This window comes from Eucalyptus grandis, chromosome 2 (assembly GCF_016545825.1).
Source record: "Eucalyptus grandis isolate ANBG69807.140 chromosome 2, ASM1654582v1, whole genome shotgun sequence".
Classification (NCBI taxonomy): Eukaryota; Viridiplantae; Streptophyta; class Magnoliopsida; order Myrtales; family Myrtaceae; genus Eucalyptus; species Eucalyptus grandis.
This window is the reverse complement of record NC_052613.1, coordinates 1869032-1941120: the sequence shown is the minus strand read 5'-3', so window position 1 is coordinate 1941120 and position 72089 is coordinate 1869032. Positions and strand designations below refer to the sequence as shown.

Genomic DNA, 72089 nt, shown 5'->3' with positions numbered 1-72089 from the left:
GCTTGGCGGCGTCGGTGCTGCTGGGCGGAGGCTGGCAGGCGCGGCAAATGAGCAGCAGACCGCTGGTGAAGGGCAGCTGCGGGTGTCGAGAGCCAGGGGGCAGCGGTGTCGGGCGCTGGGTCGCGGGCTGCTGTAGGCAGCGGTGGAAGCGCTGCAAGCGACGAAAGCAGAGGGGGCCGGTGCGGGTCGCTGGCGTCGAAGGCGGAGATGCTCGGGCGGGCGTCGACGGCAGCAGGCGTCGACGATGTTCGGGCGAAGGTGCCGACGGAGGTGGTGCGGGGTCAATGGCGGAGCTCGGGTGCGAGCGTCGCTGAGGGCAGGCGGACGGAGATGCAGACTCGGTTGAGGAGCGAAGGCGGCGTCAGTGCTGCTGGGTCGTGGGCAGAGCAGAGCGAATGCAACAGTGGTGAGTGTCGGGGTCGTGGCGGAACGGGTGGAACGCAGCGGGCGCAGTCGTCGGGGGTGCGGAGGCGCGGATGTGGTGCGGCGACGGAGGTGCTGCTATGGGTGTCGGGCGCCGGGCGCGGCAGCAACAGCTATCTGACGTCATGGAGGGTTCAGGCGCGGCTGCTGGCGTCGCGGGAGGAAGGCGAGCACGGCGGTCGTCAGTGCTGGGTCGCGGCAAGGGAGATGGAGTGGCGAGGAGCAGCTGCGTGCCTCGACGGCGGGGCCGGATGTCGCGGCGAGACAGGCGGAACCGCGGTGGCGGACGCAAGCGCAACAGTGAGGTGACGAGTCGCGGTGGTGCGACGGTGGTCGGCGCGGCTCGGGCTGGGGCGGCCGGAGGGTCCTCTCGCGAGGAAGATGACGATGAAATCCTTTTCCTCTTTTTTTTTTTTTTCTCACCTGTCTCACGTCACTTACGTTGCTTCCCTCTGCTCACTTTTTGACTTTGACTTCGTACGTACAGGGAGTGGAGGCTTTTTTTTTTCTCTCTCTCTTTTTTACTTTTTTTTTTATTATAAATCGAAACATGATTCCGATCATCTCAATTTTATCTCAATTCCTTCCATTTTATCAAAATTATTGCCCTTTACTCACTTAATTTCCTAATTGCTTATGCATTTATCAAAAGCTGAATATTCATCAGAATTTCAAATTTTCATGCATAATCAATCGGATTGATTTTCCCCATTTTTTCCTTTTATTTGTTTTGATGTAATTTTATTTTATTTTATTTTATTTATTTTTTTATGGGTTAAAATTAATTCCTAATTTTTATGCAATAAATCAATGACTGGGTCGTCAAAATTTAGGTATCAACACGACCAGCACTTATGGCTGCCGGACAGTAGTCTCGAGTAGACCATTTAGCTCCTTCTCTTTGGCCTTCTCTTCCTCCTCCTTCTGTTCACTCTGTTCACGACATGGACTTCTTTGAACAGCCAAAAGAAAAGAAACAGCAGATCTTGCCAATTCTCAACCGTTATTTTCCATTTCATCCGGAACATTTTCTCAACATGAACATCTAAAAAGAGAAAACCCAAGATCTGTCTCATTTGTAATGTCCGCAAAAACAAACAAGACCGATTGCTCTATACCCATTTTGTGTGTTAGCGTTTTTGATATGAGCTGAAGACAGAACAATGACCTTGGTGGAGATTGTCGATTGGTTGGGTTTTTGGCCAGACTGATTAGTGAAGAGATTGGAGGCACTTTTGAGTGTTCTTGCTCTTGTTCTTGTTTCAAATGCATAATCATAGATTTCCTTCAGACAATTTAAGTAACTGGCCACCAAAACCTGAAATTTTACAAAAACGGATGTCTTTTGATTTATTGATTTATCATTATGCTTTCAATGATCTTATGAAGAGATTTTCTGCAAATTCTTGACCACTAGCTTGCGTGATCATCACGAGGAAGATGAAGTCAATGATGGAATAAACCACAAATGGTTGCTCAAATCCGAGAGACTGACTAGTATTTTGAGGGCAAGGATGAGGAAGCCTCCCAAAAGTTCAGATGGGCCCCAATATATTGGAATTATGACTCTGTTGTAGACTCAAAGTCAAGAGATGAACAACTTCGATCAAACCGTGAATTCCACAAAGCCATCATTTTCAGTGGGGTTGAATAATCTTGCTACATTATGTATTCAAGCCGTCTGGTCCTTCACTTCTGGACTTTGCCTATGATCCGTTGCTCAACGTTGCGGTTCTTGTTGTAATACTTGAGATTTTGGACCGGTCAAAAAGAAGTGGTGGGACCCACCAAAGAAAAAAAATGAAGAATAGCTCAAGTGTTGAAAAGTCAAAGAAAAAAAGGAAAAGGAGGGGACGTTCAGCTTTTCTTAAATCGAGAGCTCGGGCAGACAAAAAAGGGAGAGAAAAGAGAAAGAAAAAGAGAGAGAAAAGAAAGAAAGGAAAATAAAGAAAGAAGAAGAAAGAGGAAGGAAAGAAGGGGGATTTTTGTGCACGCACACCACAAGGATCTTGCCAAGCTGAGTCGACTACGTATCACAAAGCCTAGTAAGTACTTGCGCCCTCGTTCATCTAATTGGGGTAGTTTTTGGAAGTAGAGCTTAAATTCGGAATTTTGGGAAATTTGAGGCACGAAGTCTGATTCTTGAGTTGTGGAGCTTTGAGACTTCATGGAAATTAAGGTATATGGTGTTGTGGAGCCGTGAGTTTTGACGCGAGTCATTTTGGCACCCATTTTTGTCGGAGTGAGAATTTTAGGGTTTCCCGCTGAGTGTAAGTTCATGTAATCGCTTTGGATGGGTGATTTGTTAGCATGTTGAAGTCATTTTGTTGGCGTTTACACATAGTTAACTATCTTGTTGTTGAGGTAGAGTTTTATTTGGTTTTAAGGCCGATTCTCATTTAATTGTTAGGATTATGAGATTATTGGCTCATTTAGCAAAGTGTTGTTTGGTTTGGGACATATCTAGGTGAGTTGTGCTATTTCTTCTATGGATTTGTAAACTTATGTCTTGAAAGAAATACAGATTTGAGTATTTTAAGAGTAATTAAAGTATGTTTGTTGCATTAAATTCTAGATCGGGCAATTACTACCTCTTAACATTTGAGAATGGATTTATAAAAGGTACTGTGAAATGACATATATATCGCTTTGCGAACTGGCTTGTGGAATGAGTTCTAAGATAATTTGAGAAGCATTTTATGAAAAACGTTACAAAAGGTTATATATATCAAATTGTGAATTTGGTTTATGAAATGATATGAGAAATGCTTTATAAAAAAGTATTTCTATCGGATGGACAGAGTTATGAAAAGTTATATGATTGATTTATGAAATGCATTGTGGATTATGGTATTGATTATGGATTGAATTTTTGGATGTTGGAGGATGTGAGTTTGGTGCTTAATATTGTTGTGAGCCCATGGGAGGCCGGTGAGTATGCATATTGGGTTTATGATATCTTTTTGGGTCAAGCCACCAACTTTGTAGGTAGAGACCTTTCCAAGGAGGAAATTTTAATCACCTTGTCACAAGATGTTGTGTCGTGACCATGGTTTGATATTGAGCAAAAGATTGATTGATGGATGGACCATTAACGTGCGTTTTGATATGAGATGGATCAATGAATGGACCATTGGTGTAGTTTTTGATAGACAATAGACTTGACCATCAATATATGAATTGTGATAGTAGATTTAAATGTGTATTTCTGACTTGTACAAAACTTTGTTGGAAAGAACCGACTTGTATATGATTTGATATGTATATTAAAGCGTTGGATTATGAGTTCATGGTATTGCTTTATATATTTACATGTAGTGGCTGCTCGATTTGCTTAGAAGAGATATGCCTTACTTACTGTGCTGTAATTGCTCACCCCTCTTTTTCCAATCTTTTTAGGTCCTTTAGTTAGTGGCCGTTAGAGTGAGAGCAATGATGAAGAAGAAGAGCATTGAGAGAAAGTGGGTGGCGATAGCAGTAGTGGCATATCTACTCATCATGGTGGATCAACTGCCTTCACCAACGAGTGCCTCTTTGCTTCCTGCTCAACATGTTCCTAATGCCCCTGGTAATACGTATCACCATCATTCTTCTTTCTTCTTCTTCTTTCTTTATGGTGAACAAGTTCGCCTTAGTTGATAATGAGCGTATGATTATTTCTCCGACTTGATAGACTCACCCTAGGTTTTCTTTAAATTGTGTAACGAAGGTGGACACGAAGAGAGCAAAATGGGATCCACAAGAAAAGCATTAGGTGGTGGGTTCAAACTCAAGGAAGTTATTGGTCTTGATTCCTACATTGATTTCAGGCTGAACAAGAAGAGGAAAGCAGTAGAGTCGCGTAGCCTGAAGGAAAGTCCCAAGATGTCTCCGCCCTCCCCTAAGCCCGATGATCCTATTCACTGCACCACTTAATCTTTCGGCATTTTAAATTACCATCCGAGCCATCTCTGAGTTGACACATAGTAAATATATAATAGTTGGGTCGTAGGTCAATCCTACGCTAAATAATATTGATGTAAGGTTTTGTGAGGACGGTGCCTACTTAATGTCATAATTTTTTTTTATTACTTGAATGTTAAAACATATCGATTACTTTAATCGGCAATTTGTGTGGCCGAAAAATTTGACTTCACAAAATCTAATATAAATCGCCTGACGTGACTTGCCTGCAAAGCTTCTAAATGATGTCGTCTATCACATTCTTTGCCACAAATTAACAAATAGGAGCAAAATTGCTTATGTTCTTAAAAAAAAAAAAAACTATTCCCAATTCCTCCAATTGAGGCAAAATTACAATAAATTTGCAAGAGAGAGTAAGATAAGATAACACAGAGTAGCCAAGAGATAAATTTTTCACAATAAAGCAATTGTTCTGAAGTTTCCCTCATGAAATTTTCACTGTAAAGCTAACAAACTTCCTCTTGTTGGTTAACACCTAATATAAGAGAAAGATGAGCCATGTAGAATGGAGAAATTATTAATATATGACATTGTTGGATTTTCAATGATCCAAATTGAGTTGACACTTAAGCGATCATTTTTTAAAAAGTGTTTACCTACTATTGAAACCTTTGATCACCTACTATTGAAACCTTTTTACAAGTTATTGCTTGAAAGTGATTAGTGATTTGTCAGCCACCATAAGTTTCCAAAATTTTGAATGTGGCTAATGGTACATTGATCTATATGGCACGACACATTGCTCAAAAAGGGTATTTATTGACTTGCAAAAGTCCTAATTGGAGAGTATGTTCACCAATCCTATTTATTGATGGGTTGGAAGTTAAGTATAAATCGCATTGTTGGTGACTTTTGACTTATCAATTACACCCATTTTCCTATGGGTACAGCTGGCTATTGGCCCAAATTGTAATTCTGGTCTGGTTGGAAAAATTCGAGTGCTTCCAAAGGCTTCTCCAGATGGAAGCGGAGGATTTGGTTGATTGTTTAATATACATACTCACCCCTTTAAAAAGGTTGAGTGTGAAGAAGACTTCAGATTGAACAAGCTTTGTCTTTGGATTGTTAATTGGTTTTCTTTGAACACATGTAGAAAGATTGATAATTGACTGCCGTATCGTGTTCAAAAGATGCGAACTTTGAGATCGCGTCTGTGCTCCACCAATTTAAACCTTGCTCTAGATATGTAGATGATGCAATGCACGATTGAAAAATAAGAGAAACAAGTAATTATTACCTCAATCAGCTCTCCATTTTTAATAAATTAGGGACACGGGCAGAAAGGTCCAATCACCCAATTAGCTCTCCTGAGAACATAAGGTGGTTGGATGAATTTTTTTTCTTCTATATGTCTATATGTTCTTTCTTTTGGTGGAAAAGACAATTCTTGATCTTTTCCTAACATAATTTTTATTTCAAATTCATTTTTTTTTTTTTTTTTTTTTTTTTAGTAAGGTAAGAATATATTGACTTTAATCAGAACTATAAAAAAGGGGGTTCCCGGAACCAAAAACTTACACTCATAAGACAACTAGTCCAAACAAGTGGAAGGGTGCCAAGAAAGAAAAGAAATCAAATTCATTTTTTTTAATCTCCAAATTTTTTGAGAACATTAGTGTGACTTGCTAACGGTGTGATGATGATTGCCGAAAAATAATAGAGGTCTTTGTTAATGCATTCGAAATACGAGTTATTTGGGAGAATTATTTTTAGTAATTTCTTATTTGACAATTTTTTTTTGTGTATTCTAATTTAAAAATTGGTTATTTTTAGTATGTTATTTTAGATATTTAAGGAAAAAATTGCTAAAGATTGGATCTCCAATTGGTTAGGGAATGTGTTGGGTTTTTGATAGGTATGAATCCCTAAAACTTTATTACATGAAAATGGGTCAATATAGGTTTAATTTGGCCGGATCATTTTTAATTTTAAAATAGTTTATCTGGATCTAAATGAATAATGTCCGCGAAAATTGCTCTGTCACAGAATTTGTACCAATATTACTGGCCCATGTTTTATACTTGATATCATCCTTGTCCTTTTCCTCGCTGTCCTCGTTTTCCGAATGTTATTCTAAATTTCATTGTTGCGATAGTTTATATTTAAATGTTTTCACTGATGATAAAACTATTTTCTCATTCATTTATTTTTTCTAAGTAATACAAACGATCACTTTTAGAAAAATTATTTTCTCAATGGAGAATTTTCTGGGGAAACAAATGTGCACATACGTAGTATTGGTCTTTGTTAATTAAGAGATTACCAAGCAAAGATCTTCTACTTTGACTCTCTAAGCTCTCGTTAGCTTGGTTGCCTGCCTTCGATTAGGAACAACCAAACAAGAAATGACATAATCCATTACAAAAGAGAGATGTTTGTTTTGGCCAATTTACATATAAATGAATATATTGTAATTAATATGAATTGTAATTACCCTAATACTATATAGTAATCACAAATAGTAATATATGTCTAACATGCTCTTGCCTGCAACAAATGTAAGTCAGTTTTGAGGTCAATAATTACTTATTAGCGACCTTTGGTGGTGTTTTGCCCCACTTTTAAGGTGGTGTGTTGATTCGTTGTGCTTTTTCCTATCACAACCCCAACTCCATCTCCAGGGTCATGAGCGACGGGGGTTATTTTTGCAATGTCCCAGGCACATCGCCATCCCATTATTTTTATCTTTTCATTAAGCACATGCAAAAACGTTACAAACAACACCCAGACAACAATAAGCAACCAGGAAAACAACCATTTAAATACATACAATTACATTAGTTACATTTACAAGCCCCTTTGTCACGGGCTGTTATTGTAATATCCTCGATTCTGACCCCGTAAGGATTGGCCATAAGGTCCTAAAAGGATTGATCATGGGCCATTGGCCATGGATCGATCGGTTTGATCGGCAAAGAATCACAGATTGGTCATGACCAACCATCGACCGAACGATCGACCGGTCACGAATTGGTTAAGGTGTCGGCCGTGAATTTCTACTAACCATACCAAGGGGATAGGATCAGCAGCTCATAAGATGATTTTCAATCACGAGAATTGGTCACGGGATGATTTTGGATCGGTGGATGGTCGCAGGTCGATCCGACCGATCATAGTCTCTAGTTGCGGGTGATTCCGCCTGGTTATTCACTAATACATGGATGATCTGAATTGACCAAATGTGATTTCTTTCTAACCAAAAATGCATCATTCCTTCTTTAATTCTTAGTGATCGGAATGGAATCTGGAATTGGTGATGTCCAATCATAGATTGGCAATGCACCGACCATGAACCCTACCGGTGGATTGGGTGCCAACCGGAATGAGCCCCAGGATAGACCTGGCTATTCCGTCACTTATTCTAAGGTCTATGGATGCCTTGGCCTTGTGCTAGGCCATGGTTAGCCTTATAATAGATCTCAAACCAATTAAAGGACAACCGACCGATCGTCCAAAGGACGGTTTGGGTGAATATGGGATGTAAGGACCGAACCTCGGGTGTACTTGATTTGATTTTTTGAGGTGTACCTAATGATCTCTTCTCTAGCCCTAGAACAAACTAGAATGATATAATTTTCTAGAGGGCCTTCCTAATGGAGAAAATGACAAAATAGGGAAAGTTCTAGAATTCCCTCATTAAATGAAGGGGTGAGTTGTCCCTTTGAAAAGTCAAAAGTCATGATAGCGGCAAAATATCTTTGGATATTCTAGAAAAAAAGTGATGTATATGTGGACCAATTGGAATGTGCTACATGAGCCCTCATTACGGCAGAATATTCTAGAACCCCTGAGTTGTCACTATCATCATTAGGCTTCATTAAATGCCCATTGAATGTGGGGTAGAGGTGGACCAATGAGAGAATGAAAAGTGGGCCATAATCCATGACACCTAGGAGCTTAGATTGCCAAGTAAGGCCTTTAGCTTGGCCAACTCATTTTCTAGGCGTAATCATGAGGCAAAATAGACTTGCCACCCAAGGAAAGTAGGTGGGACACTTGGAGAATTTGGAATGGACCACTTGGCATTGCATCCTCAGTAAGGATGCCACCAAGTAGTATAAATAGGAGGAGCCCTTCCTCATTTTCCTCACCTTGTCATCCATCTCCTCCTCCTCCTTCTCCTTCTCTCTTGGCCTTGCATCCTCAATCCATCAAGCTATATAAGTTGGTCCTCGAGGTTTGCCAAGGTAAGTAAGATCCTTATGTCTCCTCTAGGGCGGTAGTCTCCATTATTGAGTCTAGTTAGGTGCTCACCCATCAAGCCGTGGGTAGGATGTTGGATTTTTTTTTGTATGGTTTTGCTCATGTTTATGCTTGAACATGTGCTTGAGTTGTTCACGCTCGGAATGAGACCAAGGTTTGTTCGGATTGAGTTCATCGCAAGACAAGTCGCCTTAGCCATGAAGCCTTGGTTTCTGCGTAAATAAGATGCCTGGTCCAAGCCTCGCTTAGTACGGGAATCGCCTAAGGCTGCATGGTCCTAAGACACATTGAGGTTTGTCGATCTTATGCCTTGATTGATACAAGGATTGCCCAATTCCACGAGGTTTGGGTAAGGCACCAAGCATGCCGATTTCCATAGTCCAAATGGATGTAGGGACTTTGTGGTTAGTGTTGAATGACACCATGAGCCGAGGGTCATTCTCAATACATGTGTATTCACATCAGGTTGGAGCCGAGGTTCGTCAAACTTGGGATCGTCACTATAGTAAGGTGTACCCAAGCCTTTAGGTCTTGGTTCGGCATTAAGGCATGCCGTTCCGAGCCTTGTCCGGTGCGAAGATCGGTGCCAAGTGATTGATTCAAGTTATGGATCAAAGATCATTCCTGATATATCTATTAGTGAAAACTTTTGACACTAAGGCTTTGTTCGTTTCACGGAAAATAACTCTTAAGAAAATATTTTCCGAATTTTTTTACGTTTGTTTCATGAAAAATGAACTAGTCAAGGAAAACGTTTTTTGCTATTGGAAAAAAATTCAAAAATGTAGAAAATGTTTTCCATTTCTGAAAATGGAAAACATTTTCCATAACTTCTTACTACTCACATTCTTTCACCAAACTGTTGTAAAATATTGTGTTGCGAATATATAATAGAGAAGAGATTGAGAAGAGAAAACAAGTGAATACTAGAGATAGTAGAGAAAGCCAGATATTTCATTGTATTGTGATTGTTGTTCTATTGTACATCAAAACTAAACTCCTATTTATAGGAGAACAAGAATGTACTTATCATTAATATCAATGTATCGAATGATACATGTACTGGATAGGGAAGATGAACGTTCATTGTATAGGGAGATGTACTTAGAATATATGATACAAATGTACCATAATAAGTACGTTAGATAAGATGAATATAATGAATATTCATTCATATATTCTATTCATTCATGTATTTCATAACACTCCCCCCTGAATATTTATTGTATTCATTATGAATGTGCATCGAATGATACTTGCCTCATTAAAACCTTAAGCCGGAAAAACCCAGTGGGATAAAAACCGGACAAAAGGGAAAAAGAGTGCAGAGCACAAAAGTTATGATTTCTCCCTTTTATGGATGCATTAATTGCCTCGTTAAAAACTTTAAGCCGAAAAAACCCTATGGGAAAAAACCGGACATAAAGAAAAAAGAGTGCAATGCATATATAGCCACTCCTGGGACTAATCATTATTGCATCTTGTGAACTAGCCGCATATCAATGCTGCAATGCATAGTTCATAATATCTCCCCCAAAATAGAGCCATATAGCCACTTCTGGGGCTAATCAATCTTACATCTTATGAACTCGCCTCATACCAATGCCATATACTAATTTCTCAAAAGTTGATGTTGGCAATGATTTGATAAAAGGATCTGCAAGATTATTTATGGATCGAATCTGTTTAACATTAATTTGTCGACTTTCTTGGAGTTCATGAGTATGGAAAAATTTCGGCGAGATATGCTTGGTCCTATCACCTTTGATATATCCTCCATTGACTTGTGCAACACAAGCAGCATTATCTTCATAAATTATAGTGGGAGAATTTGTAACCGGTATTAAGCAACAAGAATTATGAATATGTGCTATAACGGATCTTAACCAAACACACTCTCTTCTAGCTTCATATAAAGCAATAATCTCAGAGTGGTTAGAAGATGTAGCTACTAGTGATTGCTTCGTAGAACGCCAAGAAATAGCGGTGCCATTATAACAAAATAAATACCCGGTTTGAGAGCGAGCCTTATGTGGATTGGATCTATATCCAGCATCAGCATATCCAACTAAACTAGAGTTAGTGGAATCCTTTGAATAATATAATCCCAAATCTATGGTTCCTCGGAGATAACGGAAAATATGTTTAACTCCATTCCAATGTCTCCGAGTTAGCTTAGAACTAAAACATGCCAATAAATTTACCGCAAAAGCGATATCTGGTCTCGTACATTGTGCCAAGTACATCAAAGCCCCAATTGCATTGAGATATGGTACTTCAGGACCAAATATCTCTTCATCATATTCTTTAGTACAAAATGGGTCATTTTGGGGATCTAGAGACCTTACAACCATAGGGGTGCTCAATGGGTGAGCTTTGTCCATGTTGAAACGTTTAAGCAATCTTTCAACATATGTTGATTGATGGACGATTATTCCATTTGCTTTATGCTCAAGCTCTAGACCAAGACAAAGTTTGGTTTTACCCAAATCTTTAACTTTAAACCCCCTTTTCAAATATTCAGCAATTTCAGCTAACTCTTCTGGAGTTCCAATTAAATTTATATCGTCGACATAAACTGCTATAATAGCAAATCCGGTTTCTGATTTCTTAATAAACACACATGGACAGATAGGATCATTCTTGTACCTTTCCTTAATTAGGTACTCACTTAGGCATTGATACCACATGCGACCAGATTGCTTTAACCCGTACAAGGATCTTTGCAATTTTATTGAGAATAAATTGCGGGGAGTGCATGCTTCAGGCATTTTGAATCCCTTAGGAATTTTCATATAAATATCAGAGTCTAATGAGCCATATAGATATGCCGTCACAACGTCCATAAGATGCATTTCCAATCTTTCAAAGATTGCTAGGCTAATGAGAAAACGAAATGTAATTATATCCATCACAGGTGAATATGTCTCATTATAATCAATCCCGGTCTCTGGGAGAATCCTTGGGCAATGAGTCGGGCTTTATACCCGATAATCTCGTTTTCTCATTTCGTTTTCGGATAAATACCCATTTATATCCAATAGGCTTTACATTATTGGGGATACGAGTTACAGGTCCAAAAACCTCTCGTTTAGTCAGGGAAGCTAATTCAGCTTTAATTGATTCATCCCACTTAGGCCAATCTTGCCTTTGACGACATTCAATAATAGATTGCGGCTCACAATCATCATCCATAATTTTATGAGCAACTGAGAATGCAAAAGTATCATCAATGATGATTTCATTTCGATCCCAAATTTCATTACAATATGTAATGGAATTCTCAGTATTCCCGGGACTAGTGCTCCTTTCATGGGTTTGTGCCTCTTTAGGGGCAATAAGCTCTTTGGGAGCAAGCACAACGCCATGCTCTTCTGGAGCAGATTCCTGATTCTTTCCCCTTCATTTTCGAGGAGTAGTATCTTTTGATTCTATCGGTCTACCACACTTCAAGTGCAGGGGATTTTGATCCATTTTAGCTTGTCCTTCGGGAACAACTATCCTCGCTGGAGCATTTGCAGCTGGAATATGATAATAGTGCAAATAAACGTGCAAATGTGTCATTGCGCGTAGATAATAGACAAATATAGGACCATCTATAGGATACGTCCACTAATACCATAAAATATCGAAATGGTCCACTTAGTGGTTGTATTGGTCCACAAATATCACCCTGAATTCTTTGCAAGAATAAAGAGGATTCAAGATTAACATTTGTTATAGAAGATTTGATAATGAATTTTCCTTGTGAGCAAGTCTCACAATTATAAACTTTGGATAGCAATACCTTTATATCCTTTAAAGTGTGCCATTTTATATTTTGAATTATCCTACGCATCATTGAAGCACCGGGATGACCAAGGCGATCATGCCACAGTCCAAATTGACCAGGGCTTACCAATATCCAGGATGTGGTGGCGTAGGTTTCAACAGCCTTAATCATGACACAATACAAACACATAGAATAAGCTTCTAGCTTCTCATGGATGGTCTTCAGGCCCATCTTATAAGAGGAAATGCCAATATATTCCTTATCTTGCTCATAAATAGTCTCAATATGGTACCCATCATGGCGTACATCTTTGAAACTGAGCAGATTCCTTTTTGATCAAATACTTAGAAACGCATTCTCAATATGCAAGATTGTGCCATTTGGCAAAATAATTGTAGCATTCCCAAAACCATCGCAAATTGGAACAGACCTGATATTGTATGGATTTGTGCCTTACGCAATGTCATACTCGAGAAAAAGTGTCTACTACAAAATATAGTATGTGTTGTTACACTATCAAGCAAACAAACATCTTCCTTTTTTTCGGTACTTTCCATTTGCATTTATATTGACAACCTCAGGTGTCAAGTATCATAAAAGTTACATATTAGTTATATAGTCGAATAAAATTTCAAAAATAAATATTATATAAGGTTCATAAGCATTTCATAAAGAACAATAAAAAGTAATACATTTAAAGAGAAACAACATAAAATTCAAAGTTCAAATTATCATCTACCAATCAAAGTAATCAGAGGTCCTCAAAGAAATCAGAGACATCCAATGATGCATTTGCTACTTCGGAGCAAGAGGAGTCCCACCAACGGAGATATTGTTGGCATTAATAGTGGTTATGGTAGTATGATTGATTTCAATGGCATGAGATTCACCATGCTTGCCCGTATTCTTTAAAGATGCTTGGTATAGGTCAACAAAATGTTTTGGCGTACGACAGGTACGTGACTAGTGCCTAGTCATGCCACAGCAATGACAAATACTTTCATTAATCACCTTCTTTGGCTTCTTTTCTTTGCCATGATTCAGGCTAAAATTTGATTTCTTAGGGCGGTTAAATTTCTTGTCATCCCTTCTAGGATTATGTTCTTGCCTGCGCTTATAGCCCTTAAAATGGCCAGTATTTTTCTCAAAGTTAGCATGTGCTTCAGGCAATGCTTTTGAGCCAGCAGGTCTAAGATCATGATTTTTAAGCAGTAATTCATTAGTTTGCTCGACAGTAAGAAGCACAGAAATTAATTCAGAGTATGTGGCAACCGCGCTGCCGGTATTGCTGTTGCAATACAATATTTGAAGCATGGAAGGTGGAGAAAGTTTTCCCTAACAATTCCGCATTAGCGAGTTTGATACCGCATAACTCAAGCCGAGAAACGATATCAAATAAAGCAGAATTATAGTCAGACACTAATTTAAAATCTTGCAAGTATGAGATTTTACCAATCATATTGTGCTTGAGGGAGGATAACAGTTTTGGTATGATCATACCTATCCTTCAACCTCCTCCACAAAATATGAGGGTCTCGAACGGATAAATATTGAGTCTGCAGGCTCTCATGCAAATGACGGCGGATAAAAATTAGCGCATTTGCTTTATCCTTTTCATTTGAGGTTACATCCTCAGTAATTATATTAGCGAGACCTTGCCCTTGGAGATGCATTTCCATGTCAAGGCACCAGGATAAATAATTCTTTCCACTCATTTCCAGGATGTGGAATTTGGGCTTTTCAATATTTGTCATAATCATTGCAAAAAGAAATCCTTAAATTAATTAAAAGGATTTCCAAATATCCACCGCTACTTCAGGAGCAGAAGGATACTTTTAGATTTGAAATATGGCTTCGGGCCAAGAAAAATAAAAATGAAGAATTGATAGAAGAAGATGAAGTATAAGTTGATTAATAAAAAGAATACCCACCTTACAAAACTTACTTACTCAGTTGGTAGATCTTTGTGCTGATAACATGTTGTAAAATGTTGCGTTGCGAATATATAATAGAGAAGAGATTGAGAAGAGAAAACAAGTGAACACTAGAGATAGTAGAGAAAGCCAGATATTTCACTGTCTTGTGATTGTTGTTCTATTGTACATCAAAACTAAACTCCTATTTATAGGAGAACAAGAATATACTTATCATTAATATCAATGTATCGAATGATACATGTACTAGATAGGGGAGATGAACATTCATTGTATAGGGAGATGTACTTAGAATATATGATACAAATGTATCATAATAAGTACGTTAGATAAGATGAATATAATGAATATTCATTCATGTATTTCATAACACAAACATATTTTTCTTTTATTTTTATGTTTTTTACTTCTTTCTTTTTATTTTTTATTTGTTTTCAATTGAGTTTTTTTATTCTTTTTCTTTTTCTTTTCTTCTTCCTTGGCTAGTCGTTAGCCACGATGGCGGCCAACGACTGGCCACAAGCCAACTCCAGCCTTGCCACAAGTTGATGAGGAGCTTGCTAGCCTTGGCAGAGCTCAGGCTCACCTAGATCGGCCAAGCCTCAAGCTTGTTGGCCTCAGAGAAGCTTAAGCTTGCCATAACTAGCAATCTACAGCTTGGTCGGTTGTCGGGTAGCTAGCCATTATCAAGGCATGTGGCAGCCAAGGAAGAAGGTGGAGGAAGGAGGAGGAAGGAAGAAGAAAAAGGAAATAGGAAAAAAAAAAAATCGACTTTATAAAAATTAAAATTATAAAATTAAAAATTTTGGTCAATTTAAAAAATTAAAATCCAAATTTTTTTTTTGGTAATTTTTCCAAAAAAAAAAAAAATCAAATTAGATAACGAACAGTTGAAAATATTTCCATTTTATTATCATGTTTTAGCCAAACATTGGAAAATATAGTTATTTTCTTAGAAAATGGCTTCCTGGAAAGTATTTTATGGAAACGTGATATTTTTCATGAAATGAACAGATAGAAACAAAAGCTAACCTTTAAAAGGAGGTGGTCTTTTGTTCACGTAAATTTTTTCCAGCAAAAATGATGATGAGCAGTTAGGTATGTTGATGAGTGACCAGAATTTTTATTGTCTTCTGTGTTGACGAATGCGAAGATCCAGCAGTGAACAATTGCCCTTGGATGTGTGAGAATTGGCTAGGGTCCTATGAATGTGTGCATCCCGACTGGATGTTTAGATTCGTCGCTATCAGTATTCCATCGCGTTCTACAAACTTTTAAAGTCCTTCTAGATGAATGAATAGTATGCGCATCATGCTTATGAATGTTCCATTAGTCCTTTAATAGGCGGATTGCAATTTGTCATGTAAATAGAACAAAACTCTGGACAACAGTAGACCAAGGAAAACATAGGTTCTTTCTAGAAATGTAAAAATAATAGGAAAAAGTTTTCCAAGTTTTAACTAAATTGAGACGGAGATGGAATTATTTGTGATTTCGTGCATTACTCAAAATGATAAAATAGTTGAGCACTGAAAAAAAATCGATCGGAATAGTTTTCGTGAATCTTGAAAATTTTGACAATAATGAAATGTAGAAGGCTTTTTAATCACATAATGCACACTACATTTGGGGCGGCTGAAGATTTTGACTGATTGACGGTTTTTTTTTTTGCTACCAATAAGGCACAGGCATGGGACTTGTTGTGCTAGCTTTGCTTCTTCTTCTGAGGATCTCTTGCAGAGTAATGAAGAGGAGGAAGAGGCGAAAGCAAAAGGAAAGATTCTTCAATCGAAATGGTGGTGTCTTGCTCAAACAGCAACTTTCTTCCAGCGATGGCAATCATGTAGGGAAGGAAAACTATTCAACTATAAGGTTCTACTTGTTTCACGGAAAACAACTCTTGGAAAAACGTTTTCCAAATTTTCCGGTGTTTGTTGCACAAAAAATGAACTAGTCAAAGAAAATGTTTTCTGCTATTTGAAAAAAAAAACATCTTCAAAAGTGGGGAAAATATTTTCCATTTCTGAAAAATGGAAAACATTTTTCATAACTTCTTCCACCTCTCATTCTTTCACCAAACACATTTTCCTTTTATTTTTATGTCTTTTTTTATTTATTTTTTATTTTTTTATTTTTTTTTAAAAATGAGTTTTTAATTCCTTTTCATTTTCTTCTTCCTTGGTTGATCGCTGGCCTCAACAGTGGTTAGTGACTGGTCATGAGTCAACTCTAGCTTCACCCAAGGCCAGATCCAGCGAGGGTGAGGCTTGAGCTCGCCGACCTCGGCGGAGCTCAAGCTCACTTGGATCGGGTGAGTCACAAGCTCGTTGTTGAGAAAACTCCTAAAAGGATTTGAAGTTGACAAAACATTGTAGTTCTATTGTCTATCTTTAGAACAAATTGTTTATAAGATATTTCTAAGGAACTATCGAAGACTTCTATCAAAATCCATTCTATTCCAGAAAGCATATCCTACTTTGACAGGTCTAGAACGAGTTCATGTCCAAAACAAGGAGAATGTCAAAACCATACTCATGTTGTGACTCAATCCAAAACGAAACTTATTTGGAAATTATTCTACAATGTCTATCTCTCTAGCAAAGGATTCTACTTACCATATGCAAATTTATTGATTGAGTCAATCACAAATTGATGAAATCAATCTTGAAGACAAGTTCCTTTTTGGGTAGCATCACTTATGGAAATCAAGATTTTGATTGTATGGTGATCGGAATTAGGTGAAAATTCCATTCCTATCTTCAACAGCCACAAAATCCATTTGAAGGAAGAAATTCTTCCGGAGAATGTATTTAAATGAGGTCATATGGTCAAGAAAGTGTGGGAATGTGAATTTGAAATCCAAAGTTTAAAGCTATTCTCAATTACTTGTCTTCATCTGTGAGCGTTACAAATTATGATCAAGAGATAAAACACAAAAAGAGTGACTTAGTGAGAAATAGAGTTTTATCACTGAGTGTTTGCATTAATAAGTTGTAATCTTCTATTGATCTTGTAGTAAAACCCAGCTACTGTGGGCGATCAAGCTCTTGTTCACCCGATTCTGATCTCTGCTGTTTCCCGAAGCTTTGCCTGATCATTGGAGCTGGGTATTGGAGGATTGCCTTGTCCTCCATCCTCCTCCATCTCCACCGAAGCATTTCCCTTGGGACGCATTACAACGGTTAATATGTCCATCTTGGATTAGGGTTTACGTGGGTTGCTGTTGCTTCTAGTCTGGATAGGTTCTCTCCTGGACGATGGTTACTCTTATCATTGTGAATGCGAATCTGGAGGGGGCCCAGCATAATGAAGGGTCGTCGGTTCCCCCGAATCTACCTGTTGACCCGATTGGTTCCCCCACTACTCATGCGGCTGGGCACAGAGGCCGAAGCAGGGGAAGAAATTCCCGGTCTCCTCAGGTGCGGGGTAAGTCGGACAACCCAAAAGCTGGGCTTCCTGGTGTCTCCGCCCATCCAGCTGAAGCGTGTCTCTGCCCATCCAGTTGAAGCCCACCCAGATCATGCGCTTGTGGCTCAACATCCAAGTGGCCTTGGACGCAGTTCATTTGGGGCTGGGGAGGAGCCTTTGCAAATTCTGAAAAAGTACGGCTTGGAAGTAAGTCGGCCGGTAGTCTGTTCTTAGGCTAATGTGGCAAAATCAGCCACAAAGGGACACGATCTCACCTACTTACCACCTGACTTTGTGGACAACAAGCCGGTTGTGTGCATTTTGAGGAGATCCTTGAAGCTAGCAACCCCAAGTGGAAGGAATGCTTAGTGGGCTATTATGTGGGAAAGAAGATGCCCATCAAGTTAACAGAGATGGCTTTAAAGCATATCTAGGGTCCTCACTTGATGGAAGTTATGGCCAACGATGATGGCTTTTTCTTCTTCCACATACCGGATCCGAGTTCCGGAGAAAGATTCTGGATTGGGGGCCTATCACAGTGGCCAAAGTCCTCTATTCTCCAACAGTGGCATCTATTGATGGAACTCAAGAGGGGCCTCCATGATACTGTCCCTGCTTGGGTGAGACTGAGGAATATCCCGTACTCCCTTTGGTCGACAATGGGCATCAATGCTGTGGCCAGTGCTATAGGTAAGCCGTTGTATGTTGATCAACAAACTGAGCTCATGAAGATGATCTCCTACGCCCGTGTGTGTGTAGAAATCAATGCGAAACATGTTGCTTATGAGTCTATTCCGATTGAGCTAAATGGGGAAACCAGGCTGGTATCGGTTGAGTATGAATGGAAACCAAATGTATGTCCCTCCTGCGACTATTTTGGACATAAATGTGCTCCTGCTAATGCTGACCCTCCGTCTGGAATAGCTCCCTCTACTGAACTAAAATCTTCTTCTGCTGCTGGAAAGGCTCTTCTAACTACCGGACAGCCTTCAAAACCTTAGCAAGAGGAAGGATGGCAAGAAGTCAGGGGAAAATAGAGCAAGCATCAAGCTTCCTCTTCTACCTTCCAAGCCCCACCATCTTTGGACAAGCCAAAGACCAAGTCTTCCCTAGTTGTGAAGGGCACTACATCAAATAGACATGGGACTCATTAGAGATTTGAGCCGGATACTCCCTCAGAGCGTCCCCTACCCACCCTTGTTCCGATGGCCCTTAGACCGCAATCAGTGACTTCCTCAATATCGGAAGGATGAATCTAGCAAAGAGGCTAGTGATCTTGGCTCTGAATCGGAGGAGGATGGAGCGCTTGTTTCCCCTACCTCCCTGGAGATGGTGGCCCCTACTCATACACAATTATAGTCGATGGAACCCCTTTAGCAAAGGAGTGATAGGTAAGTCGTGGAAGCTGACAACAACCCTTCTAAAAGACCTAAGCCCAAAGCTACTTCAATGAAGAAGAAGAGAGGTAAAAAGTAGTACCTCTTATTATTTCATTCTTATGTAAATATGTACATAGCCGTGTAGAATATTAGAGGCATTGATGATCCCATCAAGCAAGCTGAGATTAGAAATCTCATTCGAGCCAATAACCTTTGTTGTGTTGGCATTTTGGAAATGAAGTCTTCTGTTGCTATGTTTCCTGCTATTTCAGCTGGATTAGCTCCTAGCTAGAGCTGGAAGGCTAACTATGGAGGAAGAATTTGGATTGGGTGGAACCCTAGGTTGGTGGATTTTGAAGCTCACTCATCTTCCTCTCATGTCATCCATGGTAGTCTTAAGTGCCTTGCTACGGGTACATCTTTGCATCTTTCGGTGGTTTATGCTGAACACACTTTTGTTCTCAGACGTTCCCTATGGCTTGATATTATTCAAAATAGCTCCTTGCTTGTCGATCTCCCGTAGATGCTTGTAGGAGACTTCAACGCCATTAAGGATCCGTTTGATCACGTTGGTGGTTCCTCCTCTTGGCTGCCCTCTTATGATGAGTTTGGGAACTACATTCGTCAAGCGGAACTAGATGACTTGAGGTATGTTGGTTGTAGATTCACTTGAGCTACATTCTCCGAGGACAACTGCAAACAAAGGAAAATTGACAAAGTTCTTGTCAATACTTAGTGGAGTAGGGTGTTCTCCTTTTCTGAGGTTGCCTTTTTACCTTCTGAAATTTCCGACCATTCTCCCATGGTAATCAGAATACTTCACACTCCAAATTCAACGAAGCCCTTTAAATTTTTTCAATTACTTGATGACTCACCCGTTCTTCAAGGTGATAGTCCGGCAATTAGGGACTCCCCGGTCATGGGATCGCCTATGTTTGTTTTGTACAGCAAACTCAAATTGCTGAAAATGAGGCTTAAACACCTTAATATAGACTCTTTCTCTGATATTTCATCCAAGAAAGTGGAAGCTAGGGATGCTCTTCATTCCATCCAGGACCCTCTACTTATGGACCCGTTCAACCAGGCTTGGCTGATGGGGAGCGTGACCAAATCCGGGCTTTTTCGGATCTTCACCTCCAAGAGGAAATGTTCTATAAGTAGAAATCCAGAGTTTGATGGCTCAAGGAGGGAGATCTCAATATTAAGTTCTTCCATCATTCCATTGACAAGTGACACCTTCAAAACAGAATTTTGTCAGTGAAGAATGACAATGGGTCTCTGATTTCAGACCCTACTATTATGAGACAGAAATTTGTCTCTTACTTCGAAGACCTCTTGGCACCTTCCTCTCTAGATCCCTTACTTTTGGCCCTTGACATTAAAGAGGGAAAAGTGCCAAAAAAGTCCTAAACCTTTTTATATTGTGCCAATTCAGTCATTTCCGGCCAATTTTGGCCGGATTTTGCTGACTAGACGCCGGCCGACTGACGTGGCCTGATCGGCGCTGACGTGTACAATTTTTAATAATATTTTAATATTTTAGAATATTTTAGAATATTTTTTTATTTTATTTTTATTTTATTTTTCTCTTTTTATTTTTACTTTTATTCTTAGTTTTATTCTTTTTCTTTTTTTCTTCTCATCTTCTTCCTCCAGCCGGTCGCCGGAGCTCGGCGACCAGCCAGAGGGGACGGTTAGCAAGGTTGACCTCGTCGGCCACCTCGCCGGTGGCCACGAGGGCGGCCTCGCGCCCGGCGAGGCTCGACCTCGCCGGATCCGGCAAGGGCGAGCCTCACCCCCGGCGCAAGGCCGCCCTCGCGGCCCGGGTGGCGAGGCTCGCCCTCTCCGGATTTGGCGAGGGTCGAGCCTCGCCCATGGCCGAGGGCGAGCCCCGCCCGGCTCAGCCGCGAGGCCAGCTGGACTCCTCCCCGGCTCCGTTCTCCGATCCCAATCTTGCTCTAGAAATTTCCTCCCTCCTCCTCCGCTCGTCGTCGTCGTCGTCGTCTCTAGGGTTTACGGGAGCTCGGGGTGTCTTCGCTTGCATGGCTCCGGCCTCGGATTTTCGCTGTTTCCCCGCGGCGGTGATCCGTCGAGGGTGAGGGTTTTGTGATTCTGGGGTTCTCCGAGGCAGGCGGCCTCGCGCCGAGCTGGCGGGGCTCGCCCTCACCGGCCATGGACGAGGCTCGACCCTCACCGAGATCCGGCGAGGTGAGCCTCGCCACCCGGCCGCGAGGGCGGCCTCGCGCCGAGCGGGCGAGGCTCACCCTCACCGGATGCAAGGTCAAGCCTCACCGGCCATGGGCGAGGCTTGATCCTCGCCGGGTTCGGCGAGGTGGCCGGTGACCGGCCGGAGGAAGAAGATGAGAAGAAAGAGGAAAAAGAAAAAAAGAAAGAATAAAAATAAAAATAAAAAGAGAAAAAAAAAAAATAAAAATAAAAATATTCAAAATATTCAAAAATATTAAAATATTATTAAAAATTGTACACGTTAGCGCCGATCAGGCCACGTCAGCCGACCGGCGTCCAGTCAGCAAAATCCGGCCAAAATTGGCTGGAAAGGACTGAATTGGCACAACGTAAAAAGGTTTAGGACTAAATCGGCACAAAGCCAAAAGGTTTAGGACTTTTTTGGCACTTTTCCCCATTAAAGAGGTGTTGGATCATGTTCTTACTGAGGATTAGGTGCGATCCATGGCTAGGCCTATTATGGATGAGGAGATACACGACTCGATGTTCTTGCTGGCAGCAGGAAATGTGATATCCGAATTCTGTCTGACCTCGAGTACGTAATGGTTCGTGACGGGTTGACGAGTTTGTCGTCGGACTACGTTGTTGGCACTAATTACTACCCCGCTTTATTACTACCCTCGCTATAATGAAATGTCACATTTCGTCACGTTCTCGTGATAGTTCCTTGTCTAAAAATTTTCTCGCTTGATACGACTGATTACGGAAGAGGCGTTGGCCTGAACTACCCTGCAAACCGACCGCGCTGAAGAATGGGATCACGCGTGCCCCGCCATAGCTGTTCCTTTCTTCGGACGGCTATGCGAATGGTCGCATTTTCAACATGCTCAATTTCTTCTGATTGGCCATGCAAGACTATGCAACAATAGGCCGGTTCTCCACAGCTGAACGGCAAAGAAGAAATGAAGACTTCGGCCATGCTAGCATTGAAGGCCACGCTCACGTCTATGGGGGTCAACAAAAGAAGAAACGAAGACTTTGCCATTGACCAAGACTACAGCCACGTCCTTTTCCCCTTCCTCAGCGAAGCCATCCCCATTTGCTGCCATGCTGAACCGAATGTGTCAATTATGGAGCACGAAATTTAGCCACCATGCAGCTACGTCAGCCACCCTCCCTCATGCAGAAAGGAAGACCATTGACTTCTAACTCTGCAGCCACGTTTGCTTGACTTCGTGGACAATTGTTGCTGTCTCTGACCATGCATGAAGGCACGTCACTTGCATGAGAATTGCAAGTGTCATGCCAGGGCCAAACCGTGGGTGTTGTCTTCGCCCTTTGCTGCCACCGAATGAAGCGAATTGTTGACTGAAGTAGTCAACCATCGGAAGAAACGAAGCAAGCAGCAGACCTCACTCTCTCTCCCTTTCTTCTTCTCTCTCGGCGCCCAATTCTCTTTCTCTTTCTCCCTTTCCAGCGGTGTTTGTATTGAAGAAGATCCAGAATTCCTTCATCCTCTCACTTGTACTTTGCTGCTTCACTGTGCTTCGTCGACCACCACACCACCTCCTCGCTGCTGTCCCTCAGCTGCAGCCGGACCAAGAGACCCGCAGCTCACGCCTCACCGTGCGCTGCCGTTGCTGTCGCCTCGCCACGACCATGCCCACAGCTCATTTTTCGAGGACCCGAGGCAAGTGATAGTTCTGTCGCTCTATATTGTGCGAGAATACCCTGCTCGTGTGTCCGGATTAGGTAGAATGTTATGGATTTAGCGTTGGTTGATCGGTATAGGTGGTACGGCCGCAATCATGGTGGTTAGATGCTGATACGCATAATGTTTAGACGACTCGGTGTTGTCCTAGGCGAGATGAGTTGAGTGTATCGTTGAGCGATCCCGTATGTGCATGACGATTGTTGGTAGATTTGGCATAGGTTCCGATATAAGGTTATAAGCTATTATCGTCGTAAAAATTGTCATATCAGCTTTTAGTGGAATCGGTCTTGCTAATCAGTCCTGCTTGTTGTGATTCGGTGTAGGGTTAAAGTAAGTCGGATAAATATGTATACATCTTCTAGGGTCGAGTGTTAAGAGACCTTAGGCAAGTCATCAGAATTAAGTCGAATAAGAATAAAAGGAGGTATGGACCTCCGGCAAATGTGTGTGATGATTCTAATAAAACCTACTAGGTGCTGCGTCATGGTTGAGACGTTATTGATACCGTCGGACCCCTGAGACGACGATGCCCCGGGTGTCGGGTTGCCTGGAGGATCATGATAGTGATGCCTCTGGAAGTCTGGGAACTGGTGAGCCCCGAGGTTCCTCGGAAGGTGGGATGCCTAGAAGTGTAACATAACACGTTCGGATGCCTAGGGACATCATTGACATGGTGAGCCTCGGAAGTTCCTCATGATGCCAGGTGGGGTGCGGGATGCTTGGAGGTATGACATAACATGCTCCGGATGCCCGGTGACTGAAATATGGAAACCGGAGGCCTTTGTGATGCCAAGTAGGGTGCGATATGCCTGGAGGAATGCAAACACTAATTCCTTTGGAAGACAGTAGTTAGAATTATCAGTGACTTGACTTATGAACTATTCCGACCATTTATTTGTTTTCCTAATACTTCGCATGAATTGTCCTTGTAGCTTTACAATACTCTGAGTTATTCTATCCTATGGGTTGCATGCTAGAATGTCGTAGGTAGAGTTGTGGTAGACCTATATAATATGGTTTGATAGGCTACTATATGCTGAGTAGTCCTACTCACCCCTCGTGGGGCTAATATATTGTCACACTCCAAAACTACAAAGAATGGGATGACACGGCGTCCTTTTTACAAAGGACGCAGCCTCAAACACAACCAACAAACTGGTATTAACTTATATATATATCAGATAAATCAACAAATTGATTGCAACATCAGAATTTCTATAATCCACCAAAAAGAGAAAAGAGATATACATTTAAAACTCAAACGATCCAACCACTAGTCAGGATCATTTGCACCACTTCCTTAAACCATACCAAAAACAAAATAGAACTCCCCAAAAGTTTCCCACCGACGGCGCACTCGCTCTATTCGCCGCTAGCTAAGGAACCAGAAAAGATCAAAGGAGGAATGGGATGAGCAACCACAGCTCAGTGAGTAGTACATATCTTCTATGCAGATCGAACAACCACTATGCATGTATACAAAGTAATACCAAATTTCATAACGCCAACTCAATATATAAAATACATATTGAATTTTATAAGAGTTATTTCTTATCATCAAAGTTTTATACTAATATGGAAAACTCATTTAAATCACCATCAAAAGTCAAGTATCAGTGGTCGAATCCATTGAAGAATCTCCATCAAAAACACATATCAATAGTCTATCCATTTATCAATCTTTTGCTCAATAACTGACCATGGTCATGACACAACGCCTTGTGACAAGGCGACCAAGATTCTCCCCTTAGCAAGGTCTCCACCTACAAAGCCGATGGTTGGGCACAAAAGGATATCTTAAACCTGGTATGCATACCCCAAAAACCCCTCGCTGGGTTCACAATCATATTGAGCATAAATAACCATTCTCCAATACTAGAAATCCAATCCAAAAATCAATATCTTAAACCAAACAAATAACATTTTGCAACATAGCCCATCATCCATTTCATATCCGTTTATCAAATTATCATAAATCTTTCCATAAATTAGTCGCAAAGCAATTTCATATATATTTCTCCAGAAACCTTGTATAACATGCTTTTCAAACATTTACAATCAACCAAAGAGAAATTGCTCGAGCTGGCTTTTATGCAATAAAAATGCTCTTTTTGATTCAATATATATACATACATATTTCAAGACATGATTTTATAAAACCAAAGAAGATATAGTACCACTAACTTCGTTGTCTACAACCAAACGACGAATGATACTCGTATCGTCGAACTCAAGGCCCTATCAAATAACCGAGAAAAATGTTAAAATATAATAAAACTCTGTCTCCACTACGAAACAACTAAATTACACCTTGACTCTAACAAAGTGACTTCTATGTGCTAACAAATTGCATAACCAAAGCAATTGTTCAAGCCATTTGCAACATGAAGTTTAAGTGCAAAACTTGATCGCGCCTTAACTTTCTCTTCCGAATCCCGATCCGAACATACTTATAGTCAATAGAGAGCCCTTAACACATATTATAAGAATCCCAACTTGGCCATCCCAAAATCAAGCCGAAAAATAGACAAAATACGGGCCCAAAGCTGCTGGACACGTACTGTTCACTGCGCACGGGAAACTTTGAAATTCTATTTTGGACAAACCATAAGCTCAAATCACGATTCATAAAATCCCACGGCTCCACAACACCCTAAACTATCATTCCTACAAAAATACACGGCTCAACAACTCCAAAATCGGACTTTGCCACTCGATTTTCCAAAAATTCCGAATTTGAACCCTAAACCCATAAATTACTTCAATTGGACGAATGAGGGGCTTGATCTCTTATTGGGTGCTGCTTTATGGAGTTGAGTCGGCTTGACGAGGCATCCAAGGCGTGCATGTGCCAAAACCCCTTTCCTTTCTTCCCCTTTCTTTCTTCTTCTTCTTCTTCTTCTTCTTCTTCTTCTTCTTCTTTTCTTTCTTTTCTTTTTGGTTGGGGACCCCTAGCTTCTATTTAACCGAACCCTCTCCCCTCTCCTTTTTGCTTTAATGACTTTTTAGTTTCTTTTTTAGTTTCTTCTTTTAGGGGCCCACTAACATAATATTACACATATTATAGAGTGATAAAGATGCCGCTGCTGCCTTGCGTCTTCCAGTACCTTTTATCGTATTCCCATTGACATGCGGTGGGAACAAACATAACATCCCGACCCAGACCTACCAAGACTCATCTTCATCCGGATATGGGTGATACTGACGGTTGACATCAGACTCCCCTTGGGCCCTGTATACTTGGAGTTTGCAGTCTTGTACATTCAACTTAATGGGCATACTTCGGGACCACTATCGCCGCCGCCGTCGCCAAACGATGATGATGGGGGTTTGAGCGGGGTAGGGTAGTGGAAGACGAGAAGACAGTCAGAAATTTTTGGAAAACCAGCACTTGAAGACAAATGATGTTATAAATGGTTAATGGAAGAGTCAATCTACTTTTGGTATAGCCAAATGTAGAAAGTTTTGCTTTTGTGTACCGATGAACATCATCTAACAAAAATATATGTAAATAAAAGTGCCTGGTTGATATGTATATATATCTAGTTGGTATATAGTGTGCATCATTTTAAGTTAAGTGGAGATGGAGTTAGATACTTGCTTCCGCAATGATATAGTGCAGGGACCAGGAGATTGGGCATGGCGGACCCTAAGGATCAAGGACCATCGTGGCCTGGGGTTGTCATAGGAAAGGCCCCAGGTCCTGATGGTTTTGGTGCTGAATTTTTCAAGCAAAGCTGGGATGTCGTTAGCTCCTCGGTGACTCTAGCGGTCAGGGACTTCTTTAGTTCAAGTAAAATCTTTAGGGATATTAACAACACTCTCTTAGTCCTTGTTCCCAAGCACCTCAACGCTACTTCCGTAAATGACTATAGACCAATTGCATGTTGCAATACAATCTATAATTGTATCACAAAGATTTTGGCCAATAGGTTGGCTTCCGTTCTGCCATCTATTATCACCCCCCCAAAGAATGCCTTTGTTAGGGGACGGCACATAAGTGATAACATATTGCTAACTCATGAGCTTTTTGTTGGCTTTCATCTTCACTCATATCTACCAAAGTGTGTTATCAAAGTAGATTTCTACAAGGCATATGATATAGTCAACTAGGACTTCCTGGAGCATACTCTGCAAGCCTTTGGTATTCATGAGCATTTGGCTAAACTTATGATGGTATGTGTCCGCACGCCTAAAATTTTATGTCTCTATTAATGGAGAGCTTCATGGTTTTTTCCCGAGTGGTAGGGAACTACGACATGGGGATCCCATGTCTCCTTACCTTTTCACGATGGTGATGGAGGTATTCATGGGGATTCTAAATCTTCAAACCAGGTGGCCTAAATTCAAATTCTTTTGGCGGTGCAAGACCACTCGGCTATGCCACATTTTCTTTGCAGATGATGTTCTCATCTTCTTTGAGGCAAATATGCCTTCTTTATCCCTGCTCAAAGATGGCATTTCTTAGTTTTTCTGTGGAGTGGCTTAGTTCCAAACCTGGCTAAGAGTGAGATTTTCTTCTCTGGCGCCCCTTCGGAGTCTCGAACCTCCATCAAGAACTTATTTGGCTTCCAGGAAGGCTCCTTACCATTTCGGTATTTAGGAGTGCCCATTATTGCATCAATGTTATGTAAGGCTGACTGTATAGTGTTGATTAATGCAATCACGTCAAAAGTTCAATCATGGACCCAACGCTTCCTCTCCTTTGCGGGATGCCTCCAACTGATCAGGTCAATTCTCCACTAGATCCAAGTATACTAGGCAAATGTGTTTATTTTGCCTAGGTCTATTCTTGATTCTATAGAACAAGTCCTTAGGCAATTCCTTTGGAAGGGTTCGAAGCTTGGATCAAGAGGCGCGAAAGTGGCTTGGATCAATGTTTGCCTAATAAAGCAATGATGAGCAAACATATATGGTACTTATTCATAGATAAGGAGTCGCTGTGGTGTATATGGATCCACTCGAATTTCCTGAAGAAAAAGAATTTTTGGATGGTGAGTAAACCGACTATTTGTTCTTGGTCCTGGAAAAAGATTATCGATCTCCGGTAGGACTTTCATCATTTGTTCAGATGGCAAGTGGGGGATGGGTGCTCTATCTCATTATGGTTTGATAATTGGCACCTCAGAGGCCCTCTAAGTTTCTTCTTCTCTGACCAAGATATCTATCACTTGGGTATTCCTAGGCAAGCCACTATTGCTGATTTCTTTTCTCACTTCATCACAACGTCAAGTGTCTATGACACGTTAGCCTCTTGGCTTGAGCCTCTTCCCGTGTTAAGCCAAGACGCTGACTACTTCAGGTGGCTCGGACACCCTTCGGGTCTTTTTACAGACGCATCTGCTTGGGACAGTATTTGACCTAGAGGCCGTCCCGTGCATTGGGCATCCTTCATTTGGAATCGCGTGATGATTCCCCGCTACCAATTCCATCTGTGGCTAATTAATAGAAATAGACTGTCTACCCATATTTTGCTTCTTTCCTATGGCAGGATTTCAGATGCTAAGTGTGCCTTTTGTAGATGTCAGCCTGACTCTATCGATCACCTCTTCTTTGGGTGTCGCACCACGGGAGCTTTTGCTATATTTTGGGCTACAAGATGCAACCTACCCTGGCGTAACAATTCATGGTCAGAAAACCTTCTTTGGGCTATCAATTACCTATCAGGAGATTCCTTCCACAAATCTCTAACTCGGTTCACTTTTGGAGCCTTATGCAGCATTATTTGAAGGAAATGAATAACATCATTTTCCGTGATTGTAGACCCTTTTTGCCATCTTTGAAGAAGCAACTGGAAAAGATCATCAGGGACAAAGCTTTGACTTCCAAACATGTCACGGATACCCCCATAAATAGGAGGATGCAACAATGTTGGAATATTAGTCCTTCTATCTTCTTAGCTTGAGTTGTGGCTGAGGTGTCACGTCTCCCTAGAGCTCTTTGAGGTTTGTCTTTAGCTGTGAATTGGAGCACTTGGCGTCCACCTACTTTCTCCTCGAAGGCCTTTGATACTATTGCGATTTGGACACTTCTTCAACTTTGGGACTAGATTCAGTCCTTGGAGGTTGCCGCTGTGTTGTCGCTGGTGCTGTTGCAAGGGCTGCCTTTGATTTGTTGTTTGGCCTCATTGACCTCTTTCCTTGTTTTTGAGGGGTAGCTTATTAGTGGCCATTGTTTGCCTATTTTTGGTTCCTTTTTCCCACACCCTTCCACTTGTTCTGACATGTTGGTTAGTATGAGTGAAAGTTCTTGGTGCCTATCCCCTTTTGTTGTATAGTTTGTGGTTCAAAGTCGATATATTACTTACCTTACAAAAAAAAAAAAAAAAAAAAAAGCCCAGCTACTGTCAATGTGCAAGAGTGGACGTAGGCTTAATCTAAATCGAACTATTATAAAATTTATATGTAATTTTCTCTTCCCTTAACTCTTTTTTTCTTAAAGTCTGTTGCACACTTTCTAGCCATTGCAAAAGTCTGTTTCACGAATCCGATCTTCATCCAAACTTTGCTTGCAAGTTATTTTATTTTACGTTTGATTGTCAAGATTTCTTTTAAACACCTATTCACCCCCATCTAGGTGTTAGTTCTAGCTACATCAATTGGTATCAAAGCCCTATGCTCATCCTATTGAAGTGTTTTTACTTCTAAGTTAAAGATCTTTTATAGCTAATATCTTGGCACCAGGACTTATGGAAGGGTAGAGTAACACTAGGCCACCCTACTTCGATGAAATGAATACAATGCATGGATAAACAAAATGAAAGCATTCCTAAGATTTAGTGTTCCTCTGGAATGGGATGTTGTGGAAACAAAAATCAATTCTAATGCCGCTTCTACTTCGGAAAAGAAGAAAGAAGCCATAGACAAGGATGTTTAAGAAATGGAACAAGTAGAAATAACCAAGAGACATGCTCTTGATGTAAAAGCTGTTTATCCTTATATTGTGCCATGTCCCTTACTGAGTATAATAGGATTTCTTCATGTGAAACAACTAAAGAAGTCTAGGATAGATTTCATGTTATTTATGAAGGTACAGATCATGTAAAGGAGACAAAGGTGAACATTCTACTCGGCTAATATGAATCTTTCAAGGATGAAGCCTGAAGAATCTATTGGAGATACATTTAGCCGATTTACAGAAATTGTGAACGATCTGGCATATGAAGGACATCCAATTTATGTCCCAATGAAGATCAACAAATTTCTATGGAGACTCTCAAAGGAGTGGAATCATGTCAAGACCTCAATCCGAGAAACGTGGAGGCTTATGCCACTCTCCGTTGATGAACTCATTGGCACTCTTCAATCCTATGAAGTGGAACAGATCAACAATAAAGATGACTCAAAAGGTAAGAAGTCTATTGTACTTAAATCTAATGTTGTTTCTCATGATATAGACTCAAAAGATGACTTGGACGATGAAGAACTTGCACTTTTGATCAAGAAATTCAAAAAGCTGAATAGAAAAGATAGAAGGTTTAACTAGAAGAAGCAATACAAGCAAAATTCCTAGAGAAGATCGATGGAAGAAGATGAACCAAGTAAGGACGTGATATGCTTTGAGTGCAAGAAAACAGAACATATCAGGCAAAATTGTCATTTGCTAAAAAGAAGAAAGGAAAGTATGAGAAGTATAAGAAAGCACTAAAAGTAGAAACTTGGAGTGACACAAAATGTGAAGAAAGTGACGAGGAGTATGCAAACATCAGTCTGATGGCTCGCTTAGACTTAGACTCAGAATTATAATCCTAACTCAGACATAAACTCTGAATCGTGGAGTGGGTTTTGACTCATCCCTTTTATTTTTCAGACGTGTAGGATGAAAACCCCTCAACTTTTGTGCTATGGAGTCCCTGTGTATAATGAAGCTTTTTTTTTTTATTTTTTATGAAACTGTGCTTGAACCAGAGTTTGAAATAATATATACCAAGTGTGGTTCAATGATATGGGTTGATGTAGGAAGTTTCGTGGAGTGGGTTCCTTTCTGGTTCGATGCTTCGTACCGGAATCTTGATGGAGAGTTAGTCGATCATTTGAGTAGCTTCGATTTGGACGTTGGAGACGTAGCAGACAGAGAAGTTATCGACCCATGATTTAGTTTGGTTGTTAGTATAGGCAAACTTTTGACAGTATAGTATAGTCTGGAGATAGGTTTCCTTACCCCTACCCAGACTTCTGTCTTTTGCTTGAAATGTAATGAAGTTGTGAACTCGTATGTGGCATAAATAAAAGAAGTAGAAGTATGTTTGTTATAATTATGAAATTTTAATCATTAAAAGAATATTCGTAAATATTTGATTACGTTTCCTTATACTAACATAGATTAATAATATAAGATATACGTGTGGGTAATGTTCTAGGATGTCATAGTATGGGCAACCAGAATCAAGTAGAAATTGCATTCCTATCTTCGATGGCCACTAGATCCCTTTGAAAGATTTTGTTCAATGGTTTGATTGGAAGAAATTCCTCTAGAGAATGTCAACGGATAGAGGTGAATTTAAAGGAGGTCATACGGTCAAGAGAGTGTGGGAATGTGAATTTGAAATTCCAAAGTTTAAAGCTATTTTCAATTACTTGTCTTCATTTGCGAGCGTTACAAATTGTGATCAAGAGAGAAAACACAAGAATAGTGACTAAGTAAGATAGAGAGTTCTATCATTGAGTATTTGCACTCAAAGTAATAATCTTTTGTTCATCCTATAGTGAAATCCAGTCAGTAGGCTATCAGCGTGAGAGGGTGGATGTAGATTTAATCTAAGTCGAACCACTATAAAATTCGTGTATAATTTTCTCTTCTCTTAACCCTTTTTTTTTTTAAAGTCTGTTGCACACTTTCTGGCCATTTCAAAAGTCTAGTGTTTCACGAATTTGATCTTTATCTAAACTTTACTTGTAGCTTATTTTATTATGAGTTTGATTATCAGGATTTCTTTTAAACCCTATTCACCCCTCTCTAGGTGTTAGTTCTAACTATATCACTTACCGGCCTTGGCGGAGCTCGAGCTCACTTGGATTGGGTCGGTGAGCTCATGGCTTGCCCAATCCAAGCAAGCCTAAGCTCTGTTGAGGCCGATGAGCTTAGGCTCGGTCGATCTAGATGATCCAAATCTTCGTCAGCCATCGGGCAACTGGCCATCGTCAAGGCACGCGACAGTGGAGGAAGGAGGAGGAAGGAAAAGAAAAAAGGAAAAAAGAAAAAAAGAAAGATTAAAAATAATAAATTTTGATTTTTAAATATAAAAATAATTAATTTTAAATTTTAAAAATATATATACATATAAAAAAAAATATTAAAATTCATTTTTTTGTATTTTTTTTCCCAAAAATCAAATTGGATAACGAACAATATAAAATATTCTTCATTCAAATTTTATATTTTAGTTGAACATCGAAAAATATAATCATTTTATTGGAAAATGGCTTTTTGGATAAACATGATATTTTCCGCGAAACGAACGGACTCTAAAGTAAGTGCCCTATAAAAATTTTGACACTTTTAGTTGTCTTTACGCCTATACTTATCTAGTGGGATTTACTTTCACTCAGATACTTAAAACCATGACTTATGAACCAATTAGAATATCTTAACTTGTTGACACCGTATAGTTCCGCGATGTAGGGACTTCTTCTGTCACCCCACATTCATACATTCATGCCCCTCAATAATCTCTAAAACCTGTTAAAAGGGTACTGTATTAGGCCGACTCTTGCTTTATCTAGGTGGTCGTTTTTCGAAGTGGCATATCTCAATATTAGTCTCTTCCTTGTCGCTGTATACTGCAGCTTTGCACAGCAACAACCATTCAAAGTCAACTCGAACAACTTTTATACCAGAATACTCGTCATGGCCAATGGTCTCTATTCTGCCAAACCAACTATAACGAACATTTTTGGCTGACAACCGTGTAGTTGATCATCTTGAGAAACCATCTCTTAGATATTCAATCAAACACGAAGCTCCAACAAGATTAGATCATAGAGAATTTGCTAAGAGAGAGAAACTTGAATTCAATATGAAATGGAGGCGATGTCAACTTAAAAGTTTAACACAATTTGATACATCATGATCCGTTTTCAATAATCTTGTGACCTAACTCTAAAAGCTCGAATCTGAGTGAAAAATCAAGCGCACGACCTTAGGCCGGCCATTTTATTCTCGCGTGGCGACTTATCTATATCATTGACCTTACAACACGAGTAATTGTCGCATTAAAAGAGCAAATGACAAATCCCAAGACCATTTTATAAAGTTGAAGTTGATATGGGGGCAGTTGATCACGCGTAACATTTGAAATCGCTTTCTTGCATAATATATCAATAACAATGCGGGAGCGACGCGAAATTTTATGCTTGTGATGCCCCCATCATTTTGGGTCCCAACAAATGCTTACTGGAACATCCCAAACAAAATTCCAAATTTCAATCTTTTCATTTTGTTCCTTTTTTGTACTTTAGTTTCTTCTGCATAATATCGACCCAAGGGTCGACGATTCAATAAAAGTTCGCCACTTAAGGATATCTGCCTTAAGATATGATAAATATTAATCCCCATTTAGTTGAATCCGTCAAAGAGATATGGCGGTCTTCGGTGATACTCTAATTCAAGCGCTCAATCCAAAAATTCATTAAAACACACACTTACCCTCAAAACCTTAGAGAGATTTTTATAGATTCAACTTGGAACAACCCTACAGTTATAAACAAATCCCGGGACTTCTGACCTTTTATTTCCCAAGACAAGGCTAATTGATCTGCACACAAAACATAAATGATAGTTTGACTTTAGAAATAACATACATTGCATTGGACCCCATAAGAACATAGAAAAACTAAAGGACTCACTATCAGATTTCCCTATCGCAGTTTTTGTACTTTGAATATAAGTTTCTCTACAAGACTCCAAATTGCTTGAAACTTGATTCGGAAGATAACATGAGTGCGATATGATAAATCTTCACTGCTTACGGATATCTAGCCTAGGAAATTATTTGCACATAGTGATAATTTTCAGATGATAAGAAAATGGATAGAAGATTACTGTGAATAGCACCTGGACTTATTTGAATACCATCTAATATCCACGGTAAAAAGGGTAAAAAGATTGCGAAGATGGCCTATTAACCAGTCCAAAAGATCCACGAAACCGGACAGAAAGACCAAATGCTAAGTTTGTCCTTTGCAACTTAGATTATTCAACAACGCTCGTTAGTTTTCAAGGATGTCACAAGAGAGCGGAAGTCAACCCTTTTCTTTTGCTTCCTTGGGGATAAGTCCACTAGAATCGCAAAAGATTGTCTCCAGTGTTCACTTTCATACCAAAAGTTTTTTTAGATCACTTTAAGTGCTGGTTTTTAAAAAAATGATTACTTAAATGCTAACTCCGATTTGGATCGCCGAAAATCCAATGTGACTATATTTTATTAATTTATCATTCTTAAATGACATTTAAAAGTTATAAATATTAATCATTTGAGTGTCAAAATTTATTTAAAGTGATCACTTTAACGTCATTGTTAAAAAACGATCACCTCAATACTAAGCACGCCATGTGAACTAGAGTTTTCAAAAAAATTGCCAAGTCATATTATAAATTTAATTATAAATGCAAAGTAATCAACTTGGCCGTAATTTATTGCCGTTGGTACTTAAGTGATCGTTTTTTCTCCGATTTAGCATTTAAGAAAATTGACAAAAAATTTTGACATTAAAATAAGTGTGTGAACAACATTTGACATTTTTATTGTATTTATACCTACTGCCTTGTTTGCTGGCGTGATATATAATGATTGAGTCGGGTGGAAATTTTGTAGGCCTGAAGGCCGTGCAATTGCAATGGTCCCGAGATTATACACCAAATGACAAGTATTTGGTGACAAAATGTCACATCAACGCCGCGAAGAATAAAAGAAAATAAGTGATTATTTGGAAAGAGGAGGACAGCAAACTTTTTGGCAAGAAGAGTTAGACTTGAACGATAATGAAATTGAAAAAATTGACTATGATAATAGAAGTTATTTGGATGCTATAGTGAAAATACGTACTCTTTGTATCGGTTTGTTGAAACCTGACAAATAATTATAACATAAACCGCTAGTATATATATATCTTTTCACAAGCGGTTTTATCTATCAGTAGTTTGATAGTTCGTGAGCAATGGGATAGTTAAAATTATCAAATCATCATCAAATCAAGGGTGGGTTAGACTGTTTATTTAAAATTTTCTTTACATTAATGGTGTATTATTTAATTTTCCGAAAATCATTACTGGAAATGGAGAAAAGAAAACAAAATCCCTGGAATAATTATGCATGATGTTATGAAGAATTTGTCACTTCATTATGGAGCTTATTGATCAGTCATATGCATGTAATGGTCAAGTTATTTATTACCAATCTATTTATAATGTGAAATTTTGTAGAACTCTCTAAAAGTTAAAGTCAATAAATGAATATGTAATTTAATATTTAATTACCATAACATTTTTCCTCCTATATAGTTTGGACTTTGTGCAAAAACTAAAGTGTGGAAATATAAATAATTGGGTTGCAAATAATGGGAGATCTAGAAATATTTGAAATCGGAATCTCTCTTGGTCCATTACTTCTTATTTGGGAAATGCAATAACTCTTCAAGAGAGATTATCAAGAAAGAGCTTAATTTGAGCACGCGCGCGCGCGCGCGCACACTCATATATATATATGGATTTATCTCTACTTAAAATCTTAAGACCATGACTTATGAGCCAATTACCATATCTTAATTGTTTGAAACCATATAATTCTCTATTGTAATGTTTGAAATATATTCAAAAGATTCTATAGATCTCTCTTGATTCTGTTTATCTCCCATAATTTTGTATATCTCTCAAGATTATGCATTATCTTCATTTGCATGTGCATATCCTTGATTACAATTCACATTATAACATATTACTTTGGATATTCATCCTATAAGTAAGTTCATATACTCTTCACATAGGATATACAAAGATTACACAGTATACTCTTCCACATTATTTTTATTTTGATGACAGAGCTTTTGTTGTCTTAATAAGTTCCCATCGGGTCCTTTATATTGTTGCCGTTGCAACGTTATGTCCATATGGGGGTAAGAATATTAGGAGTGTCAAAATTTTTGTATGACGCTCACTTGACTGCCAAAACTTTGTCTTTACTCACTTGAGTGTCACAAATTTCAAAAACTGACAACTAAAGTGCCAATTTCGATTTGCCTCGTTGGAAAAATCGATGTAGATTTTTGTTATCTAATGTGATTTTGCTGACACTAATGTGAATAATTTTTTAAATTTTTTAATTAATTAATTAATTTCTTTAGTGTTGGCGACCCTTGCCCTAGGCCAGCGAGGTTGTGATGCCCTTGCCAAGGCCTTCACGGCCAGATCTAGGTGAGGGCTGCCTCACCCTCGATGCAAAGGCCCTGGGCGAGGGCATTGCAGCCTCGGTGGCTGCGGGCATGATGTTGCCCAGAGTTGGCGAGGGCCCTCACGACCTCACTAGTGGCTAACAAGGCCCCAACGGCCTAGCCTTGGGCCTTCGCGACTGAGGGCAAGGCAGCCCTTGTCCATGGGCAAGGGTTTCATAGTTGGCGAGGATCGTTGGTGACCCTCGCTAGCCCAAAAAATAAAAAAGTACAAAATAAAAAAATAAAAAATAAAAATCCAAAAAATCCAAAAAATTCAAAAAATTTCAAAATTTTGAAATTCCACATATGATAATTTGTTGGAATTAGCACTCAAATGACCAATTTTACTTCGATGTAGTATTCAAGTGAGTGAAAAAAAGTTTTGACACCCAAATGATTGACGTATAAAAATTTTAGCACTCTTAATATTCTTATCCCATCAATCACCCTGGTGTTCTGTTTTTCCAAAACTTGTGTGCTCTTCAGCCTTGTTCCAACACTTTCTGGTTCCTTGTTGCGAAAAATAAATAACATTAGACTCACCGCCCTTAGATGGACTAAGTCCTTAAATTTCGTCACGATCACCCGCCACACGAGCCCTCACACACCGTCCCTTGGATCCACACGCCTCACACGCGAGAAGGTGTCGCACGCATATTGCTTAGGCCGTCCACATGTTAGTGAGCCGTCCAAGCAGTTGCGACGTCAGCCTGCCACGTCACCCGCAATGTCAGTTTGCCATCAATATTTTCTCAAGGGTCAGTGTTCGGAATGCCCTGTTAGCCTCTAATGCGCATCCGACTCAGCCTCTATAGACCAAACCAATTCAGTTAGCCGCCAGACCGATCCTCTCAATTTTCAGTACAGTTTGACCACTTTCCGACCTGTTCTTAGACATTTCGGAGCGGTACTTAAGATGCTTCGACGTGCTAAGTTCATTTTTGGCCTTCTTTTCTCCATAATTATCTTCCAAAGTGCCGGTTTCTTCATATTATTTCTCCGTTCTACGTCCATTCTATTGTTTTTGGCCATAAAGTGCATATAATAGATAAATTGGATTTTTCACTACCCATTTAGACAATTTTGAATAGTTCGAAATATGATTTGCGTTCTTAGGAAAAAAAAAGTTTTTGAGACGATGCAAACTTTGGCATTATGTCATTGGCGATATTCGTGTACCTATCCTAAAGAATGAAGAGTGGGATGACAAGAATTATTTGTTAAAATATGACTATAAAGTTCATATCATTTTTATATATGTGTGATCTTCCTACATCTACAACTTAAATTTTTGGATCAGATTTTCTAACGGGTATAATGATGATGATGCTAATAATATGTGTATTTGTGTGTGTGTGTATTTCTTTTACGGATAGTATATCCTTAGTAAGGCAATTGATTTCATTCATAACTAATGGGGGGAACTAGTCAATTATTATTTTTTCCTATGAACGAGCGAACAAGATAGGAACTCTATAATATTTTACATAGAGAAAATCATATAAAAATCTCAACAGCAGCACGAGCAATATGAATCCAACACGTCCGCTCCCCGTCCCCCCGCCACTCCGAGTTCACAGCTAGGATAAAAAGGCAGAAAAGATCGTTCCTATGGAGACGCAGAAACAACGAAAACCACCTTCGCCACTCGCAATGTTCAGCTTCAACATCTCATCGCTGCTTTTCTCTACTCCCTCGCTGACCTCAATCGCACTCGTCCTCTTCATCACCTTCCTCACCCCCAGATGCCTCCGCCTCCTCTTCTCTGCTGCCGCCACCACTAACCTCCACCTCCCGCCATCACCGCCGAAGCTCCCAATCATCGGGAATCTCCACCAGCTTGGGAGTCACCCTCACCGCTCGCTCCAAGCCCTGTCGAGACGCTATGGCCCCTTGATGCGCCTCCACTTCGGGAGCGCGCCCATCCTGGTCGTCTCGTCCTCCGACGGTGCACGTGACATTATGAAGACCCACGACGTCATTTTCGCCCAACGACCCAGGTGCAGCCTAAGCCTGTCAATTCATGTTCATGCATCTTAATTTTGTATGAGAGTTGTTTTTTCTTGGGTTTATGATTGGAGAATGTCTCGGTTGATTACAGATATGGGATAAACCACGTGTCAACTCTTGGCATTACAAATCATTATCGCTTTTATTTGACACGTCGAACGCTTCATTTAAACTAATTTTGTTCTGATTCATGTCATTTCTTTTCCTCAGGTCAACCATGGCCGAGAGGCTTCTATACGACCGCAAGGACTTGTCGCTGTCGCCGTACGGCGATTGCTGGAGGCAAATGAGGAGCATCTGCGTCTTCCATCTGCTGAGCAACAAGAGGGTCCAGTCGTTTCGAATGGTGCGAGAAGAAGAGATTTCTTTGTTTATGGAGAAGATTGAGCAGCACCGCTCGGTGGACCTGAGCAACATGTTCGTGGTGCTGACGAACGACATCATATGCCGGGTGGCTCTGGGGAGGAAGTACAGTGAAGGCATGCAGGGCATGAAGTTCAAGGGACTATTGGCGGACCTGATAGAGTTGGTGGGCATTTTCGACGTTGGGGACTTCATTCCGAGCCTTGGGTGGATCAACAAGGTGACTGGTTTAGATGCGAAAGGGGAGCGCGTCGCGGGCCTGTTGGACGAGTTCCTCAATGAGGTGGTGGAGGAGCACCGGAGGAAGATGGAGGAGAAGAGCGTCGGAGGCGGAGGTGAAGATAGGAGAGACTTTGTGGACGTTTTGCTGGAGATTCAGAAGGAGAAGACTCTTGGTTTTGCTCTTGGTGCCGATAGTGTTAAAGCACTCATCTTGGTAAGCGCTCCTTTTTTCTCCACCAACCATCCCATACACTCTTGATTTTTTCTTTCCGGGCAACATAGTCCGACGACTCTAAATATAACATTTTTCATGCCATCTAAGATTGGTCCGGTAACCGAGTTGATGAATTATTAATATATATTGATTTTTCTTGGAACATATGAGCCACAATTGAATGAAATAATAAGCATGATTAGTTGTCCTTGATGATTAATTGTTGTCTGGCAGCTCCTTTTTCGAATGTTAACCTTCCGTCCGTTCACTTTCTTCGTCTCCGCTATTCCTTCATTAACTTTTGTGCTTGTACAGGACATGTTTGTCGGTGGAACTCATACAACGTACATGCTTCTGGAGTGGGCAATGATTGAGCTCTTAAGGCATCCTGGAGCCATGAACATTCTCCAAACCGAGGTCCGCAAAATCGTCAATGGCAAGCCAAATATAACCGACGAGGACTTGGAGAAAATGCAATATCTGCGAGCAGTGCTCAAAGAGACTCTTCGCCTGCACCCTCCGATCCCGATCCTCCCGCGATTGTCAACCCAGGATGTCAAAATCCGAGGCTATGACATCGCGGAGGGAACTATAGTGATTGTGAATGCATGGACCATTGGTAGGGACCCCATGACGTGGAACGAGCCGGACGAGTTCAAGCCCGAGAGATTCTTGAACAGCTCAGTGGACTTCAATGGACAAGATTTCGAGCTGATTCCTTTCGGTGCTGGGAGGCGGGTTTGCCCCGGGAAATCGATTGTGATGGCGACGACCGAACTTGTCTTAGCGCATGTGGTGAGCAAGTTCGATTGGGTACTGCCGGAGGGTCTGAAAGCGGAGGATATGGACATGACCGAATGCACTGGCATTACCATCCAAAGGAAAGTTCATCTCCTTGCTGTCGCCACTCCATTTCCAAGCTAAGGTTGTGCGAGGCTGCGAACATGACGAGCGTGTGATTATTTGCTTTTGTATCATATGGTGGACGAGAGAGACCAAATGCACACGCTTATGTAGTGAAAGTACAAGAAATAATTGACATGCCATTCGTATCATGGATATTGTCACCCTTCGTAATGGTAATAAAATTAAAGTTTTCTCACCTCGTAATCTTTTGTGAGGAGATTCAGCCATTGGCATCATCCATTAATCAAATTTTTAACATAGAGAACTTCTTAATGATTAAACATTGCTTTTATATTTATGCCTTTATAAAAGGTTCTGATTAAACTTGTTTCAATTAAGTTGATCTCACGTCATTAAATGGCGATACATAAGGTTCTACTTAAGAAAATGTGGAAGCGATTAATTTTGAGGTTGATTGACTCTTTCTAGCGATGGCTTTGTGGTACTTAATTTATTATTATTATTTTAAAGTATGTATGTGTTCCATTGCTCCATGCCCAAAATTGCGGATTTTTTTTTCGTGTGGATAAATTTCAGTAAGTTAGGTTAGAAAAAATTGACTAATGACTTCTTGTCCAGGCTAACTTGTTGGGAATCTTTTGCCAAAAAAAAACTTGTTGGGAATATAGCAATTATTTTTAATTAGAAAATAACCAACCTTTTTTAAAGTTTGCAAATTACCAGTTTTGTAAAAACCTGCCAACTTTGCGTTATGTAATTTAATAATGATATATGAACACCACAAGTGTCATATTTCATATGGCACTTACTTTTGAGATCATAACTTTATTTTATTTTTTTCAATTATTTGCTTGCCATATGGGCCAAAAGTCGTTCATTTCGGTGCCATGGGCAATTTCCATTTGCCGAAAAATCCATCAGGGCATTAATTTATTATAAATTGATTGACATGGCTCATTAGAGAAATCCTATTAGCAAAATGACGTCATTCGCCCTTGTTCTTGCCCAAAATTGACAAATTGGAGCTAAATTATAGACAAAAGGCAAACCTTAACACATTTACAAATGCTTCAAATTTACTTACTCTCTTATATGAAATTTCTAAGCTAATTTAGAAACAACTTACCAATTTTTGTCAAATTAGATTATCAACTACTTTGAAATTGGGAACTCATATTTGAGTTACTGACCTCTAACTATATATATCGAACTAAATTAGCGTGATTCCCCAATTTTTCTTACATAAGTTGCCAACTACTAGCGGGTAGAGAGGGCATCCGAGAGAGAGAGAGAGAGAGAGAGAGAGAGCCGTGAGTGAGAGTTCGAGCGAAGGAAGAGAGCTAGGGGAAGAGACTGCCAGTCACCGCGTCTGAATCGCGGCCAACGACCCGCCGCCATGCCTCCTTCCCCGCGCCAGGCTCCGGTAAACCAGGGCCCTGTTTTTCCCCTGTTTCGGGCGTGCTGGCCCGGAGCTCGAAGCCGTCAGCCTCATGCGAACTCCGGCCCCGGCCATCCGTCATTTGGCCGCTGTGTGGGTCATCGTTCGTTCAGCGAGCGTCTCAGCTCGAGTTCGTGTCCCGAAGGAGCTGGAAAAAGCTGCTTTCAGTAGCGTACGCTAGCTATTTGACGAAATGCCTCAACGAGATCTAGTTTTCATGCCCTGCTTTTGGCCAAAATTGAGCGCCCTTGAGTTGATTCGTTCTGGTAAGGCTGTGTTGTTTCGTTTGGCGTCCCGGGTGTTGGTCGCCGTCGCCATTGTTTGTTTGGTGGTTTAGTCGAAGAGGGTACACTCGACCGGCGACTTCAAATCCCGCCGAAGAACGGGGACCCAGGCGGAGGCCGAGCCTTTGGCCTGGGCTGGCCGTGACGACGCCTAAGCCGAGACGAGCGGTGCCGCTCGCCGTGGCCATCTTCGTCGGCGTCGTGCGGGTGCAAGGGGCAGAGTGCTATTCGGGTCGGCCAGGGCTGGATCCAAACCGGTCCTGGGTCGCGGGTCTTATCGCCGGGGCTTTCGTGCGTGGGCCGAATAATTTTGGGCTAGTTGTTTAATTTCAGTGAGCCGGTTTATTTTAATTATGCACTAGGGCTTATTTTGTCTCTTGGGCTGGGTTGAAAAAAACTAAGTTGAGTTGGGCTGAGCTTTGTTTTAGAGAGTCTGGTTTCCCATACTGGCCCATGCATTAAGCCCAGTCCGACCTGGGGCCCGGGGCTTTGTGCCTTGGGTCAGTAGACCCGGGTCGATCCCTACCCCAACCAGATTTGGGGACTCGACCCGGATCCCTATTTTCGGACAAAATATGAAATTAGGAAAAGGTTTAAAATGTGGTTTTAGCTAGTTTTCAAAGAAATTGCATGACAAATCCTGCAAAAAAATCAAACTCCAGAGGTTTAAACAAAATTAAGTATCGAAAGGGCATTAGTTGATTAACTATTATAATCAAATATCCGATTTTACTTTCTCTGGTTGTGTAGGAGTAAAGTATTTTTCCCAATATTTTACTTGAATTTTTAATCAACCCATAACAAATCGATGAATGGTGATTCCTAAATGAAAATGACTTGTAGGTTGAAAACTTGGACCATAAGTAGCGAATTGGTAGACTTGAGAGAGCTTGAGCAAATATTTAAACTTACCATTCCATTAGTTGAATGCCCCAAGGTAGTCAGTCCACTACCGTTACCCGAGGGCAGGTCGCAACAAATATCACTTCATCTGAGGAAAAGTGGAATAGAAGGTTGTAGTGTTGGAGAAAGTCAACACATAGGTGAATAATGCAGTTTTTTTTTTTTTTTTAAATAAGGTAATGAGTGTGGAAAAGTTTTACTGGAGCACAATTATTTTGGGTCTAAAGAAGCATTGGAAATATTTACCAAGTAGGAGAATGTTGGGGTATTGCTCTACCCTAGCAGGGGTTTGGATGGTAGCGCCCTCGGCCGCTAGAGGGCTTTTATAATTTGAGCCTTTTGAGTTTATGGCCTAATGAATAGCTACTGTTACCTATATATATATATATAATCTTTTTATCTTATAATTGAGAAGTGAGAGGTGCTAATTATAGTAGAATCCTTTATTAGATGTAATCCTAATTTAAGAATGAATTATGATAAATCTTGTGTCTCGATTTCTATTTCTTACCATTAATCTATATTGTGTTGTGTTTATGCGTTGAATCCTAGTAGAATAGCTCAACCTCGTCTTGCTCTAATATGGTCCGTTTCGGTTATACGGGACACACAGAGCACCATGGAAATGGTTCTTGAGAAGGGTTGAGGTTAAGCTTGAATGGACATGGAATATCCAAGAGAGAGGTCTTGTATTTGGAGAAGAGATAGCTTTGAGATGAGAGTGTTTCTTGCGTGTATGTCTATGGAGAGAGCGTATGAGAGCAATCGCAAGAGTGCATGGGAGGTGGCCTGGCATCATTTTGCTAAGGAGAGCTATGCATTGATGGACAGGATGAGTGTGAGGGAGTCCTCGCTCTATTGTTTGCGTGTTCTAAGTGCGGGAGGGTAAGAGATGGATAGCGAGTGTTTGCTAGAAATCCGGAAAAAAATGAGAGTGGCACGTGAGTGCTGGATAAGCGATCGCGGCAGGCAATGGGGAAGCAAGAAAAACCTGGCGAGGATGTAGATATTTTGCGTCCTCACTTGCATTTTTCATAAAAAAATAAATTGCCCTTTTTACCATGTGGATTTTATTTATATCATTAATATTTAATTAAAAAGTTCACATAATATTTTTAGTTGGAATTTGGCATCAGAGACATTTAAGTAATTGTTTTTTTTTTTCCGATTTGATGCTTAAATGAGCCGGCAAAAACTTTTGATGCTGTAGTGTGAATCAATACAAAATTTTTGACACTTCTAATGTCCTTATGTCTATACTCATCCAATGTGATTTATCTTCACTCGTATAGTTTTATGATGTAGGGATTTCGTTTGACACCCTTCATTTTTGCACCTCCATAATCTCCAACTCCTTTTTAATGTATTAGGCCAAGTCTAGCTTTATCATTTTTTCCCCAAGGTATAGCTTTATCTAGGCGGTCATTTTTCACACCAGCATATCTCAATTTTAATCTCTTCCTCGTCGCTATGTATTGCAGCTTTGCAGTGCAACAACCATTCACCATCAACTGGGAACAGTTTCTATACCGAAGACCCGTCATAGCCCATGGTTTCTATTCTGCCAAACCAACTGTAACGACCATTTTTGCCTTACAATTGTGTTGATCGTCTTGAGAAACTTTCTCTTAGATGTTCAACCAAACACGAAACCCCATTTAGGCCAAACCAATAAATTCAGCTCCGAACGAATTTTGTTCACTAATCTTTGAGTTTACAAATGAAATTCCTAAAGATTAGAACACAGAGAATTTACTAAGAGAGAAACTTGAATTCGATACAACATGATGGCGATGTCAACTTAAAAGTTAAAAGAATATGACACGTCTTGATCTGTCTTCCGAACTATAACGACACGACTCATGAACCCGTAATCAATATGAAGCCGTGTCGCAAGAGGAGTGCACCATCTTTGTGGTTCGCCTTTCGCATCGCTCTTGCAGATCAGACAAATGTATTGGTGTTGACACTCAAAGTTGGACAAAACCGGCGAAACTATTGGGTTTCTGTCCATTTCGTTCTTGGCCAAATCAATTCAGAACCCTCCTTTTTCTGGCCGTTGGACGAAACTAACAAGGTCTTCAGCGAGTGATCATCCCATTTCCAAGTGAAGTCGCGGTCGATGATGTCGAGATTTTTGTGAGTTCTGTGAAAATGGATGCGTGCATGTTTACGCGTCCAACTACTGTTAGTATACTTGCTTTCAAACTATCAATTAAAATTTAATGAACTCCACATATCATAACTTACGCATCGGTCAAAAAGACAGAAGTTTTTGTCAAAGAGGGATTGTTGTTCCCAAAAATATAGATTTAGACTATGATTACAAAATTGATCTATCAAATAATAATAATAATAATAATAATAATAATAATAATTTGTCAAATAAAGTTGTTCCGGCATCGGTTTCGGACGGTCCGAGAAGAAGAGATCTCTTTGTTTATGGACAAGATCAAGCAGCATTGCTCGGTGGACCTGAGCAACGCGTTTGCGGCAGTGACAAATGACATAATATGCCGGGTGGCTCTGGGGAGGAAGTACAGCGACGGCAAGCGAGGCAAGAAGTTCAAGAGACTGTTGACGGACCTGACGGAGTGGCTGCGAATTTTCAACCTTGGGGACTTCATTCTGAGCCTTGGGTGGATCAACAAGGTGACTGGTTTAGATGCGATAGTGGAGCGTGTCGCGAGCATGTTCAACGAGTTCCTCGATGAGGTGGTAGAGGAGCACCGGAGGAAGATGGAAGAGAAGAGTGTCGGTGGCGGAGGTGAGGATAGGAGCGACTTTGTGGACGTTATGCTGGAGATTGAGAAGGACAAGACTGTTGGTTTTGCTCTTGGTGCCGATAGCTTCAAAGCCCCCATCTTGGTAAGCTCTTTCCTTTTTTCTCCACCAACCATCTCATACACTCGATTTTTTCTTTCCGGGCAACATTGTCCAACGACTCTAAATATAACATTTTTCATGCCTTCTAAGATTGGTCCGGTAATGGAGTTGATAAATTATTAAAGCAAACAAATTTCATCCTTGACTTTTCCTTCACTTAACACTTTTTACCCCCAAATTCCACAATCACAATCAGTCTATTATTACAAAGAGATGTGACCCCTACCTAATCCACAAGGCCACATTGACATGAAGTTCATTGCTGAAATATTTTGGATTAATACAACGAAAACCTCAAATTGATACACTCTTGACAAATTTATCCCAAACTGATATGGATTTTCACATTAATTTATCATGTCAATGAGTTATTGCTATGTGTCATCCAATTCAGTAATTTCATGATGAAATTTAATAGAAGTTAAAGTTAATGGAGGGTATATGTTATGAGTTTACCAGTTTGGGTTTTTTGGTGCTCCAAAGATTACTGTGAGGGTAAATTTGTCATATGTATATCAGTTTATGGTTTATTAGATGAAAGTGAAGCCACCATGTGGAATTATTATTATTTATTTTTTTGGGGGGAGGGATAGTGACCAACTATAGTGGAAAAGTCAAAGCATGGAAGACTAGTATCTTTTGCATTATAATCACTAGGGTAATTATCTAATTATTCATAAATTTGTTATACGAATGCCAATTTAATTCTAATTTTTTAATTTTATTAATTTAATCTTAAATTTTTACACAAAATTCGATTAGTCTTTATGACTAATTTTCGCCGGAAATTCTTACATGGCAGTGCATCACATAAGACCTCCCCTCGTCACCGACTTTGGTTTTGAGACCTGTCCTGATAAGTTCCAGACCAAGCGTGGCCACCACAGCACCGCCCTCTTGCCCTCCTTTGAGAACAAGAACTTGTTACTTGCCAGGCCACACAGAATCACCATCTGCTTGCCCTGTAGCGAGGTCTTGAATATGGGGAGGCGTACCCGTTGATCTGCTCTCGGATGAACTTGCCCTGGTTCCCGCCCCGGTTGGCCCATAAGAACTTGAGGCTCTCACAGCCGAGCTCGGTTCGGAGGCTCATCGGGACGAGGCTCATAAACAAAGCCGGCGACGAAGGAAGGGCTCGCAAGGAGATGCTCACGAGCTTCTTCAATGCGGAGGCATTGGTGACGTTCGGGAGCATTATGGATGAGGTGACTCAGCACCATCTCAGGACTCGATGGAAAAGCACGTAAATGTCGATATCGCAGTTGCATTTCTTGCCGTGGTACATGTCGATTCATCACAAGAAAAATCATGTGATAAACATAATCGTGGTATGATGATTCAAAAAAAGGATGTAAGGTTCAGGGATAATATATTATTGTCTGGTATGTTGCACATTATCAGTAGTTAACTAATGGATTTGCGAAAAATGCATACCTATGCATATGCATGAGCACTTATATATATTTTTGTTATTAAGAAGTGTTTACACTTTAGGCACGGTTAAATTGATCATTCAATATATAAGACCATGACACTCATAATTCTTTCTTTTTGATTTTGTCTTTCTGGCATCACGTATGTACATTTCGAGTTTCCACATGTTCAATCCAATCAAAGGCGAGTCATTCATATCGGTATCAAAAGTTTCAGAAAGAGTCAATAATCTTGTCAATAACTCTAAAAGCTCAAATTTGAGTGTACAAATCAAGCGTGTATTGAAGATATCACCGCCTATCTCTAGTGACTCTTCGTGTTTTGGTTGAAAGGCTGTTCAGTTTTCAACGGAAGCTGTTTTGGCACATATATTAAAGTGTCTTTATTACTATTTATTTAGACATGTCTTTTCATATATCTAAGGAATGTCAAGAGTCGTGTTTTAAGCCTACATATAAACGAATCTTGTAATCATTTCAAATAATGAAGAGTGAAAAGACTTTTCTGCAAGTAAAGTAGTCATCTCCTTCCTTAAGAGTTTCTCTAGTGAGAGTGTTATCAGAGCCGTGCGACTCTGATATTCAATAATTGGTATCAAAGCAAGGTTATCTAGGACCAAGAGCACGGTTGTCAGGGACTATGAGTCAAGTCTTCCGAAGTGTAGTTCGTGAAGACGGTGGTCAAGGACCATAGTTCGTGCGCAGGCGATCGAGGACCAGAATACGTTGAAGTTTTGCCAATGTACAGTCTAGGACTGTGATCGATTGGTCGAGGATCAATGTTTCTTGAGTAGTGCTGGGCATTATTTCAAGTCAAATGGCGGATATTTCAAATTTGACGAATGGCATTGAGAAGCTCAACAACTCCAATTACAATAATTGGAGTATCCAGATGTAGTTTTATTTGCTGGGTCAAGATTTGTGGGATATTGTTGGCAGCAGTAACACCACGGCATCTAGAGACGATGATGAATAGAGGAGATGGAAGATCAAAGCTGGTAAGGCTCTTTACACTCTTGCTGTAACTGTCGAAGATGATTTATTGCCGCACATTAAGAGCGCGCAGACTCCTAAGGAGGCGTGGGATAACTTGGCAGCATTATTCGCAAGGTCGAATGATGCCAAGCTACAAAGGCTGGAGAACGAGTTGCTGTAGATGTCACAACAAAATATGACGGCGAGTTAGTATTTCTCCAAAGTTAAGTCTATTTGTGACGAAATTTCAAAGTTGGATCCCGCTAATGCCATCTCAGAAACAAGAATGAGAAGAATTATTATTCACGGGTTAAAACCGGAGTATAACGGTATTATTACGGCTACTCGTGGATGGGCAACTCTACTGACGTTGACCAATTTGGAGAATATTTTGGCTAACCAAGAGACTTTGATAGTCAAATGTCTAAGGTTTCAATTAAGGAAGAAGAAAGTGCCCTCTTTAGTGATAAAAGAGGGTTCAAGGGCCAAAGGCAAACCGGTGCTGACAATAAAGATGGCAAGTCTAGGAAAAGCCATGTCGAATGGCAAAAGCAACTAGCTCGTGAAGGATGGCAAAAGCGTCCAGGAGAGTTGAGCCTTCGACCAAGGGGAGTCAAACGACATGATGGCAAAAGACGTAGTGGACGATGTTACATCTGCGGCAATGAGGGCAACTTTGCCAGAGATTGTCGAGCGAAAAAAGTTGAAGGAGATGTCGCAGCATCATCGAAGAGGAATGGTTTCGATGAAGATAAGGAATGAGATTTCCAAACATATGTTGCAATAGTGGTGTCAGACGAGTTCGCTGCCTCTTCCGCAGTCACAGTCGAGTTAAACGATGTAATGACATTAATATCTGTAAGTGAAAAGTTGATTAATTATGATTACGAATGGATTGTTGATTCAAGGTGTTCGAGTCATATGACTGGAGATCAAGGCTAACTATCAACATGCGTAATTATACTGGAGGACGTGTTGTTATTACTTTGCAGACGGCTCAAGGTTGTTGATTACTCATATCGGTGAGATGATGATAACTCTTTGGTTCAATTCACAGCAAGTTGAATTGAAAAGTGTGTATCACGTGCCAAGAATGAAGAAGAATTTAGTGTCGGTGTCCCAGTTCACAGACTCGGGTAATTATGTGGTGTTTGGTTCACAAGATGTTAAGGTGTACTGAAGTTTGAAGCCCACTGGTCAACCAATCATGGAAGGACGTCGGCTGGAGTCCATTTACGTGATGTCTGCTCAAACGGCATACGTAAACAAAACCCGAATGAATGATACACTTGATTTATGGCATGCATGGCTTAGGCATGTAAGTTATCACAAGTTGAAGGTGATGATGCAAAAGAACATGCTAAAGGGTCTTCCCTAGTTGGAAGTGCGAGAAAATGTGGTTTGTACCAGGTGCCAGTACAATAAGGCACATCAACTTCCATATGAGGAATTGTTGTTCAAAGCTTAGATGCCTCTTAAGCTCGTTTACTCGGATGTGTTTGGTCTGGTGAAGCAACAATCTGTTAGCGGATTCAAGTATATGATCATTTCATCGACGACTTCTCCTAGTATGTCCGGATTGATTTCATGAAGGAAAAATCTGAGGCGTTTATCAAATTTAAGGTGTTTAAGGAGAAGGTTGAAAGTGAAGTAGGCAGAAAAATTTGTTGCTTACGCACCGATAATGGGGGAGAGTACACTTCCTACGAGTTTATGAAGTATATGCAAGAGTACAAGATACATCGACAGTATACTTGTCCATATACGCCGCAGCAAAACGGTGTTGTCGAAAGAAAGAATCGACATCTAATCGAGACATGCAGGAGCATGTTGCACGCGAAGAATGTTCCATCGAGGTTTTGGGTTGAATATATGAAGACAACGGCTCACGTGACTAACAGGCTGCCATAAGCAAGGCTTGGTTTTATGTCACCATACAATAAGCTATGGAATCGCAAGCCTGTGGTAAGTCACTTTAGAGTTTTCGGATGTGTATGTTATGCATTTGTGCCTGATCATCTTTGTAGCAAATTCGACAAGAAGGCAATCCATTGCATATTCATGGGATATGATGATCAACGAAAGGGGTGGAAGTGCTGTGACCCTACAATAGGGAGGTGCTATACTTCAAGGAATGTGGCGTTTGACGAAATGTCGTCTTGGTGGTCACCTTAAGCAGTTGAATTGCCAAATTCACAGTATTTCGACAAAGAGGTTGAAGAAAGGCTGAAAGAATTCGATGAGAAACAGCCTGTTGAAAAAGATGTCGAAGCACAATCACCAGGATCAACAAGTTCATCTAGTAAGCATCCAAGGTCGATAGAAGAACTTCGACCAAGTTAGGTCGAAGAACTTGAAGAGGAGAAGCCTCAACTTCGGAGATCGACGAGGTAAAGGAAGCCGAACCCCAAGTACGCCAATGCAGCATTGACTGAAGATGTTGGCATGGTCGAGTCTTCGACATATGAAGAAGCCTCGAAGAGTACAGAATGGAGGAAGGCCATGGAAGAAGAAATCCTCGCACTAAAGAAGAATGAGACATGGGACTTGGTACCAAAACCTGAAGAGGTACGTCATATTTCTTGCAAATGGGTTTATAAACTTAAAACTCAATAAGACGAGTCAATTGAGAGGTATAAAGCACATCTAGTGGCTCGAGGGTTTTTGCAAAAATATGGGGCTGATTATGAAGAGACCTTTAGCCCGGTGGCAAAGGTTACCATTGTTCGAGTTCTATTAGCACTTGTAGCAAGCAAGTCGTGGAATGTGTGGCAGATGGATGAGAAGATTGCTTTCTTACATGGAGAACTTGAGCGAGAGATATACATGGAACAACCGGATGGCTTCAAGAGCAAAATTCATCCAGAATATGTCTGCAAGCTAAATAAAGCATTGTATGGCTTGAAGCAAGCCCCTAGAGTGTGGTATGGAAAAATTGCAGAATTCTTGTTGAAGAATGATTATAATGTAGCTCCAGCAGACTCGAGCCTATTCGTGAAGGTAGAAGATGGAAAGGTTGCAGCTGTGCTGGTTTATGTGGATAATCTCATCATTACTGGAGATGCTGAAGATGAGATATGTCGAATTAAAGCCAACCTCTCTGTGCGGTTCCAAATGAAGGAGCTTGGAGAACTAAAACACTTTTTGGGGCTCAAGATTGATAGGATAAAGGAAGGATTATTCCTATGTCAACAAAAGTATGCACGAAATCTCTTGAAAAAATTCGAAATGCTTGATTGCAAACCTATATCTATTACGTTGGAAGGGAACGCAAAACTATGTGTTGAAGAAGGTCGAGAGCTAGAAGATTCGACTATGTATAGGCAACCGGTAGGTAGTCTAATTAACATTACCATAACTCGGCCTGACATCTCTTTTGCGTGGGAGTAGTGAGTCGATTCATGGAGAAGCCAAGGAAGCCTCACTTTAATGCAGCCAAGCGTATCCTGAGGTATGTAAAGAAGACTTTTGATTTTGGGCTTTTGTATAAAAAGGGATCATCAAGTGAGTTGGTCGGTCATTGTGATGCTGACTATGCTGGAGATCAACACACACGACGATCAACTACTAGATTCTCGTTTAATCTTGGATTAGCAGTTGTGTCCTAGTGTGGTAAAAGATAGCCGACTGTGTCTTTGTCTACAATAGAAGTTGAATACAGAGCAGCAACAATGGCAGCTCAGGAGAGCACGTGGCTAGTGTAGTTATTGAATGATCTTCATCAGTCAATAGGTTATTTGACAATATTGTATTGTGATAATCTATCAACTATAAGCTTGGCAGAGAATCCAGTTTTCCATGCTAGGACTAAGCATGCGGAAGTCCACTATCACTTTCTGCGAGAGAAAGCGTTGGAGGGCGAGATCAAGATGAAGTACATCAAGACAAGTGATCAAGTTGCTGATATCTTACACCAAAGGTCTTGAAGCTGCAAAGTTTGAAGAGTTTTGAGCTCAGCTTGGTATGGTTGTGAGGACTATCCTTAGAGAGAGTAGTTGGTGAGGGAGAGTATTGAAGATATCACCGCCTATCTCTTGTGACTCTTCGTATTTTAGTCGAAAGGTTGTTCAGTTTTCAACGGAAGCCGTTTCGGCACACATATTAAAGTGTCTTTACTAGTATTTATTTAGACATGCCTTTTCATATATCTAAAGAATGTCAAGAGTCGTGTTTTAAGCCTACATATAAACGAATCTTGTAATTGTTTCAAATAATGAAGAGTGAAAAGACTTTTCTGCAAGTAAAGTAGTGTATTCATCTCCTTCCTTAAGAGCTTCTCTTGTGAGAGTGTTAAATCTTGTAATTGTTTCAAATAATGAAGAGTGAAAAGACTTTTCTGCAAGTAAAGTAGTGTATTCATCTCCTTCCTTAAGAGCTTCTCTTGTGAGAGTGTTATCAGAGTTGTGCGACTCTGATATTCAATAGCGTGCGACCTTAGGTTTCTTTTAGGCTGGCCATTTTAATCTTGCGAGGTGACTTACCTATATCACTGGCCTTACAATACGAGTAATTGTTGCATTAAAAGAGCAAATGACAAATCTCATGACCATTTTATAAAGTTGAAGTTGATGTGAGGGCACTTGACCACGCGTCCCATTCAAAATCGCTTTCTTGCATAATATATCAATAGCAATGCGGGAGCGAGGAGAAATTGTACCCTTGTGTTGCCCCTGCCATTTTGGGTCCCGACAAATGCCTATTGAAACATCCAAACAGAATTCCAAATTTCAATCTTTTCATTTTGTTGCCTTCTTTTTGTACTTTAATTTCTTCTGCATAATATCGACCGCAAAAGGGTTGGCGAAGGGTCGGTGATTTGATAAATGTTCACCACTTAAGGAATCCACCTTAAGATATGGTACATATAACTCACCATTCAATTGAATCCATCAAAGAGATACGGCGTTTTTCGGCAATACTCTAATTCAAGTGCTCAACTCCAAACCTTAGAGAGATTTATATAGACGCAACTTGGAGCAACCCTCCAACTATAAACAAATCCCAGGACTTCTGACCTTTTATTTCCCAAGACAAGGCTAAATGCTCTGCACACAAAACATAAATAGTAGTTTGACTATAGAAATAAAATACATTGCATTGGACCCAACAAGAGCACAGAAAAACTAAAGGAGTCAATACCAGATTCCCTGTTGCAGTTTTTGTACTTTGAGCATAACTTCCTCTACAAGACTCCAAATTGCTCAAAACTTGATTGGGAAGATAACATGAGCGTGATAACATAAATCTTCACCGCTTAAGTTTATCTACCCAGGGAAATTATTTGCATATAGAGTAAATTTTCAGAAGATAAGATAGATGGATAAATGATTACTGTGAATAGCACCTGGACTTATTTGAATACCATCTAATATCCAGGGTAAAGAAGGGTAAAAAGATTGCGAAGATGGCGTGTTAACCAAGCCAAAAGACCCACGAAATCGGACGGAGAGTTAGATGCTAAGTTTGTCCTTTGCAACTGGTGACATTCAGGAGCACCATGGATGAGGTGACTCAGCACCATATCAGGACTCGATGGCAAGGTACGTTAATGTCGATATCGTAGTTACGTTTCTTGCCGTGGTACGTGTCAATTCATCCTGAGAAAAATCATGTGATAAATATAATCGTGGTATGATGATTCAGAAAACAATATAAGGTTTTGTGGACAATATATTCTTGTCTGGTCTGTTGCACATTATTAGTAATTAACTAATAGATTTGCCGAAAATACGTACCCATACATATGCATGACCACATACATACATACATACATACATACATACATACATATATATATATACTGTTATTAAGAAATGTTTATACTTTAGGCACAGTTAATTGATCATTCAATGTATAAGACCATGGCACCATGGCACCATGGCACTAATAACTCTTTCTTTTTGAATTTGCCTGTCTAGTATCACGTATGTACATTTCGAGTTTCCACGTGTTCGATCCAATAAGGCGAGTCATTCATATCGGCATCAAGAGTTTCTGAAAGAGTCAATAATCTCATGACCGAACTTTTAAAGCTCGAATCTGAGTGTACAAATCAAGCGTGCAACCTTAGGTTTCTTTTAGGCCGGCTATTTTATTGTCGCGTAGTGACTTACCTATATCGTTGACCTTACAATACGAGTAATTGTCGCATTGAAAGAGCAAATGACAAATTTCATAAACATTTTATAAAGTTAAAGTTGATGTGGGGGCACTGGATCACGCGTACCATTTGAAATCGCTTTCTCGCATAATATATCAATAGCAATGTGGGAGAGACGTGAAATTGTATGCTTGTGTTGCCCCCGTCATTTTGGATCCCGACAAATGCTCACTAAAACATCCCAAACAAAATTCCAAATTTCAATCTTTTCATTTTGTTCCCTTTTTTTATACTTTAGTTTCTTCTGCATAAGGGCACTTAAGATTCCTGGAACCATTAGTCGACAAGAAGGCATGAACTCTTAATTTTTGTTCTGTAGGATTGAAACTTAACTCAACCTAACCAATTGATCTTAGAGAGTTCAATTTGTTGACAAACTCTCCACAAAGGATTCCCAAAACACTAAACAAAAAGTAAACAGCCCCATCAGTCATCAATTTGATTTCCTCAATCACTTAAAACACTTAAATAAGACCTAAGCACCTAATTATTTTTTCACGGATATCTATCAAAGAGTGACATGCTTAAAGAATGATGATCTCGTGATCAACCCCATCCCTCGATGATTGGAGCCGCCCCATGCGTCAGAAGAGCACTGATTTTTGCGTCGCTATTAGCATCACTAATCCTAGATGCATTCTTTTGTCACCCTGCACAGGATGATATCCTTGGACGGCTTTCAGGAAACTAAAAATTCGACCACGGGACACCACCACCTTGCATTTGAATGGCTTTGCTTTGCCCATGACAAATGCATCATATAATCACAAGAGAAGGACATTTTTCTTAAGACCGACAATGACTAAAATGAAAAAAGAGTGCAGCTTAGCTGACCGTCCTCCATCTAGTGATGGAGTGATAGTCAACTAATGATCGCTCATTTGTGATGAAACCGGTTCAACCGGTTTCATTTCACCCAATTTTTCTTCTTTTTATTTTTATGTTTTTTTTAATTGTAAGCTTAAACTGAGAGATAAAATTCTAAGGGACTCATACAATCAATTTTCATGAATATGGTGAAAAATAAATTAGATACAAATATAAATTATTATAAGTAAAAAATATTATCACCTACTAAAAAGAAATCGTTAATGTCATTATATAGATCTATGAAATTTAAAAGATGAAAAAACGCTTGAGACGTTGGCTTTGTCATTAATAGCAAAATCATTGTTGGCTTCTCAGTTCTTTCACCAAAATCAAATTGCTTTAGAAGGACTCTCCGACGACCTAAAATTAAGACCAACGATATTGATTACGCATAAAACAAATGAAGTAAAGAAAGAACAAAATAAGAATAATGAATTAGTAGAGAAGAAAATTTATCCCATTGATCCAAATCTCGTAGATGAAGATGTGTTAGGCCTTAAATGAGATGTGGACATCTGTAGTGCCAAAAGTTAGGAAATGTACATTTAAGTGCCAAAATTGAAACAAAATCGATTAGTTAAGTACCAATGGTGAGAAAGTCTAACCAAAATGCTAATGTGACGTTTTTCCAATGAGACATGACGTGGCTACATAAGTTGAAAAATACATCATTTTGCATGCTGATGTATCTAGATAAGCCAAAGACGACGTTGATTTGCCTTGAGTTTGAATTTTAATATAAATATTAATTAAATTAAATTTACAACTAAATTATTTTTAAAAAAGGAGGTAGAAGAAGAGGTTGGAGAAGGTGTTGGGCAAGGGCAGTGCAAGCCCTCACCGTCGCTTCCCACTGTTGCCGGCCCTCGGGCTTGCATAGCCCTCGCCCAATGCCTTCCGCAACTTTTTTTTTTTTTTTTAAGTTTGAAATATAAGTTCATTAATATTTATATTAAAATTCAAATAAGAGGCGAACGACGTCATTTTGGCTCTTCTATGCCAACTTGGCTCTTCGGCAAGTCACATAAGTGAATTATATTATTAAAAAAAAATGCCAGGTAGGATTTCCAGGAGTCTTCACCGGATTTGGCACGCAAATGTCTCAATTTTCAACAAAAGTGACACTTATGTGTACCTTTCTTAACTTTTGGCACTTAAGTGCTGCCGTCCCAAGTTTTGCACTTCTGTCGTATTTCTACTAGCCTAAAACATTACAAAATCAATCTTACATGGTGTCTACCTTCACCACCACATGAGGCCCCTAATTTTTCGTCTATCTTTGTCTTCCCGACAAAGAGGGAATAGGAGGACAGCGTGGGGTCTCTCACCCCAAGGCGGTTATCCTGCCTATTTCCTCCATGAGCCTTTTAAGGACTTGCTCAAGTCCAATCAACTCTTCAAAATCAATCTTACTCTCAAGTGTTTTTTCATCTTTTAAATTGAATATATTTATATAATGATACTAACGATTTCTTTTTAGTAGGTGATTATATTTTTTACTTGTAATATTAATATTTAAGTATCTAACTTATTTTTTTCATATTCATGAAAATTGATTGTGTGGGCTCTCTAAGGATTTTATTTCTCATTTCACGCTTGCAATAAAAAAAAAATTGCGTGAGAGGAAACCGATTGAAAATGTCAGCTGGTTCCTTCACAAATTGAGTAGTCCTAATGCTGATAGTCACTCCGTCGCTTGATGGAGACGGTTAGCTAAGCCTTAGCTAACAGCCTTAGCTAACCGTCTCCATCAAGTGACCGAGTGATGGTCAACTAAAGACCACTCATTTTCTGATGAAACCAATTGACTTTTTCAATTGATTTCATCTCACCCAATTTTTTTTATTTCTATCGCAAGCTTAAATTGAGAGATAAAATCTTAAGAGGGCCCACACAATCAATTTTCATGAATATGATGAATAAATAAATTAGATACTAAAATATAAATATTTGCAAGTAAAAATACTATCACCTACTAAAAAGAAATCGCTCATGTCATTATATAGATCTATTAAATTTAAAAGAAGAAAAAAACACTTGAGACGTTGGCTTTGTAATTAATAACAAAATTATTGTTGGCTTCTCAGTCCTTTTGCCAAAATCAAATTTCTTTAGAATGACCTTTCTGGTAACTTAAAATTAAGACCAACGATACGATTACGTATAAAACAAATGAAGTAAAGGAAAGAACAAAATAAGAATAATGAATTAGTACAAAAGAAAATTTACCCAATTGATCCAAATCTCGTAGATGAAGATGTGTTAAGCCTAAAACGAGACACAGATGCCTGGAGTACCAAAACTTGGCACGAAAGAATACTTAAGTGCCAAAAATTAGGAAATGTACATTAAAGTGCCAAAATCGGAGTAAAATGGATCATTTAAGTACCAACGATGAAAAAATCTTGCCAAATACTAACGTGATGTTTTTCTAGTGAGACATGACGTGGCTACATAAGTTGAAAACGACGTCATTTTGCATGCTGACATGGCTAAATAAGCCAAAAAAGACGTTGTTTTGTCTTGAGTTTGAATTTTAATATAAATATTAATTAAATTAAATTTACTACTAAATTATTATTATTTAAAAAAAAAGGAAAAAGAAGAAGAAGTTGCATAAGGCATTGGGCAAGGGTTGTGCAAGCCCTCACCATTGCCTCACCATTGCCTCCCCACTGTCACCAGCCCTTGGGCTTACACAACTCTCACCCAACGCCTTTGCAACTTTTTTTTTCTAAGTTTTAAATGTAATTTAATTAATATTTATATTAAATTTCAAATAAGAGCCAAAATGACATTTAGTTAATATTTATATTAAAATTCAAATAAGAGGCAAAACGACGTCGTTTGGCTATTCTTTGCCAACTCAGCTCTCTGGCAAGCCATGTAAGCGAGCTATATTATTAAAAAATGCCACGTGGGATTTCTGAGAGCTTTCGTTAGACTTGGCACTCAAATGTCTCAATTTTCAAAATAAGTGACATTTATATATACCTTTCATAACTTTTGACATTTAAATGTCTCATGTGCTAAGTTTTGGCACTTTTGCCGTATTTTTGCTAGACTAAAACATTACAAAATCAATCTTAGTCTCAAGTGTTTTTTCATCTTTTAAATTTAATAGATCTATATAATGACATCAACGATTTCTTTTTAGTAGGTGATAATAATGACATTTAAAACTTTTAAAAAAAAAGTTGCAGAAGGCATTAGGTGAGGGCTGTGTAAGCCCAAGGGCTGGCATCAGTGGGGAGGCGATGGTGAGGGCTTGCACAACCCTTGCCCAATGCCTTTTGCAACTTCTTCTTCTTCCTTTTTTTTTTTAAGTAAATACTTTAGTGTAATATTTATGTTTTAGTATCTAATTTATTTTTTTATCATATTGATGAAAATTGATTGTGTGGGCTCTCTTAGGATTTTATTTCTCACTTTATGCTTGCAATAATAAAAAAAATTGCGTGAGATGAAACTGGTTGAAAAAGTCAACCGGTTTCCTGAGTGGTCCTATTGTTGCTCGTCACTCTGTCATTTGATAGAGATGGTCAACTAAGCATTTTCTTAAATAAAAGAATTGAGCGATATATATTCATGAGTGCGGCTTAGTTGACCGTCCTCCATCCAATGAAGGAGTGATGGTCAACTAATGACCGCGCATGTTGTGATGAAACCAGTTGACTTTTTCAACTAGTTTCAACTCACCCAATTTTTCTTTCTTTTTTTATTTTTTTTTATTGCTAGCTTAAATTGGGAGATACAATCCTAAGAGGGCCCATACAATCAATTTTCATGAATACGATGAAAAAATAAATTAGATACTAAAATATAAATAATTACAAGTAAAAAATATCATTACCTACTAAAAGAAATCGTTAATGTCACTATATATATCTATTAAATTTAAAAGATGAAAAAACACTTGAGACGTTGGCTTTGTAATTAATAGCAAAATCACTATTAGTAGTCCTTTCCCCAAAATCAAATTGCTTTAGAAGGATTGTCCGGAGACTTAAAATTAAGACCATCGATTAGAAAAGAACAAAATAAGAATAATGAATTAATAGAGAAGAAAATTTATCCAATTGATCCAAATCTTGTAGATGAAGATTTGTTAGGCTTGAAATGAGACGTGGACACTTGGAGTGTCAAAACTTAGCAGGGAGGGATACTTAAGTGCTACAAATTAGAAAATGTACATTTAAGTGCCAAAACAAAAGGAAAATGGATTAGTTAAGTGTCAACGGTGAGAAAATTTGGCTAAAATGCTAACGCTGCGTTTTTCCAACGAGACATGACATGGCTACATAAGTAAAAAAACAACGTCATTTTGCATGCTGACGTGGTACATAAGCCAATAGCGATGTCATTTTGCCTTAGATTTGAATTTTAATATAAGTATTAATTGAATTCAATTTACAACTAAATTATTTAAAGAAAAGGAAGAAGAAGAAATTGCAGAAGGCGTTGGACGAGGGTTGTGCTAGCCCTCGTTGTGGCCTCCCCACCATCGCTAGCCCTTGGGATTGCACAGCCTCATCCAACGCCTTTTGCAATTTTTTTTAAAGTTTTAAATGTAATTTAATTAATACTCGTATTATAATTCAAATAATAGACAAAACGACATCGTTTTGGCTCTTCTTTTGCTGACTCAGCTATCCAGCAAACCATGTAAACGAGTTATATTATTAAAAAAATGCCATGTAGGATTTTCGAGAGCCTTCGTTGGATTTGGCACTCAAATGTCACAATTTTCAAAAAATGTGATACTTATGTGTACTTTTCTTAACTTTTGGCATTGAAGGGCGTGTTTGGCGATCAATCAAACAATAAAATTTTTTATTCTTTTGTTCTCGGGAGTAACTTTAGAATAGAAATCCGTTTGGTAAAATTTTTGTTCTTAGAAACAAATTTTTGAACAGAATCAAGAAGTAAAAAAAAAAAAGTTGATTCTTTGTTCCTGGGAACAATTCCAAAATCAAAGCCAACCCATTTTTTTTTCTCTTTTCTCTTCTTTTTTCTTGTTCTTCTTCCCTCCCTCTTATTCTTCCACTACTGCCACCGTCGTTGTTGCTGTCTGCCATCGTTGCTGTCCGCTACCGTTGCTGTTTGCCATTCACCATCCGCGACCGGTTAGGTGAGGTTTGGCAAGCTCACGGGAGGCTTGCCTAGCCACCGGCGAGGCCGAGCCTTGCCTGAGCCTCCCCTAGGCCTCCCTCGGCCATCGGTGAGGCTTACCTGGTCAAGTGAGGCTCAGCTGAGCTCACCCAGCTAAGGCTTGGTCGAGCCTCGCCTGGCTATCATTGAGGCTTGGCCAATGAGGCACAGTCTCGCTGGGGGCTAGTGATGCTTCGGCGAGGTTGCCAACCCTCATCTGGTCGGTCGCCGGTCATCCCCCGACCACGCGACCAGCCGAAGCTTGAAGAAAAAGAAGAGAAAGAAAAGAAAAAAAAAGAAAGTGATAAAATTATTTAAAAGTTAAAAGAAAATGATTTGGATTAAAAATTTTGAGAATGGTACCAAACACAATTTTATCCTGGGAGTTAAAATTTTGGACAATTACCAAACACCTTATAATGCTTAGAAATTGTTCTCAGAAATAGAATAGTTAGCAACCGCACCCTAAGTGTCTCTCGTGCCAAGTTTTGGCACTTCTGCCAGCCTAAAACATTACAAAATCAATCTTAGTCTCATTTTTTTTATCATTTAAGTTTAATATATCTATATAATGATATTAACGACTTCTATTTAGTAGGTGATAATATTTTCTACTTGTAATATTTATATTTTATCATTTTTTTATCATTTAAGTTTAATATATCTATATAATGATATTAACGACTTCTATTTAGTAGGTGATAATATTTTCTACTTGTAATATTTATATTTTAGTATCTATTTTTTTATCATATTGTGTTTCTGTCTTATTTCTCCATTTACGATTGCAATAAAAATAATAAAAATAAAAAATAAAAAATTGGGTGGGAGGAAACCGGTTGAAAAAAGTCAACCGGTTTCCTCACAAAATGAGCAGTCCTAATGCTGATCATCACTCCGTCACTTAATGGATACGGTAAGCTAAGTATTTTCTTAAATAAAAGATATTGGGCAATATATATTCATGAGTGCAGCTTAGCTAACCGTCCTCCATCTAGTGACGGAGTGACGGTCAACTAATGATAGTTCATTTTGTGATGAACCAATTGACTTTTCAACTGGTTCCATCAAATTCAACTTTTCTTTTTCTTTTAATTTTTTTTATGTTTTTTTATTATAAGCTTAAATTGAGAGATAAAATCCTAAGAGGGCCCACACAATTAATTTTTGTGAATATGATAAAAAAATAAATTAGATACTAAAATATAAATAACTACAAGTAAAAATATTATCACATACTAAAAGAAATTGTTAATGTCATTATACAGATCTATTAAATTTAAAAGATAAAAAAAAAAAAAAAAAACACTTGAGATGTTGGCTTTGTAATTAATAACAAAATCAATGTTGGCTTCTTAGTCCTTTCGACAAAATCAAATTGCTTTAGAAGGATTCTCTAGTGTCTTAAAATTAAGACAAGCAATATCAATTATGTATAACACGAATGAAGTAAAGAAAATAACAAAATAATAATAATGAATTAGTAGAGAAGAAAATCTATCCAATTGATGCAAATCTTGTAGATGAAGATGTGTCAAGCCTAAATTGAGATGCGAACACCTCGAGTGCCAAAACTTGGCACGGGGGACACTTAAGTGCTAAAAGGTATGAAATATACACTTAAGTACCAAAATTAGAGTAAAATAGATTAGTTAAGTACGAACTGTGAGAAAATTCCACCAAAATGCTGACGTGGCGTTTTTCTAGCGAGACGTGACGTGGCTACATAAGTAAAAAACGATGTCATTTTGCATGTTGAGGTAGCTAAAAAAGCAAAAATGACGTTGTTTTGCCTTGAATTTGAATTTGAATATAAATATTAATAATAGTAAATTTATAACTAAATTATTTATTAAAAGACGGAAGAAGAAGAAGGTGCAGAAAGCATTGGGCAAGGGCTGTACAAGCCCTCCGCCGTTGCCTCCCGCCATCATTGGCCCTTGGGTTGCACAGCCCTCACACAATGCCATCTACAACTATTTTTTAAAGTTTTGAATTTTAATTTAATTAATATTTATATTAAAATTCAAATAAGAGGTAAAATGACGTCGTTTTGGCTCTAGGATTTCCGAGAGCCTTTGCTAGACTTGACACTCAAATGTCTAAATTAAAAAAAAAAAAAAAAAAAAAGTGATACTTATGTGTGTCTTTCATAACTTTTTGGCACTTAAGTATTCCCCGTGTGCCAAGTTTTGTCACTTCTATGATACTTCTACCGACCTAAAACATTACAAAATCAATCTTAGTCTCAAGTGTTGTTTCATCTTTTAAATTTAATAGATCTATATAATGACATTAATGATTTCTTTTTAGTAGGTGATAATACTAATTAATTTTTTTTATCATATTCAAGAAAATTGATTATGTGGGCACTCTCAAGATTTTATTTCTCAATTTATGCTTGCAATAGAAAAACATAAAAATAAAAAATAAAAAATTGGGTGAGAGGAAACTAGTTGAAAAAGTCAACCGATTTCCTCACAAAATGAGTGGTCATATTGCTGCCTGTCACTTCGTCACTTGATGGAGACGATTAACTAAGCGTTTTTCTTAAATAAAAGATATTGGACAATATATATTCATGAATATGGCTTAGCTAACCGTCCTTCATCCAATGAAGGAGTGATGGTCAACTAATGGCCGCTCATGTTGTGATGAAACTAGTTGACTTTTCCAACTAGTCTCATCTCATCCGATTCTTTTAAATTTTGTAAAAATTTCAATAAGGACCTGGAGTGCCATCATTTTCTCAAAAGAGGACAAGAAGTGAAGTTTGTCTCAAATAAGGACCCAAAGTGTCATCATTTTCTCAAAAGAATATCTGAAGTGAAGTTTGTCTCAAATAAGGACCCAAAGTGTCATCATTTTCTCAAAAGAGGACTGAAGTGAAGTTTGTCTTAAAGAATGACCCAAAGTAGTCATTTATTCTCAAAGAAGGACCTCACTCGCCGGTCGGTGAATAGATGCATCTTTAATGTATATTCCGGTGCCTTGATTATGGTATTTTCATCCCTTTTTTTTTTTCTCATTTTTGGTTGCCCTATTCATCGTCTTCTTCATCCCCTGTTCATTTCTTCTTGCCTAGATCAAGAATACTGGACTTGGGGAAAGGGTAGCAAGCGCCAGCCATTGGTAAGGGCCGGCGAGGGCTCGACGCCCATCGCTGGCAGCGAGCGAGGGCTCGACGCCCATCGCCGGCAGCGAGCGAGGGCTCCATGCCCATTGCTGACAGCAGGCAAGGGCCATCGAGCCCTCACTGGCCATGGGGGAGGGGGGCCATCCAAATCGAGGCCCTACAAGAAGGTCCTTGAGGGCAAAAGGGGTAGCCGAAAAAGTCATCGATTTAGGAGCGGTGGTGGGAGGAAGGGATGAAGAAAGCAACGTGGGCATCCCAGTCGTAGTCCTAGTAGAAGACAAGGTTGTTGGCGGAGTAGCCGGGCGGAGGTGGGGGAGGTCGCCCCTCACGGCCATCAGCAAGGTCACCCCTCGTTGGCCTTGGGCGAGGGCTGGCCCATCTCACCAGCCACTAATAAGGGCCAACGAGGGCTTGCAAGCCCTCACCCGCAGCCAGTCGCAATCGAGGCCACCCTCGCTAGATCCGGTGAGGATCGGCCCTACAAGCCCTCGCCCACAGGCCGGCGAGGGCTTGGTGGCCCTCGCCTACTACCGACGATGGGCATCCAACCCTCACCGACCCTCACCAATGGCTAGCGCTCACTGGCCCTTCCCAAGTCCGATGTTCTTGAGAAGAAGACGAACAAGGGATGAAGAAGATGATGAACAGTGCCACTATTGACCAAAAAAAAAAAAATAGTAAAGAACAAGACAACTGAAAATTTTAAAAAAAAATTGGACAAAAATATCCGTAATTAGGCTACTGAAATATGCATCGAAGATGCATTTATTCACCGGCCGACAGATGAGGTTTTTCTTTGAGACTAAATGATCACTTTGTGTCCTTATTTAACACAAACTCTACTCCGTGTCTTCTTTTGAGAAAATAAAGGCATTTTGGGTCCTTATTTGAGACAAAGTTCACTTGAGTCCTCTTTTGAGAAAATGATAAGCATTTGTAGGTCCTTATTTGAAAATTTCCCTAAATTTTTTTTTATGTTTTTTTATTGCAAGCTTAAATTGAGAGATAAATCCTAAGAGGGCCCACACAATCAATTTTTGTGTATATGATGAAAAAATAAATTAAAAAATAAAATATAAATAATTACAAGTAAAAAATATCATCACCTACTAAAAAAATCGTTAATGTTATTATATAAATCTATTAAATTTAAAAGATAAAAAACACTTGAGATGTTGGCTTCGTAATTATTAACAAAATCACGGTTGGCTTCTCAATCTTTTCCTCAAAATCAAATTGCTTTAGAAGGACTCTCCGGTGACTTAAAATGAATATTGTTGATATCGATTATGCATAAAGCAAATGAAGTAAAGAAAATGACAAAATAAGAATAATGAATTAGTAGAGAAGAAAATTTACTCAATTGATCCAAATCTCATAGATGAAGATGTGTTAGGCCTAAAACAAGACGCATGTGGAAATGTACACTTAAGTATAAAAATTGAAGCAAAATGGATAAGTTAAGTACCAATGGTGAGAAAATCCGACCAAAATGTTGACGTGACATTTTCTGGCGAGACATGACTTAGCTACATAAGTCGAAAACAATGTCATTTTCATCCTAGCGTGACTAGATAAGCAAAAACGATGTCGTTTTATCTTGGATTTGAACTTTCATATGAATGTTAATTAAATTAAATTTACAACTAGATTATTATTTTTATTTTTAAAAAGGAAGAAGAAGAAGTTGCAAAGGCGTTGGGCGAGGGTTGTGCAAGCCCTCGTCGCTACCTCCCCACAGTCACCGGCCCTTGGGTTTACACAGCCCTCGCCCAATGCCTTCGGCATCTTTTTTTTTTTTAAGTAATTTAAAAATATTTATATTAAAATTCATATAAGAGGCAAAACGACATCGTTTTGGCTCTTCTCTGCAAACTTAACTATCCGGTGAGTCACGTAAGTGAGTTATAATATTAAAAATGTCGTGAGGATTTCTAGAAGCCTTCGCCGGACTTAGCACTCAAATATCTCAATTTTAAAAAAAATGACACTTATTTGTACCTTTCGTAACTTTTGGTACTTAAATATCCCCGTGCAAGTTTTGACACTTCTACTAGCCTAAAGCATTATAAAATCAATCTTAGCTCAAGTGTTTTTTAATCTTTTATATTTAATAGATCTATATAATGGCATCAACAATTTCTCTTTAGTAGGTGACAAAGTTTTTATTTATAATATTTATATTTTAGTATCTAATTATTTTTTCATCATATTCATGAAAATTGATTGTGTGGGCTCTCTTAGGATTTTTTTTCAATTTACCCTTGCAATAAAAAAATAAAAATAAACAAATTGGGTAGAGGAAACCGGTTGAAAAGTCAACCGGTTTCCTCAAAAATGAGCAGTCCTAACGCTGACCCTCACTCCGTCACTTGATGGAGACGGTCAGCTAAGCATTTTTCTAACACAAATGGTCAGCAAAGCAGATAGATCGTTTCAGTGACTTCCATATATAGCAATATGTAGGAATCAAATAAGAAGTACAGTTTAGCAATATCACATACCTTGCAATGATTCTCCTTCAGTATCTGTTTCTCCCAACATGCTTGGTCCTAGCAGCTTTTCTGATAGTTTTCGGGAAGAGAAAGTCTAGGAACAAAAGAAGCAACCTCCCACCGGGCCCTCCCAAGTTGCCTATCATTGGCAATCTCCACCAGCTTGGCAAACCGCCACACAGATCTCTCCATCGCCTCGCCATGAAGTACGGGCCGATCATGTACTTGCAGCTCGGCAAAGTCCCGACCATAGTTGTTTCCTCGGCCGTGATGGCCAAGGAGGTGATGAAAACCCACGACCTAGTGCTTGCAAACCGCCCTCAAATCTTCTCTGCCAAGCACTTGTTTTACAACTGCACGGACATGGCCTTCTCTCCCTATGGCACTTATTGGAGGCACATAAGGAAAATCTGCATACTTGAATTGCTTAGCGTGAGAAGGGTTCAGTCATTTAGTCATGTGAGGAAGGAAGAAGTTGCCCGTTTAGTTCACAGGGTGGCAGAGTCCTGTCCAGGCACCATAAATCTATCTAAATTACTGGCGTTGTATACGAATAACGTGCTTTGCCGGAGTGCTTTTGGGAGGGACTTTTCAGCAGGAGGGGACTACGATAAGCATGGGTTCCAGAGCATGCTGGAGGAGTTTCAGGAGCTGCTTGCGGGATTCAGCATAGGAGATTTCTTTCCTTCCTTGGAATTCGTTCATAGCCTGACCGGGATGAAGGCTAGACTTCAACACGCCTTTAAGCGCTTCGATCGTCTTTTGACGAGATACTGAGCGAACATTCGAATGAAAGCAAAGCTACGGAGGCGCATAAGGATATTGTGGATGTTCTGATCGATATCGAGAAGAACGGTTACGGTGATATGCCCCCTTACAAGGCCTAACATCAAAGCCCTTCTCCTGGTCGGTGAATCATTCTCCTCTATCTCGAAGTTCCATTTAAGTTTTTCGATGATAGATCTGATCGTGGGTTAGAAAGCCCACCGCCTGCTTAGGCTAAATGGGTTTGAAGAGCAACTTTTTAGTAGGTTTGAGTAAGACTTTATAGTTATAAGCCAACTAAATCCAAGGCAAGCCCTATCTGGCCTAAAGAATTATCCGTGTGTTTTTTTTTTAGACATGAGCAGGGTTGAGCAACAAGTTAGGCCCGACACGGCCTGAGCCTCTCCCAATGATTTCTAATATAGAAAATAGTTAGCATAACAAAGCACATTGACTTGCTCGAAAATATCTCTAATACGTAGCCCATGCATCTTGCAGGATTTTTCACGGGCGGAACAGATACAACATTCACAGTTCTTGATTGGGCAATGACAGAGCTTGTCATGAAGCCAAAAGCCATGGAAAGAGCACAAGTGGAACTGCGAAGCGTCATTGGAGAGAGAAAATACGTGCAAGAGACCGACCTACATCAATTGTCTTACTTGAAGGCTATCATCAAGGAGGTATTTCGACTGCATCCTCCTGCTCCTATGTTAGTCCCAAGGGAATCCATGGAGGACATAACCATTGACGGATACTGCATTCCGGCAAAAACGCGTTTCTTTGTTAACGCTTGGTCAATAGGTCATGATCCGCAATCGTGGGTTGATCCTGAAACATTTCTACCAGAGAGGTTTTTGGATAGCACCATTGACTTCAAGGGACAGGACTTCGAGCTGATACCATTTGGCGCAGGCCGAAGAAGCTGCCCAGCTATTACATTTGGAAATGCCAGTATTGAGATTGCTTTAGCTCAACTTCTTCACAGTTTTGATTGGCAACTTCCTCCTGGTGTACAATCACAAGATCTGGATATGGATGAAGCTTATGGCTCCACAATGCATAGGATTGAAAACCTCGTTGTAGTCGGCAAACCCCGCTTCACCTAGACAACAGTGAACAACAAACAAGATAGCTGAAGATCTCTTCCACTTCATATAATTATCCATAAGCTTTTGCTTGCTATAGAATCCTACAAAGGATAAGAAGCTAGATGATTTCAATAATTGAAGAGTTAAGAATATGCTATAAGTCTACATATCCTCGGTGTTGAAATGTCATTATTAAGAGTTTCACCTATTTTTGCATCTAATTTAGGATGGTCTCCTCCCATACACATACATAATTTGCCCAATTGCGCATTGTTTCTAGAGAGGTTTGGCATATGAAGTTCCTTTCTTCCCATTTTCCAAAACTACTCGGGTTACATAGTTGCTATACATTCTGATACTCGTGATACACTCTTTTTTCACAAAGGGTGGTTCAACCGAGTATCGATTAGGGTGTATATAGAAAGTTCAAATATGGTGGAAACCGCAACAAGGATATGCATGCACAAACTGGGGATGAATCTATATACATTCCGATACTCGTGATACATCTTAAACAGTTTTCTAACTAGAGTAGTTCAAAATAAAACTCAAGTGGAAGCATGGAGTGGATGAAATCCTTCAACAAAGTATCTCAAGGTGTTTGGCTACATATGCTATTTCCATATTCCTGCTCAAAAAAGGAACAAGATGCCGCTTGAAACTGGGAGGAAAAGAAGATCGAGAAGAAGTATTTCGTCTTACCAAACATATTACCAGTACATGAGGAGTCAACAACACAAAGAAAAGAAGAAGCATCAATTCCACAACTCACAACGCAATGCCACCATTCTCTCTTGGTGCAATGCAAGAGGAATCTACTCCATAATATTTATTCTAAAATATCTTGGAAGAGTTTATGAAACAAGTAACTTTATCATCTTAAAACTAGAAAACTATGAAGTGGCATCCAAAGAAGAAGTTGGATAAAAGTCATGGAGGAAGAAATCAAGATGATAGAGAAAAATGAAACTTAGATGCTCATCGATTGCCTTGAAGACAAAGAAATCATTGGTGTCAAGTGGGTCTGCAAGACGAAGCTTAATGCAAAAGGATCTATTTAGAAGCATATGGCTGGACTCGTGGCGAAAGGAGACCTACAATAGCCAAAGGACAAAAATAAGAAGATGATTCAAGAATTCAAAGACAAAAAGATGAAAACATTGGAGATGATAGACTTGGGCTTGATGCACTACTTCCTTGGCATCAAAGTCGACCAAAATAAAAATGTTAATCTCAATAAAGAAATATGTCAAGAACCTCCCAAAGAAATTCAAGATGAATTATTGCAAAAATGTTGCCGACCCACTCTTCACAAAAGAAAAGCTAGTAAAAGGAAGACGGAGCAAAAAAAGTCGATGGTTATCTCTATAGAAGTTTGATTGGCAATATGTTACATTTCATTGTTACACAACTAGACATCATGTGCACGACAAGTTTACAATCATGGTTTATGTAGAGTTCGAGTAAAATTCACTTTGGAACTACCAAGAGAATTCTAAGATACTTATAAGGAACTAGATTATGCCATTTGGTACTGGCCAAGTGCAACGGCTAAGCTTATTGTCTACACCAACGGTGATTGTTCATATGATGATAGAAAGAGAACTATCAGCTATGCATTCACTCTAGGCTTTAAAATGTTTTCGTGGGCATCCAAAAAACAAGATTCAATAGCACAATCCATTGTAGAAGTAGAGTACATCGCAATTGCTACGACCACTAGTCAAGCAACATGGCTTCAAAGAATAGTAAAAGACATTGGAGAAGTATAAACAACCCTACTCGAATATTTTGTGATAACAAGTCTGTGATCGCTATTCTAGAAACATCTAGGCTTTCATAGAAGAGCAAAACTTATTGACATCAAATATCACTTTATACGCGAAGTGCAAATTAAAGGAGAGATCGAGCTTAAATATTGCAAACCGAAGATCAAGTTGTGGACAAACTTATATAGGTGTTACCACAAGCCATACTTGAGATGCTGAGAAGCATGCTTGGAGTATCGCGTAAATGGATCAAGGAGGAGTATTAAGAAGTGATTCATTTACAAGAGAAATCTAGAAGAATATTACAAAATATCAGGCGGTAGTTGAACGCTGTGGAGTTGTCCAGAGCTTTTGTAAAAAAAATAAATGGATAAAAGTAACCTAGTGTAAAGGTTAAAAAGGAAGACGCGTACCTCGTGTTTTTACCCTCTTGTGCAGCGGTATAGCGGTAAAACCTGCCTGTGAATAGGCTTGATGGTGCTCGTGTAAGAGCATCAAAGAAACCAATTGAAGACACCTACTAACGGACGGCTACACCCTTCAGCCTAAGAACTAGTCCCATAGCCTAGCCCATCTATTATGTAGACTAAAACCCACATGTTCCAAGTTTCAATGTGCTCTGGTCTGCTTTCCGGCTCCACTTTTTTAGGATCTGTCAGTTCCTGGTTCCCGGTTCTCACTAGAGCTGAACTGGGAACTAGGAACTGGACCAAGAAAAAAATCAGGGTCATCTAATTTTACTTCCTTTTATAATGACGATATCTTATTTGAAAGATTTCATTTTATTTCTTTTTTCTTTTTGTCAATATTTGATTTCTTCTTTTGTATTATATCAACGGATTTTTTCTTGACTAAGTTTTGCCATATTATTTGAAAATTAAATTGTGGCTCTTCATTTTTTTCATATTAAATACTTTCCACGAATAGTCTTGATTGTTAATAACTACCTATAAAGATACTCGTGCCAAGATGGATGTTGCTTGTGTTTGAATTTTTCCTCCACTAGCTGTGTTGGGTGAAAATAATCCATATTTTATATTTAGAAGGGCAATATGTACTAAGGAAAATTAGGGAATGTTATTTTAAAATTTGCAAAAAGAGAAAAAGAAAATACATCTATGATCTTTGTGGGAATTGTTTTCTCAATCCTCACGTTAATTTAAAGGATCGAACTCCCCACCACTTTCCATCCAACCAAAAGCGAATTTGATTAGTAAACCAATAAAAATACAGATAGTATGTTAAAAAAAAAGCGATTAAATTTATCTATTATGTGTTTAACATGAGTCTCGTTTACCTATGTGTTGTTCAGTTACCTACATGAAAAAGTTTTAGAGTTACTTCTACCAAGAATAGAGAAAGTAACTAGTACATATTTGAGTTTCTTATAAAGAAAATTGAGTCAATAAATAGATTACGACAAAAGAATAGCGCAAGTGCCAAAACTTGGCCCATTGGGACATTTAAGTGCCAAAAGTTACGAAATATAAACTTAATTGTCACATTTTTGAAAATTGGGATACCTAAGTACCGAATTTGGTGATTCTAGTCAAAAATCCTATGTGGCAGTTTCTTAATAATATAACTTGTCTACGTGGCTCATCGTAGAGCTGAGTCAACAAAGAAGAGGCAAAATGACATCGTTTTCCCTCTTTTTGAATTTTAATATTATTATTATTATTATTATTATTATTATTATTATTATTATTATTATTATTATTTATAAAAAAATAAAAAAAATAAAAAATAAAAAAAAAAAAAGAGGAGGAGGAGGTAGAAGGCGAAGGATCAGCCCATGTCGTTTGCCTCCCCACTATCGTTGGGAAGGGCCGGTAATGGTGGGGAAGGGTTGGTCGGGGTCATTGGCCCTTAGCCCTCGCCCAAATGACCCCCTAGCAACAACCCTTGGCTAGGCCAGCGAGCACCAACGACCCTTGTCGAGATCTAGAGGAGGGTCGTGACCCTCACCCCGAGATGGCGAGTCCTTACACTTGATTGACCCTACCCCTACTGTTGCTAGCCCTTCCTGGTGACAAACGGTGGTGAGGCGACAATGAGGCGGCGGTGAGGGCTCGATGAGGGCTTGCATAGCTCTTCTCGTTCTACAATCTTTTTTTTTTTTTTAGGTTTTGAATTTAGTTATCATTTTGTCTCTTATTTGAATTTTAATATAAATATTAATTCAACTAAATTTAAAACTAAATTATTTATAAAAAAAAAAAAAGAGAGGAAGTAGTAGGCGTTGGGCGAGGGTTGTTCAAGCCCTCACCACTGCCTCCTCCTATCGCTGAGAAGGGCTGGTGACGGTGGGGGGAGGGTCGGCCAACGTTGCCAAGCCTTCACTAGGGGTCGGTCACCTTAGCTAACCAGCGGCAAGGGCCCATAAGCCCTCACCCAAATCTGGGTCCGGGGTCATAGCCCTCCCAGTTCGGCGAGGGTTGCTTGCCCTTGGCTCGAGTTGGGCAAGGGTCGTGGCCCTTCCCTAGATCCCGTGAGGGCTTGTGGGCCCTTGCTGTCGATTAGCCAAGGTGACTAGCCCCTAGCTAAGGCCCGATGACGCCGGACAACCCTTCCCCCACCGTTGCCAGCCCTTCCCGGTGATGGGGGGAGGTGGCAAGGAGGGCTTGTACAATCCTCGCCCAATGCCTAC

At 39.5% G+C, this 72089-nt stretch overlaps 2 protein-coding genes and 1 long non-coding RNA gene across 3 annotated transcripts; all 3 read left to right on the top strand.

The window, feature by feature from the left end:
• The first annotated feature begins 2335 nt into the window (after positions 1–2335).
• LOC104417602 lies at positions 2336–4297 on the top strand. Its single transcript, XR_720559.3, has 3 exons — positions 2336–2468; positions 3823–3991; positions 4133–4297. It is a non-coding gene; the product is annotated as an uncharacterized LOC104417602 (long non-coding RNA).
• A 33712-nt stretch (positions 4298–38009) lies between these two features.
• On the top strand, positions 38010–40233 carry LOC104417609 (cytochrome P450 736A117). The gene is made up of 3 exons (XM_039303944.1): positions 38010–38407; positions 38628–39216; positions 39532–40233. The coding sequence occupies exons 1-3, from the start codon at positions 38019–38021 to the stop codon at positions 40138–40140; spliced, it is 1587 nt and encodes a 528-aa protein (XP_039159878.1). The 5' UTR covers positions 38010–38018; the 3' UTR covers positions 40141–40233.
• A 25782-nt stretch (positions 40234–66015) lies between these two features.
• Positions 66016–67688, top strand: LOC104434245 (cytochrome P450 71AP13). The gene is given in 4 exon segments (XM_039305971.1): positions 66016–66571; positions 66574–66683; positions 66685–66787; positions 67078–67688. Coding segments are annotated over 4 exon segments (1380 nt in total).
• The last annotated feature ends 4401 nt before the right edge of the window (positions 67689–72089 follow it).

Coding starts and splice junctions, on each gene's coding strand:
- LOC104417609 (XM_039303944.1), top strand. CDS start 38,019: ATGGAGACGCAGAAACAACGAAAACCACCTTCGCCACTCGCAATGTTC. Junction 38,408..38,627: donor ATTTTCGCCCAACGACCCAG/GTGCAGCCTAAG, acceptor TCTTTTCCTCAG/GTCAACCATGGCCGAGAGGC. Junction 39,217..39,531: donor GTGTTAAAGCACTCATCTTG/GTAAGCGCTCCT, acceptor GTGCTTGTACAG/GACATGTTTGTCGGTGGAAC.